The 60,948-nt window shown below is 40.0% G+C and overlaps 1 protein-coding gene and 1 pseudogene across 2 annotated transcripts; both read left to right on the top strand.

The window, feature by feature from the left end:
• The first annotated feature begins 4,732 nt into the window (after nucleotides 1-4,732).
• On the top strand, nucleotides 4,733-47,523 carry ANKRD46 (ankyrin repeat domain 46). Of its 2 annotated transcripts, XM_008001223.3 has the most exons (5): nucleotides 4,733-4,808; nucleotides 34,754-34,855; nucleotides 38,497-38,823; nucleotides 40,348-40,506; nucleotides 45,530-47,523. In XM_008001223.3, the coding sequence occupies exons 3-5, from the start codon at nucleotides 38,513-38,515 to the stop codon at nucleotides 45,744-45,746; spliced, it is 687 nt and encodes a 228-aa protein (XP_007999414.1). In that variant the 5' UTR covers nucleotides 4,733-4,808; nucleotides 34,754-34,855; nucleotides 38,497-38,512; the 3' UTR covers nucleotides 45,747-47,523. The 2 variants fall into 2 exon arrangements, with proteins under 2 accessions (XP_007999414.1, XP_007999415.1); XM_008001224.3 differs by lacking the exon at nucleotides 34,754-34,855 and having other exon boundaries at nucleotides 4,745-4,808.
• LOC103237216 (glyceraldehyde-3-phosphate dehydrogenase pseudogene) lies at nucleotides 15,442-16,595 on the top strand (annotated as a pseudogene).
• Nucleotides 47,524-60,948: the final 13,425 nt, after the last annotated feature.

Raw genomic sequence — 60,948 nt, 5'->3', positions numbered from 1 at the left:
GAAATGACCCTAACTTTGGTGTAGATAAATATGTGCTACTTGTCTCCTCTTCTGTAGCTTACTCATTCCATTGTTATGCCTGAGAACTCACAGTGTTGTGGAAAACACCTGATTTGTGCTAGCTGGGCTTGAGAGATGGGGGAACCCATGGAAGCAACACCTGTCAGGAGCATGTCTCCCTCTCATGGTCATTCATCAGTACTACAGAAACCAAATGCACCCTGGAATAGGAAAGTAGAGCTCAAAACCCCTTACTTCGTAGGTGCGGTGTATTTTTTTCAAACCCCTCCCCATTCTGACCATATCTCCTTTCTACAGAGACAACTAGTTACATTGGGATAGTTGCTAGATCACTTTCAGTCTCTTGATGAGCACTAGATCACTTTCAGTCTCTTGACGAGCATTCAAGTATAATATTTTTGAAAGTCTGTCTGCATTTCTTAAGACTGGATAGGAACTTATATCACAAATATAGCCAAAACCTTTCTTATTCCTAATAAGAAAATTTTCTAAATGAAAACCCTACCCAAAGCAAATATTTCCTTTCACTTATTCATTCATTCACTCAATTGTATCTAATACAGCGATTCTCAACTCAATCCTGGCTGCACATTAGAGTCCCCTGAGCAACTTTTAAAAATGTAGATATCTGGGCCATACTTCCAAACAATTCTAACTTGATCTTGGCTAGGGTCCAGGCACTGGTTTTTTTTGTTTGTTTGTTTTTTGAGACAGAGTCTCGCCCTGTCGCCCAGGCTGGAGTGCAATGGTGCGATCTTGGCTCACTGCAACCTCTGGCTCCCAGGTTCAAGCAAGTCTCTGCCTCAGCCTCCTGAGTAGCTGGGATTACAGCAGCCCACCACCACGCCAAGCTAATGTTTGTATCTTTAGTAGAGATGGGGTTTCACCATCTTGGCCAGGCTGCTCTTGAACTCCTGATCTCATGATCCACCCGCCTCAGCCTCACAAAGTGCTGGGATTACAGGCATGAGATGCCTCGCCCAGCTGGCACTGGTATTTTTTAAGCTGCTGCATGATCGTAACGTGCTGCCAGGTGGAAAACTGCTAAGCTAATATTCCTGAACACGTCTGATGTGCCAGTCACTGTGGTGGTGCTAAGGATTCAGTGGTAGAGATACTGCCGCAGAAGGTGACAGCTTTCTGCTATCACCATTCACAGGCCACACATATCATCTCCTCTGTCTAGAATACTTCCCTTGTTCATTATATAATTAATTCCTCATGCTTTGCACCTTAGATTCAATATCACTTATTTAAAGACATTGTTGCCCTTCTATCTAAATTAACTCCCATATTGTTTGCCCTCAAGGAATCTTTTCTCTTTCCCTTCATGACATTTATCCCGGTTGTAATTCTAGGCATTCCCCCGCCATTGGAACTCTCACAATCAAAACTCAGGACCAAATAGATTTTGGTAATTCTGGCTGACATTGGAGTGACTAGAGGCATTTTTGGGATCCAGCTAAGCAGAAATGCAGTTGGGGGTACTTTGGTTTGCATTTAATGGGACATGTTCATGTGGTTCGTGGTCACTTCCATGCAGATTTGGTAAGAAGAGGCAGACTTACCTGAAGAGAATGAAGTTTAAGCTTCAGGGCTCTTGCGGTAGACTGGATAACAGTTGCTCAGAGATGTCCACATGCTAATCCTAATCCCCAGAATCTATGAATATGTTGCTTTGCATGGTAAAAGGGGTTTTGCAAATGTGATTAAGTGAAAGATCTTGAGATGGGGAGATTATTCTGGATTATCTAAGTGTGCCCAGTATAATCACAAGGGTCCTTATAAGGAGGCAGGAGAATCATAGAGGAAATGCAAGGACAGAAGCAGAAGTCAGAGGGGAGAAAAGATGCTACACTGCTAGCTTCAAGGATGGAAAAAGGAGCCATGAGCCAGGGGATGTAGGTGGCTTCTAGGAGCTGGAGAAGGCATGGCAACTAACTCTCCAGAGAATCTCCAGAAGGAAAGCACTTCCCGCACTTTGATTTTAGCTCAGTGAAACTGATTTTGGACTTCTGACCTCTTGAGCTGTAAGATGATTCTTGTTTTAAATTATTAAATTTAGGATAATTTGTTACAGTGACAATAGGAAGTCAATATACAGCCCTCCCTTGTTCAGACCCCTTCCAAGACCCTGGGAAGCAGTCTGGAAATGTGTTGACATGGTTATATGTTTTTGTAAAGCTTGCAAAATTAAAATACTTTACCTACAATTGATTAAGATTTCTCTTTCCACTCAGACTTCCTGAGTATTCTTCTACTGGCTAACATCGGAGTGACTAGAGGCATTTTTGGGATCCAGTTAAGCAGAAACGCAGTTGGGGGTACTTGGGTTTGCATTTAATGGGACATGTTCATGTGATTCATGGTCACTTCCATGCAGCATTAAGTTATTGCTGGAGTGTAGCAATGGCTTCTATGAACGCTCCTGTATTAGTCCGTTCTCACACTGCTATGAAGAAATACCTAAGACTGAGTAATTTATAAGGAAAGAGATGTAATTGACTCACAGTTGAATCACAGTTCTGCATGGCTGGGGAAGCCTTAGGAAACTTACAATCATGGCAGAAGGCATTTCTTGACAGGCTGGTAGGAGACAGAATGAGTGCTGAGCAAAAGGAGAAGCCCCTTATAAAACCATCAGATCTCATGAGAACTCACTCGCTCTCATAAGAATAGCATAGGGGAAACTGCCTCCATGATTCAATTATCTCCACCTGGTCCTGCCCTTGACCTATGGGTATTATTATAATTCAAGATGATTTTGGGCAGGGACACAGCCAAACCATATCAGCTCCCAACAGCCACTGTGTCAAAGTGCCCAGGTGTGGTAACATGGAGTCATAGAATATGTGCAGCATGCAGTTCACTTCTTTAATCTCATCAGAGAAAAAGCTGTCTTCACTATCCCTAAATTTTTTCATATCAATCAAAAGCAGTAATTCATGAAGAGGAAGAGATAAATTTGAATAGAAGTACAAGGAGAGGCTCTCAGATTGTTGGATGAGTCAACTAACGAAGAGTAAATCTTACAAATATACTGGGAAAAGCTTTAATTTCCTTGCTAATTTGGCATAATTTATAGGCATCAGTGGAGATATTACAAACTCAATACATGACCACAAGGAGGACATCAATAACGAACTGATTAATAAATGTCATCAATTTAACAAGTAATATTGCTGATTAGTCATAGCACAATAAAATGTGAAATGCCCTGAGATCTTAAAACTTTTTTTTTTTTTTTTTGAGATGGAGTCTTGTTCTGTTACCCAGGCTGGAGTGCAGTGGTGAGATCTCGGCTCATTGTGACTTCTGCCTTTTGGGGTTCAAGGATTCTTGTGCCTCAGCCTCCTGAGTAGCTGGGATTACAGGTGTGCAACACCATGGCTGGCTAATTTTTGTATTTTTAGTAGAACCGGGGTTTCACCACGTTGGCCAGGCTGGTCTCGAACTCCTGACCTCAAGTGATCTGCCCACCCCAGCATCCCAAAGTGCTGGGATTACAGGTGTGAGCCACTGTGCATGGCCAGATCTTATAATTCTTACATGAAAGAAATTTAATAGTGATTTCCTCAAATATGACAATAGTCCTAAACCTTTACATGACATTTTCAAGAACAAATTATTGGACGGGGTAGATGGTCCTTGAATGAATGAACCACGAGATACCCTAGAGCAGGTGTGTCCAATCTTTGGGGTTCCCTGGGCCACATTGGAAGAAGAATTGTCTTGGGCCACACATAAAATACACTAACACCAGCAATTGTTGATAAGCTAAAAAAAAATTGCCAAAAAAAAAAAAACCCTCATAATGTTTTAAGAAAGTTTACGATTTTGTGTTGGGCTGCATTCTAAACTGTCTTGGCTGCATGCAGCCTGCAGGTGTGGGCCATGGGTCGGACAAGTTTGCCATAGAGGGTGGCTTGGTTGGATGAGGGTGCTAGAAATCAGAGGACGGTCACTGTGCAATGGGAGTTGTCTTGGCTTTAGGACTGCAGTTGGTAAACTGAAAAAAAGAAAAAACTAGTTTTGCATGAAAGAATGTTTCCAGCATATGAATGTCCCACCGTGCTTTTAGTTAGTCTTGACTGTACATGTTGCAATAAACCAAGCAACCCTACAAAGTAGGATGGAAGGATTAAAACCGAATCGCTTAAACTGGGAAGGCAGAGTTTGGAGTATGCAGTGAGCCGAGGTTGCGCAACTGCACTTCAGCCTGGGCGACAGAGTGAGACTTCGTCTAAAAAAAAAAAATTCAAACTGCTTTTGAAAAAAATAAAAATGCAGGGTTATATTTTAGAAATAGCGCAGCCAATCATTAGTGGCTATTCCTGATATGTCAATTTGGGGTCCATAGAAGACCTGCCTAGCGGCCAGTAACTATTAATTGATGCTTACTTATAGCACCTAATGAAACTGCCCTTGCCTTTGAAGCCCCCATTTAGCTAAGGGGATTGGATGTGAATTTAGAATAGGACGTGAAAAGTGCGAAATGCTCCCGGACTCAGATCGGATAAACCTCTTCTCTTCTAGGTTGTCTTTCTCTTCTGAAGCCACAGTTTTGATGCTTTCCCTAATTCAGAGCAACCTTTCCCCGAGTCTCTGACTCAGAGCTGCCCGAGCCACCGTGAGGACAGCCCACCTGCAGGGGGCGCGCCGGGGGCTGCAGCGCGAGACCGCTCTGGCCCAGCTGGGACTCCGACTGCGCCCGTCTGGCCCCTCCCCGCCGCCCGTCACCGCCGCTGGGAAGCTGCTGCTGTCGCCGCCGCTCGTTGGAGTCGCAGGTAACTGGCCCGGGGCCCGTGGGCAGACAGAGCCTGGGCGAGAGCCACCTGATACCTCTTGCACCGTCCCTGTGGCACTGGAGGTCCAGTAGGCCTGGCCGAGGGTCCTGAGGGGCGAGGGTGCCCCGGCTCCCCGCACCTTCCGCGGCGACTGGAGGGAGCCGGGCCGAGGAAGCGACCGCGGGTCCGTGATGGCTTCTTCGCGGTCTGTGTGTTCAAGAGGGCCGGGAAGAGGCCTGCGAGGGTTCTCGTTTGCGCTTGCGGGTTAGGGCTGTGGTCCGGGGAACCCCTCGGCGGCGCGGGCAGCGCTGGCTCGCGGTTAATCTGGGGGTGAGCGCGGAAGCCCCGCTGCAAGTCCAGCCGCTCGGCCAGGGCGAGACGGTGCTTTCGCGGTGTGTGCTTGGAGGAGCGCACAGTTCAGGCGCCGGGACAAGCTGTTGGGGTGTGAGTGAGCTCTCCAGAATGGCACATTTAACACGGGGTGCCCGTGTTAAAAGGCAGGATTTGCACACCTTCCACTTAGGGCTCGGGTAATCGCAAACTTCCTTTCTGAATTGGTATGCAGTGCTAAAAAGCAGATCCTTCTCTCTGAGGTTTTCCCAAAAGTACCTCAAGAAAAAAACATCTATTTTTTAAAACGTTCCACGGTATTCGGAATTGGCTACAGAACGTAATAAAGTAAAAATATGCCATTGAATAGTAACACTTCTCAATCTTTAAAAAATGACGGTGGTACCTAGGAGCCTCTTAAAGAGCTGTGATGTGAGTGGTGTGGGGATTATTTTTATACTCTAGTAATAGCTATTTTCAGTGCTTATTTTATGTCAGACACGGTGCCGTTGCTTTAAATACCTAGTACCTTTAATCCTTGAAGCAACCCTATCAGGTACCATTTCCATTATACAGATAGGGAAACTGAGGCACCGAGAGTCTGACTTGTCCAAGGTCAGACAGCTAGCAAAGGCTGAGCGAGATTTGGTCTCATCTTCCTTACCTCAGTATCCCTGCGTCTGTTATCTAGCCAGACATGTAGTGCTAAGAGTTTTATCAGTTAGATTTGTAGCCTGAACAGTTTTCTCTCAGGCTTAGTTTTCATGGCTATATGCAGGAGTCCTATATGAACTCCTTTTTAGTTTAAAAGGAGTTTAATAAGAAAAATGTTAGCTCATTAAGGACTATAGTGATAATAAAGTTAAACTTGGACTGGGGTTCTCACTGTGCCAGTACAATTTGATTTGAAATCGAGATGAATTTGTTTGGTTGTTAACACACTTTATTACATTTCTTCATTATTTATGTTTCCATACCATTTTTAATGAGTTCACTTTGCCTTTGCAATATTATGATAGCAGTACCAGAGGGAAATCAAATATTTTTTGATGATAGTAAGTTAATATTTTACAGAATACAGGAAAGGCATTGGAGAGAGGCTGTGAAGTGATAAGGAATTTTTGGCATGTTATTTAGAGTAAATTGTGTTACTTACTATGGAAAACAAGGGATTCTCACAGTTCTTTGTCAAAAGGGAAATTGTATTTCCCATTGTGGAAAGAAGTTGGGCTTTATAGTCCCGAAGGGGAACATCACACACTGGGGCCTATCATGGGGAGGGGGGAGGGGGGAGGGATTGCATTGGGAGTTATACCTGATGTAAATGACGAGTTGATGGGTGCAGCACACCAACATGGCACAAGTATACATATGTAACAAACCTGCACGTTATGCACATGTACCCTACAACTTAAAGTATAATAATAATAATAATAATAAAAAAAAAAGAATTTGCATATTCGGCATCCATATAGCAAGCATATATTGAGTGCCTTCTATGGCCAGGCTCTGTTCTAAGCACTTGGGATATGAGAGTGAACAAATGAAGTCCTTGTCTTCCAGGAGCTAACATGTCACTGGGGGAAGGTGGGGTTGGGGACAATAAACAGAATTTGTGAAAGTTAATGTATCTGCAGTTAGCTGGTAACAGTTACTAAGAAGAAAAATAAAGTAGCAAAGGGGGATAGGAAGCACCAAGGCAGGAACAGGTGCAGTTTTAAAATAAGGACTGGTGCCATGGAAAAGACTCAAGCAAAACTGAAGGCATCGGGGACCGCCGTGCAGCTGTCTAGGGAAAGAGCATACGAAGCAAGGGCAAAAGCCCAGAACCCGTCAGTCTCACTGGAGGAACAGCAAGGGAGGAACAGCAAGGAGGCCAGTAGATTTGAGCACCCGAAGGGAAGGAGGATGAGACAAGGTCAGAGAGCTAATGGGCCCGGGTAAGGACTTTTGCTTTTACTTTGAGTAAGAAGGGAGGTGGTTGGAGGGTTTTGAGCAGAGGAGTGAGGGGATTTTTAAAGGATCATTCTGGCTGCTGTGTTCAGAGTTGACTGTAAGGGCAAGGATGGAAGCGGGCAACCTGTTAGGTTGATGCAGTAATGGAAGCCAGAGAGAATGGTGGCTTAGACCAGGTGGGTAGTAAGAAAGGCAGTAAGAAGCTGTCGTATTCTGAATATTGCTGGTAGGATTTGCTTATGGTTTGGATGTGCTTATGAGAGGAAGGGTGAAGCATGACTCTGTGGCCTTTGGCCTGAGCTATTGGAAGGCTTTAGTTACAGTGTACTGAGATGGAGAAGACTGAATGTGAAGGTAGGTGGAGCCAGTTTTAGTCAGGTTTGAGATGCCTGTTCAAGTGGAGTTATAGAGACGGGAGTGGAAGAGAAAGGTCCAACTGGAAATAGAGGTTTGGGAGTCACTAATGCAAGCGTGTGCAACCCAAATTTGTAAACTTTCTTAAAACATTATGAGATTGTTTGCATTCTTTTTAAGCTCATCGGCTATCGTTATATGTGTGGCCCAAGACAGTTGTTCTTCCACTGTGGTCCAGGAAAGCCAAAAGATTGGCCACCCCTGCATGGAAGGGTGGTATTTAAAGCCATGAGCCTATGAGATCTAGTGTAAGGAAATGAGAATTGAGCCCTAGGGCTTTCCACATTCAGATATTGGAGAGAAGGTATGAGGGAAAGGGGCCTAGTATGGAGTACTGAAGGCCAAGTAAAGAGTATTTCAGGGAGAAAGTGGCCAACTGTGTCACCTCCTGCTGATTGACAAGTAAGATGAAGACTAGGAGATGACCATTGGATTTAGTAATAGGAAGGTCCTTGGTAACCTTGCAAAAGCATTTTCAGGAGAATAGTGAGGAAGAAAACCTGATTGATGTGGTTTCAGTAGACAACAGGAGGAAAGGAATTGGAGACTGCAGTATGGGCAGCTCTTTGGAAGAGGTTAGCTGTAAATTTTTCATATGTCGGTTATTTGAAAGTACTGTAGTCATTCCCATAATAAATTTTTATTTCTAACTTAAGCTACTGATTAATACCTACTACACTTGAATTGTTTTATCAATGACTGGTGGAAATAAAATAGCTATCCTACTGCTAATTATAATAATAATGTATACTTAACTTTCTAAACCAGTAAAGCTTGTCCTTTTTACATGGTACATTTCAGAGCCCATAAAAATGCTTGGGGGAGCTGGGCGCAGTGGCTCATACCTGTAATCGCAACACTTTGGGAGGCTGAGATGGGAGGATCTCAGGAGTTCGAGACCAGCCTGGACAACATAGTGAGAGCTCATCTCTACAAAAAATTTAAAAATTAATTGGGCGTGGTAGCACACAGCTGTGGTCCCAGCTACTTGGAAGGCTGAGGTGGAAGCATCTCATGGGCCTGGGAGATTGGGGCTTCAGTGAGCCATGATTGAGCCACTGCATAGTTTCAAAAGGTAGTAAGTGTGTAAAAAGAGTGCAATTTTAACCTTAAGACATGAGTTCAGGTTCTTGTTTCTGCGCTCAGCAAGTTAATGTCCAAACCCAAATACAAAATAATCAAGGTATGCAGTAAAATACCAGATTTACACTATCCTGACTGGACACATGTGCCTTTTCCATAGCAAATACAGCCATCTGTTGCATTGTAGATGTAAAATGATTAAAATATTTCAAAGTTTAGGGTTATAGCTACTGATTTTTTAAATCCAATAATTTTATCTAAAAGGTGACAGGTCCTTTATACATTGAAATCTTTTTTTCTTTTTAGCTGAGGAAAATACTAAGTTGGTGCCTTTTGTTTTCTTCTTCTTTTTTTCTCCAGGAATTTTTCATTGATTGGCTTTCCTTTCTTGTTCTCATTGCTGTCATCTCACACATCCTTTCTTACTTTTTTCTTTTGCATAGCTTCTTAAGTTAGGCCCTTCCATCACTGATTTCCTTACTGCTTACAATTTGGATTTTAAATTTCTGTTGTGTTTTCATTTAACTTAGTCTTTTTTTAAAGTCCCAATCTTCTCCAATACTGTTTTTCCTGCACCCTGAGTTCTTAATTTTTTGTATGTCCCTGAGAGCACAGTGTTTTTCTGGATTTTTTTCATTTTCTTATGGTAAATAATTCTCAGTGGTGTGCTTTTCTTCATGTAGATCTAGTGTACCTCTTTGCTTCTGGTGTAGAATTTTTTCACTGACTCCATGTTGACTTTTTTTTTTTTTATCCTTTAAAAATGAAAGAACTTTTGAGACTATAATTTTGAATTTGTCATACTAGTACCATTCTACTGAAGATTTTCTCTAGATTTCCTATAAGGAAAATAGAGAATTGGGTTTTGTCTAGGCATTCTATAAAAAACACTATTGTGATGTTTGTAAAAGATTTCTATTTAAAATAACTTTCAGTATTATTAAAACTTAAGTTTATGGTTTTATCTTTGTGAAAGTTTTTTTTTTTTTTTTGGACGTGGAGTCTCACTCTGTCACCCAGGTTGGAATGCAGTGGCACAATCTTGGCTCACTGCATGAAACGATTCTTCTGCCTCAGCCTCCTGAGTAGCTGGGATCACAGGCACACACCACCACACCTGGCTAATTTTTGTATTTTTAGTAGAGATGAGATTTCACCATGTTGGCCAGGCTGGTCTCTAACTCCTGACCTCAAGTGATCCATCTCAGCCTCTCAAAGTGCTGGTATTACAGGCATGAGCCACTGTGCCTGGCTAAGTACTTTTTTTTTTTTTTTCCCTTGTGTTTTTTTTGAGACAGGGCTTTGCTCTGTTGCCCAGGCTGGAGTGCAGTGGCACAATCATGGCTGAATGCACCCTCCACCTCCTGGGCTCGAGTGATCCTCCTGCCTTAGCCTCGAGTACCTGGGACAACAGGCACGCACCACCATGCAAGGTTTATTTTTAAATGTTTTTGTAGAGATGGGGTTTCACACTATGTTGCCCAGGCTGGTCTGGAATCCTTAGGCTCAAGTGATCCTCTTGCTCCAGATTTCCAAAAGTGCTGGGACTACAGGTGTGAGTCACTGCACCCAGCCAAGTACTTTTTAAAATTAAACTGGTAAACAGATATTAGAATTACCAGTGTAAACTTTATATCTAAAACCAAAATCAATTACAAAGGATCATTATTTTCCAAAGTAGATACTTTTTTTTAGTGCTGTTCAGTTTTTCTGAAGCTTATATTTGTTCACAAGGATTGTTAGCACTTCCACCAAATCAGTGTTTAGATACCTTAAATAACTTAATGTCTGACTTCCCAGTACATTATTAGAGAAACAATTCCAAGGCCAAAACATGTTGAATAAACAGGAGATATACACCAATTTGATTTTAAAATGGACAGCTTTCCTGTCTCTAGCTGTCTCTCATGTTGCCTTAAACACACGTATGCCAAAGAAATCATATACAGATACTTGCATGCATTTAATAAACTAGTAAGTGGTACTTTTAATAAATTTCTGAATACAATCAATTAAAAGATTTGTGCACAATATTATTTAGGTATGGTACCAAGTAAATCAGAAACAAATGCAAGAGCACAAATGGTTTATTTAGCTACCTTTCCATATTGGGTCTTTATGGCATTCGATACTCTGCTGTATTTTATTTTTTAAACTAAACATATGAAAACTAGCTAAATAACCTGTCTTTTCTTTTATTACATTATGATGCCTTTTTTTGTTTTTTATTTGTTTGTTTGTTTTTGAGATGGAATTTTGCCTGTCTCCCAGGCTGGAGTGCAGTGGTGCAGCCTCAGCTCACTGTAGCCTCTGCCTCCTGGGTTGAAGCAATTCTCCTGTCTCAACCTCCCAAGTAGCTGCGACTACAGGCACATGCCATCACACCCAGCTAAGTTTTGTATTTTTAGTGGAGACGGGGTTTGACTATATTGGCCAGGCTGGTCTCAAACTCCTGACCTCAAGTGATCTGCTGGGGCCTCCCAAAGTGCTAGGATTACAGGCATGAGCCACTGAGCTCAACCTGCCTAAGTTTAATTAAAAAAACAAAAATGTTCTGAGTGTGACTTCGTTGAAACAACTTATACAGGCATTTTAACTTTGGTGGCAGTTTTAGTCCTACTATCAGTCATCTTTTTTCCATTAGCCCAGCAGTGCTGCTACTTTAATTTAAATCTGCTCCTCTGCCCTCTCCTCAGTCTTTTGGCTGTATTTTGCCCATTGACTGTTAATGCTGATTTTTTTTTTAAACACAACAGAAACTGTGGATTGCTTATAAAAGAGTTTTCCCACAATAGGCTTATTTTTATTTCACTTGTTTATTAAGAATAGCCTTTCAGCTTGTTCTTCAGGTTATCTCCTTGGTTATTTCCTAGAATTTACCAAGTTCTCAGTCAGTGTTCAATCTCCTGTGCTGAACATGAGATTTCTTAGGCCTTAATTCAACTCCTTCTCAAAGGGAGTTAAATATCAGTGTACTTCACCCTTCCTTTGACCTTTGTCTTTTGCTGAAACATGTACTACAAACAGTATTTTTTTTCCTTTTTTAAGAAGCAATGACAGAAACATTTAAGAGTGGAAATCAAATAGTAATGACCACTTCAGATTCTGTGTCATTTAGATATTTTGTTCTAAGTAACAGAAAACCTAATTTAAACTGTCTTAAAAAGATCCTTTATTGATACCCGTAATATGAAAAGCCCAAGGCTTGGCCCTGTTTATCTGTTCTGCCTCACTCTGTATACTTGCTATCTATGAAATATATATCAAAATGACAAAAGCAGTTTTAGATATCTCATTTACATACCATATTTTTAGAAAAATAAAGTGAATGTATTTCTCTGGCATTCCAAGCAAAGAGTTTTTATTGCACTGGTCACTTGCTCACCTTTAAATAAACCACAATAGCTGGGGGAATGTGATCTGTTACGTGGCTTTAGATAATGAAGACTGACCCCTCCAAAGCATATGAGCAGTGAAGAGTAGTAGAGCTGGGTACCAGCGGAACAGGTGGGAATGGAGTCTAGGTAGGCCGTGGACATCTGAGGAAATTAAAAACACATAGTTGATTTTCAGTCAAAGTAATATATTAAATTCATGTTTGGGCACCTGGCAATAACTGATGAGAAAAAAAAAAAATAATAAGCCCCAAAGTATAGTCAGAATAGTAAATAGGTTAACCATCTCTATAGAGGACAAGCACAAAGTAATGAGTGAGGCTGTAGCTGTTTTGGAATTGGCCAAAATAGAAATCATCCAATATCTGATCTCAGACCAAAAGGAATTGAATTAGAATTTGATAACAGAAAGATAGCTGGAAAATCACTGAATTCTTAGAAATTAAATAACACATTTCTAAATAACATAAGTCAATGAAGAAATCTCTAGAGAAATTAATAAATATTTTGAACTAAATGAAAGTGAAAACATAGCCTGACATTTGTGGGATACAGCAAAAGCAGTGCTTAGAGGAAAATTTATAGCATTGAATGTATATATTGGAAAAGAAGAAACATCTAAAATCAACCATCTAAAGCTTCCACCTTATGAAACTAGAAAAAGAAGAGCGAATTAAACCCAAAGTAAGCAGAAGAAATAAGAATTAGAGCATAAATTAATAAAACTGAAAGAGAAATCAATAGAGAAAATCAGGGAAACCAAAAGTTGGTTCTTTGAAAAGACCAGTAAAATTAATAAGCCTCCAGCCACACTAAGAAAAGAGAGGACATATATTACTAATATCAGAAATTAGAGAGGACATCACTAGAGATCCCATGGACATTAAAAGGATAATAAAGGAATACTACGAACAATTCTGTGCCCACAAATTTGATAACCTAGATGAAATTCACCAATTATTTGAAAAGCACAAGCTACCAAAATTCACACAAAAAGAAATAAACCATCGGAATAGGTGTATATTCATTCATTAGAGAAATTTAATAAAAAATGCATAACCTCCTAAAACAGGATCAGGCCCAGGTGGGTTCACTGGTGAATTCTACCACACATGTAAGGAAGAAGTTATACCAACTGCCTACAACCTCTTTCAGAGGATGGAAGCAGAGGCAATACTTCTTAACTCATTCTATGAGGCCAACATTCCCCTAATACCAAAACCAAAGACATTACAGGAAAATAAAACTATAGACCAATATTTCTCATGAACAAAGATGCAAAAATCCTCAACAAAATATTAGCAAATCAGATCTAACAATGTACAAAAATACTTAGCATCCTCACCAAGTGGAATTTATCCCAGATATGCCAGGCTGCTTCAACATTTGAAAATCAGTTAATGTAATTCATCACATTCATTAGGCTAAAGAAGAAAAATCACATGATACTATAAGTAGATGTAAGAAAAGCATTTAATAAAATCTAAAACCTGTTTATGATTACGAAAAAACTCTCAGTAAACTACAAATAAAGGAGAACTTCCTCAACTCAATAAAAAAAAGATCTTCAAAAACCCTACAGCTAATATACCTAATGGTGAGAAACTTGGAGGTTTCTCACTGAGATGAGGAACAAAGCAAGGATATTCCTTTTCACCACTGCTTTTCAATGTCATATTGGAAGTCCTAGCTAATGCAGTAAGAAAAGAAAAGAAAAATTACACAGGCCGGGCGCAGTGGCTCACGCCTGTAATCCCAGCTACTTGGGATTCTGAGGCAGGAGAATCGCTTGAGCCCAGGAAGCAGAGGTTGCAGTGAGCCGAGATTGCACCACTAAACTCCAGCCGGGGTGATAGCATGAGACTCCATCTCAAAACATAAAGTAAAATAAATAAAAGTTATACAGATTGGGAATAAAGAAATAAAACTACCTTTATTTGCAGATGACATGATCATCTATGTAGAAAATCTGAATAAACTGACAAAACCCCTCCTGGAACTAATAAATAATTATAGCAAAAATGCAGGATACAAAGGTAATAGGCAAAAATTAATTGCTTTCCTATATAACAGCAATGAACAAGTGGAATTTGTAATTAAAAACACAATACTGTTTACATTAGCACCCTCCAAAAGCAATCTAACAAAATATGCATTAGACTATAGGAGGAAAACTACAAAACTGATTAAAGAAATCAAAGAAGAACTAAACTAATGGAGAGATATTCCAGGCTTGTGTATAGAAAGACTCAGTATTGTCAAGATGTCACTTTTTCCCAACCTAATCAATCCCAGTCAAAATCCCAGCAAGTTGTTTTGTGGATATTGACAAACTGATTATAAAGATTATGTGGAAAGGCAAAAGACCCAGAATAACCAACACAAGATTGGAAGAGAGCAAAGTTGGAAGACTGACACTCCTCACCTTCAGGATTTACTGTGAAGCTATGGTAATGGAACCAAATAGAAAGCCTAGAAATAGACCTACATAAATATAGTCAGCTGATCTTTGACAAAAAAGCAAAGGATACAATGGAGAAAAATAGTTTTTCAATAAATGATGCTGGAACAACTGGACATTTACATGCAAAAAAATTTGATCTCGACACAGACTTTACACCCGTTGTAAAAATGAACTGAAAGTGGATCACAGACCTAAATGTAAAACACAGAACTATAAAACTCCTAGAAGATAACATAGGAGAAAATCCAGATGACCTTGCGTTTGGTGATGATTTTTTAGATACGACACCAAAGGCATGATTTCTTTCACGATTGGGGTTCACTCAGTGTTACATTCTCTGTGTGTTTGGACAAATTTATAATGACATGTATCCATATTATAGTATCATACAGATTAGGTTCACTGCCCTAAAAATCATCTGTGCCCTGCCTGTTCTTTTCTCCCTCCTTTCTAACCCCAAACCATGGATATTTTTACTGTCTTTTTAATTTTGTCTTTCCCAGAGTGTCACTTAATTGAAATTGTACAGTATGAAAGAATTGATAGTTGGACTTCATTAAAATTAAAATTCTCTGCTCTGCAGAGACACTATTAAGAGAATAAAAATAAAAGGCACAGACTGGGAGAAATGTTTTCTTTTCTTTCTTTTTTTTTTTTTAGACGGAGTCTTACTCTGTCACCCAGGCTGGAGTGCAGTGGTGCGATCTTGGCTCACTGCAACCTCCTCTCCTGCCTCAGCCTCCTGAGTTCCTGGAATTACAGATGTACACCACTATGCCTGGCTAATTTTTGTATTTTTAGTAGAGATGGGGTTTCACCATGTTGGCCAGGCTGGTCTCGAACTCCTGACCTCAGGTGATCCGCCCACCTCGGTCTCCCAAAGTGCTGGGATTACAGGTGTGAGCCACTGCACCCAGCCCAAAATGTTTTCAGAAGACATATATGATAAAGGCTGTTATCCAAAATACACAAAGAACTCTTAAAACTCAACAAAAAGAAAGGTGGGTATGGGTGCTGGCTGGAGTTGCTCAGTGCTCACCATCCTCTTCTCAAAGCCATGTCTGTAAGACACCATGGTGAAGGTGAAGGCCAGAGTAAATAGATTTGGCCATATTGAGCACCTGGTCACCAGGGCTGCTTTTAACTCTAGTAAAGTGGATATTGTCGCCATCAATGACCCTTCATTGACCTCAACTACATAGTCAACATCTTCCAGTATTTCTACCCATGGCAAATCCCACTGCACCGTCAAGGCTGAGAGTGGGAAGCTTGTCATTAATGGAAATCCCATCACCATCTTCCAGGAGCAAGATCCCACCAAAATCAAATGGGGTGATGCTGACACTGAGTACGCTATGGAGTCCACTGGCATCTTCACGACCATGGAGAATCTCGGCCGGGGCTTACGTAACGGGGGAGCCAAAAGGGTCATTATCTCTACCCCCTCTGCTGATGCCCCCATGTTCATAATGGGCATGATCCATGAGAAGTGTGAAAACAGCCTCAAGATCATCAGCGATGCCTCCTGTACTACCAACTGCTTAATCCCACTGGCCAAGCCCACCCATGACAACTCTGGCATTGTGGAAGGACTCGTGACCCAGAAGACTGTGGATGGTCTCCGTGGGAAACTGTGGCATGATGTCTGTGGGGCTCTCCAGAACATCATCCCTGTATCTACTGGTGCTGCCAAGACTGTAGGCAAGGCCATCCCCGAGCTGAACAGGAAGCTCACTGACATGGCCTTCCATGTCCCTTCTGCAAATGTGTTGGTTGTGGACCTGATCTGCCATCTGGAGAAACCTGCCAAATATGATGACATCAAAAAGGTAGTGAAGCAGGCATTGGAGGGCCCCTCAAGGGCATCCTGGGCTACGTTGAACACCAGGTTGTTTCCTCTGACTTTAACAGTGACACCCACTCTTCCACTTTCAGTGCTGGGGCTGGCATTGCCCTCAGTGACCACTTTGTCAAGATCATTTCTTCATATAACAATGAATTTGGCCACAGCAACAGGGTGGTGGCCCATATGGCCTCCAAGGAGTAAGACTCCTCGACAGCCAGCCCCAGTGAGAGCACAAGAGGAAGAGAGAGACCTTCAGCTTCTGGGGAGTCCCTGTCACGCTCAGTCCCCCACCACACTTGGAATCTCCCCTCCTCACAATTTCCATGCAGACCCCACAAAGCTCTACCTTGTCGTGTACCATCAGCGAAGTCCCCTGTACTCAAAAAAAAAAAAAAAGAAAAAAGAAAATGAACAACCTGATTTTAAAAATAAGCCAAAGATCTTAATGGACACCTCATCACAGAAGATATACATATGGCAAATACATATATGAAAAAGATGCTCCACGTCATATGTCATCAGGGAAATGCAAATTAAAACAGTGAGATCCCACTACACACTTACTAAAATGGCTAAAATCTAGAATGCTGACACCACCACCAAATGCTGGTGAGAATGTGGATTAACAGGAACTCTTATTCATTGCTAGTGGGAATGCAAAATGGTACAGCCACTTTGGGAGACAATTTGGTGGTTTCTTAAAAAAACTAAACATGCTCTTACCATCCAGCAATTACATTCCTTGGTATTTTGAAAAACTGTCCACACAAAAACCTGCGTGTGGATGTTCACATCAGCCTTATTCATAATTGCCAGAACATGGAAGCAACCAAGATGTCCTTCAGTAGGTGAACAGATAAACTGTAATACATACAAAGAATGGTATATTATGCAGTCCTAAAGAGAAGCTATGAAGCCGTGAAAAGATACAGGAAACTTAATACATATCACGAGGGAAAGAAGCCAATCTGAAACAGCTACATACTGTATGATTTCCGTTATATGACATTCTGGAAAAGGCAAAATGATAGAGACAATAAAAATATCAGGGGTTGGGTAAAGGGAGGGATGCATAGGCAGAGCCCCGAAGATTTTTAGGGCGGTGAACCTAATCTGCATGATACTGTAATGATGAATACATGTCATTATACATTTGTCTAAACCCATAGAATGTATGACACCAAGAGTGAACCCTAATGTAAACTATGGACTCTGGGTGATAATGATGTGTTAGTGTAGAATCATCAGTCATAACAGATGTACCCTCTGGTGGTGGCAGGGTGGGGGATATGGGAAATCTGCTCAGTGTTGCTGTGAACCCAAAACTGATCTAAAAAATAAAGACCATTTTTAAAAAGATAAATAATGAAAGATATGCTCACAGCTCAGTCGTGATACTAGTAATGCAGGTTTTTTGGTTTTTTTTTTGTTTTTTTGCAGGATTCTGCTTTTGAAGAAATCAGAATGTTTTTCTCAATTTTTTGGTGATTATTTAAATTTTCCCCATTTTTATATGGCTTCTTTTAAAATGTTTCACTTTTTTCTTTTCCTGATTTATATTAGAATGGCAATATATGTTTAACACTTGTATTTTTATACATTTATGGGTTTTTAATGTTCTGAAATGTTGTTTTTTACCTCAAATGTGTTGAATATTTAACTTGTTAAAACTTTCCAGGCTGGGCACAGTGGCTCACACTTGTAGTCCTAGCACTTTGGGAGGTTAAGGCAGGAGGATCACTTGAGCCCAGGAGTTTGAGGCCAGCCTGGGCAGCATAGTGAGGCACCATCTGTTTAAAAAAAAAAATCTGAATTAAAAAAAAAAAAATAACCGGCATTAATGCTAGTGTTCCATATTATGTAAAATAAGTGTGAAATACCCAAACTATTGTTTTGCTTTCATATTGCTATTGCATTTCTTTCTTTCTTTTTTTTTTCCATTTCTGAGTAGATCTTTAAAATTTGTTTTTAATTTAAAAAAATTTCTTATTTCTAAAAATTTTTGTGGATACATAAATAGGTGTATATCATATTGCATTTCTATCTAATATGTACCTGCTTATGGGAAGAGTCAACAAATGTTTATTATTTCTAAATACTCCTATTTCTCGGACATTAAAAGATGTTCAAGAAGTAGTCATGTGAACATGATTTCTTTTTAAATGTGATATCAATTTTATTGGTACCCAATTTTTGTCATACATTTTTAGTTTAGTTATATTTTTTGGGTACCTTCAGTGAATGCCTTCATTTTCTTTCTTTTTTTTTATTTTTGAGACGGAGTCTCGCTCTGTCGCCCAGGCTAGAGTGCAGTGGCGTGATCTCAGCTCACTGCAAGCTCCGCCCTCCTAGGTTCACGCCATTCTCCTGCCTCAGCCTCCCGAGTAGCTGGGACTACAGGCGCCTGCCACCATACCCAGCTAATTTTTTGTATTTTTAGTAGAGACGGGGTTTCCCCATGTTAGCCAGGGTGGTCTCGATCTCCTGACCTCGTGATCCACCCGCCTCAGCCTCCCAAAGTGCTGGGATTACAGACGTGAGCCACTGCGCCCTGCCAATGCCTTCATTTTCATTGTCATTATATAAGCATTTATACTGACTTCCAGACTCCACTGAAAGACTTGTTTGAATGCATATTTTGTGTTTGGACCATACATTCACTTAACAGAAAAGATACAGGTTGAGCACTTAGTGTGTAATAGGTAATGCGAAATACTGTGGATAGTGCAGAACAAGACAAACTCATGCGCTCAAAGTTTACTTTCAAACTAGGGAGATGTGTACATCATGATTAAGCACATAAATAAGAAAATTATAGACTAATGAAAACACGAACAAAGTAAGCAGGGTGATGTGAGAAGTAACGTGGGGAGAAGTAGGTGACATTTGAGCTGAGACCTGAGTGATTCTCTATCCAGGGGAAGTACATTCCAGCAGAAAGAGAAGTAAGTGCACCCCTTAGGCAGGAAGGAGCTTCAGGGAATGTAAAGGAGGCAAGTCACGGGTAGAGTATAGAAAACAAGAAAGGGGAATGGTTAAAGATGAATTTGGAGAGGTAGGCAGGAACAAAATTATCAAGGCTTTGTAGCCTTATAATTTATCCTTTATTAAGGATTTTGGCTGTTTTAAATGCATTGGGCTGCCATTGACATATTTCAGGTAAGGAAATGGTTTGTATTTTTGGAAGATTTTTTTTTTCCTGTATTGAGAACAGATTGTAGAGAGGCAAAAGGAAATGGAGAATAACTAAGGTAGAAGGCCATGCTTGGGCCATGGGAGCTACTAAAAATACTTTTAGCTTGAAAGTGATGTTCACAAAGCATGGGATGAAAAAATGAGCATGGTAGCTTCATGCGATTAACTGGGGTAGGGGGTGACAGAAGAGAGAATGAGACTGAGAGACCAGTTAGGAAGATACTGGAAAACTTCATGTATAAAATTGTTTGTTAGGGCACAAATTAAGAGTGAAGGCAGTGTCAATAAAATGGAAAAAGAATTTGCAAGACAATGAAAGAACTGACAGGGCTTTGTGTCTGATTCAGTGTCAGGAGAAAAGAAAGCATAAAGGATTTGAAGACAGGGTTTCTAGGGAGGTATTGTTACCACTGGCAGAGAATTTTGGAGCAGTGTCTTTGGAGTATATGTGTCGAGTACTGGTTTTATTTTATTTTATTCTATTTTTTAAGACAAGATCTTACTCTGTTGCCCAGGCTAGAGTGCTGTGGCATGATCACAGCTTACTGCAGCCTCAAGCTCCCAGGCTTAAGCCATTTGAATTAGTCTGTTTTCACACTGCTCTAAATAGCCTATAAACAAAAGAAATTCAATTGACTAACAGTTCCTCATGGCTGGAGAGGCCTCGGGAAACTTAGAATCCCTGGGGAAGGTAAAAGGTAAGCAAGACACATCTTATATGACGACAGGAGAGAGAGAGAAAATGCCACTTTTAAAACCATCAGATCTCATGAGCACTCCCTCAGTATCATGAAAACAGCATGGGGGAAACCGCCCCTATGATCCAGTCACCTCCCACCGGGTCCCTTCCTTGACATATGGGGATTACAATTTGAGATGAGATTTGGGTGGGGACATAGAGCCAAACCATATCGTTCTGCCCCTGGCCCCTCCCAAATATGTCCTTTTCACATTTCAAACCAATCATGCCTTCCCAATAGTCCCCCAAAGTCTTAACTCATTCCAACATTAACCTAAGTCCAAGTCCAAAGTCTGATCTGAGACAAGGCAAGTCTCTTCCACCTATGAGTCTTTAAAATCAAAAGCAAGTTAGTTACTTCCAAGATACAATGGGGGTACAGGCATTGGGTAGATGCTCCCATTCCAAATGGGAGAAATTGGCCAAAACAAAGGGGCCTCAGGCCCTATGCAAGTCTGAAACCCAGCCACGCGGTCATTAAATCTTAAACTCCAAAATCTCCTTTAACTCCATGTCTCACACCCAGGGTACGCTGATGCAAGGGGTGTGCTCCCATGGCCTTGGGCAGCTTTGCCCCTGTGGCTCTTCAGGTTACAGCGCCTGTGGTGCTTTCATGGGCTGGCATTGAATGCCTGTTGCTTTTCCAGATGCACGGTGCAGGCTGTCATTAGATCTACTTTTCTGTGGTCTGGAGGACAGTGGCCCCTCTTCTCATAGTTCCACTAGGCAGTGCCCCAGTGGGGGCTCCGTGTGGGGGCTCCATCCCCACATTTCCCTTCCACCCTGCCCTAGCAGAGGTTCTCTATAAGGGTTCTGCCCCTGCACCAGACTTCCGTCTGGACATCCAGGCATTTCCATATGTCCTCTGAAATCTAGATGGAGGTTCCCAAAGCTCAACTCTTGTCTTCTGCACACCTGCAGGCCCAACACCACATGGAAGCTGCCAAGGCTTGGGGCCCGCACCCTCAGAAGCAATGGTCTGAGCTGTAGTCTGGCCCCTTTTAGCCATGGCTGGAGCTGGAGTAGCCGGGACGCTGGACACCATATTCCGAGACTGCAGAGAGCAGCAGGGGCCTGATCCCAGCCCACAAAACTATTTTTCCCTCCTAGGCCTTCTGGCCTGTGATGGAAGGGGCTGCCATGAAGATCTCTGACATGCCTTGGCGAAATTTTTCCCATTTTCTTGGCTATTAACATTCTGTTCCTTGTTGCTTAGGCAAATTTTTGCAGCATGCTTGAGTTTCTCCCCAGAAAATGCGGTTTTCTTTTCTACCAGTCAGGCTGCAAATTTCCAAACTTTTATGCTCTGCTTCCCTTTTAAGCATAAATTCCAATTGCAGATTATCTCTTTGTGAACACATTTGTACACTCAGAAAAATCCAGGCCCCATCTTTAATGCTTTGCTGCTTAGAAATTTCTTCTGCCAGATACCCTAAATCATCTCTCTCAAGTTCAAAGTTCCACAGATCTCTAGGGCAGGGGCAAAGTGCCACCGGTCTTTTTACTAAAGCATAGCATGAGTGACCTTTACTCCAGTTCCCAATAAGTTCTTCATCTCTTTCTGAGACCACCTCAGCCTTGATTTCATTGTCCATATCACTATCAGCATTTTGGTTAAAATCATTCAGCAAGTCTCTAGGAAGTTCCAGGCTTTCCCATATCTTCTGAGCCCCCCAAACTGTTCCAACCTTTGCCTGTTACCCAGTTCCAAAGTCACTTCCATTTTTTCAGGTTATTTTTATGGCAGCGCCCCAATCCTGGTACTAATTCTCTGTATTAGTCTGTTTTCACACTGCTATAAAGATACTACTTGAGGCCGGGCACGGTGGCTGACGCCTGTAATCCCAGCACTTTGGGAGGCCGAGGCAGGTGGATCACGAGGTCAGGAGATTGAGACCATCCTGGCTAACATGGTGAAACCCCGTCTGTACTAAAAAATACAAAAAATTAGCCGGGTGTGGTGGCGGGCACCTGTAGTCCCAGCTTCTTGGGAGGCTGAGGCAGGAGAATGGTGTGAACCCGCAAACTAGAGCTTGCAGTGAGCCGAGATTGCACCCCAGCACTCCAGCCTGGGCGACAGAGCAAGACTGTCTCAAAAAAAAAAAAAAAAAAAAAAAAAGAAAAGACACTACTTGAGGCTGGGTAATTTATAAACAAAAGGTTTAATTGATGTGTGGTTCCACATGGTTGGGGAGGCTTCAAGAAACTTGGAATCATGGTGGAAGGTTATGGAGAAGCAAGGAACGTCTTATATGGCGGCAAGAGAGAGTGTGTGGGGGAAACTGTCAATTTTAAAACCATCTGATCTTGTTAGTTCTCCCTCACTATCATGAGAACAGCATGGGAGAAACCACCCCTATGCTCCATTCACCTCCCACCAGGTCCCTCCCTTGACATGTGTGGACTACAATTTAAGATGAGATTTGAGTGAGGACACGAAGCCAAATCATAACACCATCCTCCCACCTCAGTCTCCCGAGTAGCTGGGACTACAGGTGCGCGTCACCATACCCAACTAATACATAAACACACACACACACACATATGTGTGTGTGTGTATATGTGTATATATGTATTTTTTTTTTTAAGAGACAGGGTCTCACTATGTTTCCCAGGCTTGTCTCGAATGCCTGGGCTGAAGCAATTCTCCCACCTCTGCCTCCCAAAGTGCTGGGATTACAGGCATGAGTCAGCACCCCCAGCCTCTGGAGTGCTGGTTTTAGATATGATATTAAATCTTTGGCAAAATATCCATTTGAGACTTTGATCTGCCCTATGTACGTACTCCTGTGGCTGTGTACAATACTGTTGTTATCTCCTTGGGCTTCTCTGCTTGTTCACTCTGTAAAGAGCACCAAACTCTACAAGTTGCCCTGACCCCGTTCAAGGCAGAAATCTTTTTACTTGTTGTTACTAAGAGGTGGAAATCATTTTACCCTTAACTCAAAGTGAACTTATTTTGAGGGAAACTTTTACTAAGAAACTAAGAAAAAAATATATGGCATCTTATATTTATATTTCATTATAGTTTTCAAAGTTCTGTACAAAAATATTGTGAAGTAGGTAAGACAGATATTATCCCAGTTTTGCAAATGAGGAAACTGGGACTCTTAGAGTTGGACTACTCAAGAGAGTACCTTAGAAAATGGCAGAGTTGGGACCTAAGATGCAAACCCTTTGATTGGTGTGTAGTACTTATTGCTTATCCTGAAAAATAATTCTGGATAAATTCACAGATCATGGATCTCTTGATTCAAGTCTGGAAGTCTGCCTTCGCTGTTTATCATTTAAGATCACTTGATTGTTTTTCCTAGCTTCAGCCTTGTCTAGAGTGAGAGGCAAATTGTACTTTGAGGTTAGCAGAATCCTGACACTGAGATTTGATCCAATGCTCAGTTCTTTCTAGATGTTGATTATAGTCTTTTCTCCAATTGCTAGGCCTCTCCCCAACTTTATACTTATGTTCATTGTCCTTGCTTCTGTATGTCTTGATCTCATGGATGAGTAAGGGATTTTCTTTCCTGGTGGAAGTGGAAGCGATCTGCTTTGAGCCTTAGATGGACCACAAGCTGGCTGAAGAGAGTTAGGGATGGTGGTACAGGCAGATTTCTTCCTGCTAGGGGTAGCCAAAAGGAGGATAAGGGAGAGATTGAGAGACATAAATGAGAAATATTTCCTAAAGTGTAAGGGAATAGAAAAGGTAGTTGTGGGTCAAGATCTGGGCGGTGGAGTTAAGTTCTAAGTGTGCAAAGTCCAACTAAATGATGGAAGTGATGTGGAGATAAAGGTCTTTGACATTAAAAACTCTGGGGTTAATCTTTAAATGATTTCAGTTACACTGCTGAAACCATCCAATAAAATAAAATTAAAAACAAAAATTTGGGCCAGAGAGACATGGTGTGAAAGGACACTATTTGAATAAAATATTTAGATGTATTTGGAATAGATTTATTTTGGTAGTTGTCGCTGAAGAAGACATGCAAAAATATTAGTGGTAAATTTAATAGCTACCATAAACCAGAAAGTTTGCCTTTTGTTTTTGTGTGTTTTTTCTTATACTTCTCTACAGCTTAAGATATAACATTTTATATTATAGTTAATTTCCCCAAATTCAAAGCTTGTCAATCCTCAGAGTGTAATTTGTTTTATTTATTTAAAAACAGGAAACTTACTCTCTTATTGTTTGAAGACTGTGAAGCCGTTATCTTCTGATAGCATTTTAAAGAACAATTTTTAAATCATAATTATCTTTGCTTAAGACTGTAGTTCCCTTGAGTACAAGGACAAAAGTTTAAAGTAGCAGTTGTTCAGACTTTTAAAAACGAGTTCTTAACAGCTTTATATTGTGTCCTGCTCCTATCTACAAGTCATTTAGAAAATTGTTTTTTGAGATAAAGAAATTTACCATATTATTTCCAGTTTCCTTAGTATTTGTTATAGAACAAATGGCAAAATATTAAATGGTTTTGAGATTGAGAATAAGAATTAGAAGGAAATAAGGTTTGTATTAACAGTTGCTAACACTAGGAATTAGTTTTGGAATTAGTTTTAATTGACAGTGTTTAAACAAAGCCTGTTTATTAAAGACATTTCCTAGAAAGCAGCAAATCTGGAAGAGCTATGTAGCTATTAAAACGTAAGATCCATAGTCTTTGACCATTCTTTCCCATGTTAGTCACAATGGGCAGGTCTCTGGTCTCTAGGCAGTTTGCAAAAATAGCTCCATGGGAAACTGATACAGGAACTTGTCATCCTCTATTCCCATTTCTAAAAGATTGTCCAGAATGCTCTGAGTACACACATGTAAACTGAGCTAACTCACAGATTCACCATTTTAATAGGAGAGGCTGTGTGTAGGGGCCAGGGCTCAGTCAGAAAGAGAATTGCTATAATTCATTGTCTTCTGCTTGAAATTATTACTCTACTGAAGAAGTTATCAGGACTGGTGATTGAGCTCTGCTTTAGAATATTGGTGTCTTCCACTTCTTGCCCCACCCCTTCCTAATTGGCAGCATGAAGAAGGCACTAGCCAAAAGTTACAACTTCTACCTATAATCCTTTATTTATTTCTATCCTCATAAACTAGGCTAGAAAACCTGGGGGACAGCGAATCTCTGTTTTTCTTTCGTGAATCTGGAGCCATTTCTAAGCGTGTACTTCCTACTTTCTTTTCAGAAAAGACTCCTTCCCAAAATAGGTTACCCCCAGTCCAGAGCAGGGACAGCAGGAAAAGAGCCACAGATTCCCTTTAAAGCCACAGACACTGCTCAACTCCCTTAGAGATGAGACTATTTATTCCTTTTCTCCCAAAGGTCTCAGCATTAAATCAACATTTCCAGTGGAGAGAAAAGAAATATATCTAATACCACACATACGAGTCATTCTACTGTTCCTCAGTTGTTTCATGTCTGTTCTAGAAACATGCCATTTTAAAAATACAGTTTGACTAAGCCATCTCTTTAGTCCACTGTCCAGTTGTCTTTTGTTGTATATCCTTATTTATGAGGGCCCCTGAAGGTTGGAGCAAGTGGGGTGGGATGTGGGTGTAATTAAGGATACGTAAGGAATTCTGAATTTTAAGGGTTTACCTAGGCCATAGATGTATATATGGTCAATGTAGGCTAGAGTGATTTGCATAGCTTCACACACAGCAGACCCCACCTTAAAGAAGTCCACTAGATCCTCCAGGGTTTTATAGTGTAGGGAGGAGGTCCCTTGTCCACCCATGGTCGTTAGGTGTGTTTTGTGTGAAGGATGCAGTACATGCTTGTACCCATCTAGCACATAATCTAGAGCATGGAAAGGAACAAATTACAATAGAATTGTGAAAAATAAACTATTATGTTGAAGATGATGTACAGTCATGCGTTGCTTAATGACAGGCACATGCATTCTGAGAAATGCACCATTAGATTATTTCACTGTTGTGTAAACATTGCAGAGTGTACTTACTACCCAAACCTAGATAGAAGAGCCTACTGCACACCCAGGCCATATGGTATGGCCTGTTGTTCCTAGGCTACAGCCCTATACAGCATGTTACTGTACTGACTGCTGTAGGCAGTTTTAACACTGTGGTGAATATTTGTGTATCTAAACATAGAAAAGTTATAGTAAGAATACTGTATTCTAATCTTACGGGACCACCTTCATATATGCAGTCCATTGTTGACCAGAATATTGTTATGCAGTGCACGACTGCATTTTGTATTTTGACAGTGAATCATGAATAGGACTCGAACCTGTGGGGATAAGGGGTAACGTGTAAAGTAGCAAAGTTACAGCCTTTCTGGTTTCAGGGTCCTTATTTGTAAAATAATGAGATTGAGTTAAATGATGTTGGATGGCCTTCCAGCTCTAAGAATTTTGTGGAAATACAGTCGTGTATAGCATGGGCATGTAGTAGGCTATGTCCTCTAGACTTGTGTAGGAACCTAAGGATACTCTGATGTTCACATAACAGTGAAAGCACCTGACAGTGCTGTTCTCAGAACATATCCCCATCATTAAGCGACACATGGCTACTACAGTTAAGCTTCTTCTAAGAATACAGTCTCATACCTTCAAACTTATTTAGGATGAAGTCTGGTTTAAATTTTGTAGACTATTTAGAAAATAAGGAATATTTTGCAAAAGCTACAATTCTTATATTTTGAAACAACACAATAAATGAATAAGTTAGAATGCCATTTAAGCAGCACTTTATATAAAGTCTAAGGTGAGTTTAATGAGGTTTAGATTTCTGAATAGGCCTAGAATCATATTTTTGCTATTAATTTTCTTGATAAAGTTTTTTTAAAAGGAAAATTGAACTTCATCCCAACTTTAGATTTTCACAAATTCACAGTTAGTGAGAATTATGGTAAATAACTTGAAATGGAACGGTGAAACTTCAAAGGTACAGTCTTCTCACCTTATGCCTTGCTAGATGCTGTTGAACTTGAAGCCTACGCAGGCCACAAGGTGGCACCCTTAGGCCATATAAATAAAGTGCTGTTGCAACTAGAGAAAACAGTTCTAAAGAATCAAATAACTTTATTATGTAATGATAGACAATAAACTGGAAGCCTCCTGAGGAGGACGTCCCTTGCTAAGAATTTTAAACATGGTAAAATTACGTAGTAAAGATTTTGGAAAATACTAAGATATTAGAATGTGAAATAAAATATCCAAAATAACCAGCATTCCTTTTGTGAACAATTAATTTTGATTTGTCTTAAGCCAGTACCTTTTCTAAAAGTTGAGTTGTAACTAAACTTTAATAATGCAAACAAATAATAGTTAAGCAATATAAGTATTGCCAGAAATATATCAGAAATACTTGTTTGGTGTTTTTTTATTTCCTGAAGGAGAAAGAAAAATTTAGGTGTTTTCTTGTTATCCCAATCAATAAGAAGTACTTGAGAATAATGAATCTAAGAATTTAGTCACCTGTGAAGCAGAAGATTTTTCCAAAAATATTTTATTGTTATTTTTCCATACTTTAAAAAGTTACTTTGTATAAGATGATTAAAAAGAGTTAATTTGGCTTATGTGTGCTAGAATATTTTCTGTAAAGTAAAAGACATTTCCAAGTATTGTTTCTACAATTTAAAAAGAAGTTCACTTTGAATGAAATGATTGTAAAGAGTTATAAGAGTATATGCTAGACTAATGTTCTTATGTTTGATGAAGACATTTGCTAAGCTAATTCATTAGACAAAAAATGAAACAAACTTAGTGACTTTTTTTTTTTTTTTAACTCATGCAATGGTTATAATGATAGTATGCATTACCTTGTAGGGCTTCTATGAGGATTAAATGAGTTATTACAGGAAAAACACTTAGAACTATGCCTGCAGTATAACTTAATAAATGTAGAATACTGTGTATCTCAGATGTTGCCAAGTAATTATTTGCATAGTAATACCAGACATAACAAACAAGAAATTCTTTTTTCCCTTTTCATTGAGCTTAATTCCAGAACAACATCTAAGTAATAGCTGATTAACCGAGTTTTAATTATTATATGAACTTAACACAATGCACTGGCCTTTTTTGTTTTTTGTACAGACAGGGTCTTGCATTGTTGCCCAGGCTAGTCTCGAACTCCTGGGCTCAAGCAATCCTCCCACCTTGGCCTCCCAAAGTGCTGGGATTATAGGTATAAGCCACTGCACCTGGCTAGTGACCTGTCTTTAAGTATCATTCTGTAATTCACATACTTCAAATTAACCTCACTTTTACTGCATTAATAGTTTTAATTATGAAGTTACTAATAGCTTTGTATTGAAGACATCACGAAGTTAATTTTAGACACAGCCACATTAGACTAAAATGTTGAAAATAACACAAAATGTGTGTTTTCTACAAAGTTGGATATAAAATAAAAATGTGTGTTTGTGGTAGATCATATCTGCCTAAAAGTTGCTCCAAAAAGTTGCTAAAAATTGGAACTTCTGTTATTATTTAGCCTTGGAAATAAAATTCAGAAGATTCTGCTTATAAACTTCTTCCTTCCAATGTTCTTCATAGTACTGGGATATCCTAAAAGGATAGTATTCTTAGTTCCTTCTTTTATTTACTTCCTGCAGAAAGAGAGCAACTCTTTTCCTAAGAATCCAAATAAATATTCACATATTTTATCTTTATTTAGGATAGATCACTAAAAGGTTAAAAACTGGGGTCCTAGCCATATGATCAGGGAGAATTTACTTCCTAGGCCCTTGTAATACAATTTTCTAAAAAATAGAGAAATAAGGAACTTAAATCCAGCCAGATTTAGGATGAACCGTAAACCAGAATCTTAGAAGTTTTACAGTGAGCAAAGAAAGCGTTGCATCAAGATTGTCATCACAGTAAAACTGTTCACCAGTCAGAGACTGGTTCCACAGCCATACATTAGACAGCTTTCATCTGCATCACAAAATTCTGTTTACATTTTGATTAGCCAAAAATGTCAATGAATCTATGTAATAGGAAAAATATAGGACAAATTTATAGGCAAGGAAAAAAGCCATGTTGAAAAGAAATTTAGCTGTAAGCAAGTAAGAATTTTAACAATTTAAAATCCTTCCCAAAACATTAACAATATATTTCTTCAGTCTGCTTATCTTCAGCAGCTATTTAAACAGTAACTATTTCTCCAACAGAGAATACATAATGTGTATTCTCTTTTAATGTGCTAAGGAATTCAATAAAATTATGGTACATACCCAGAATACAGTCATCCCTTAGTATCCATTGGGGATGGGTTTCAGGACCTCATGCAGTTACCAAATTCACAGGTGCTCACATCCCTGGTACAGAATGATATAGTATTTGCATATAACCTATGCACATCTTTTCATATACTTCAAATCATCTCTAGGTTACTTATAATACCTAATACAATGTAAATGCTACAGAAGTAGTTGTTACACTGTATTGTTTAGGAAATAAGAAAGAAAGTGTACTTACGTGTTCGGTATAGATGCAATTTTTTTCCCCGAATATTTTTGATTCATGGTTGGTTGAATCATGAATTTGATTTGATTGTGTGCAGCTTTTAGTTTCTTCTCTTTTTTCATATTTATTTCCTAAAAATTTTTACAATGCACTGCAGAACTAGTCATAAGAAAAAAATATTACTTTAAAATCCTGTGACAATGAACTTAATTGAGTGTACATTCAGGAAAGAATTATTGGATTTCCCTATGTCTAGACTTCAAGAAAAATTAATGTACCAGGCATTGCAGTCAGCCAGTATATATAGACAAATCAGACCCATTTCTTGCCTTCTAGAAACATATTCTGGCAGGAATTTTAGGACAGTTGTGGACAAGCAACAAAGTTTTACATGAACTGTTTTCTCCTGATTATCTTGACAACTTACAGCGGCTGCAGGGCACATTGAAAATATATAAACTAAATATGAAGCGTCACCCTGCCACTTAAAGCAGTATGGCCCTAGACTCAATGCCTGTGGGCCTTAGGAATTAAGATCACTCTGTTAGAGAAATAGTTACTGTTTAAATAGCTGCTGAAGATAAGCAGACTGAAGAAATATATTGTTAATGTTTTGGGAAGGATTTTAAATTGTTAAAATTCTTACTTGCTTGCAGCTAAATTTCTTTTCAACATGGCTTTTTTCCTTGCCCAATATCTTTGGATTTTTGCAGAGCTCAGGTTTTAAGAACAGTAATTTTAAAGTACTAGCAGTTTAACGGATTTAATGACTTCACTGGAAATTTTTGTTTTATAGTTCTCTGAGATTGTATTTTGAAACAACTGCATCCTCGTAAAAGGATAAGAATAACCAAGCGATAGAATCTAGATTTGGGGTTTCATTTACTCTGGATCATTCATTTTTTTCAGTTTTAGTACTTTTCTTTGACATTAGAAAATGGCAAAGGCAATAAGATCTGATAGAATATCTTTCCAACTGTGTCGTTTTGTCCTTGTGTTTTGCTGAAATGTCTGGTGCTTTGATCTCTGACCAGAATTGCTTGTGTAGACGTAATGTAGTCAGTCCATTTGAAGCAAGAATGTGGTACTTAGTCCTGCCTTTCCAAATGGCCTTTCAAAATGAAAAATCTATCTATTATGTATTCTTGTTGATATTGGATATAGAACAGTTTTTAGTTATTGTAAGTATGCATTAACCGAACATATTTTCTCCATTAGTCGTTAACCATTAAGAATACTATTATATCTTAAAGTTTTACAGATTGACCTAAGATTGTGGATCCAGAATTTGAGATATAAAAGAAAATTAGGCATGACTTTTCATCAAGTCAGTGAATCACAAGCTTCCATCAAAATCTTTTTATTGTTTGGGTTGGGACAAGCGCGCTGGTTGACATAAGAAGCTCTTGTTGCCGAGATCTAAGTGACTGCACCATGTGAAGAAAGGATAAATGACTCCATCTTCATCGAGTCTCTCAGGCTGTGTCACAGAGCACAGAGTGAGGAGTTTTAAGTGTCAGGCTGCACCAGCCCTCCAAAACCTGACCCCCAAAGTTCTGCTTTTAACAATGCCAGCTAGTCTGCCTCTGAACCAATCATTGGACACTCTTCCTCATGGACACTGTTCCTTGGGAACCAGGGCGCTGGTCAGCAACCAGTGTCCTTTCTGGGGCGTGGTTATTCCCATATTGGCTGTTCTTGCACTAGACTACGTGATTTTTCCTCTGCCAGGAACCAGTTATTTTATTTTTCTTTCCTGGAGGTCTTTACTCCCCACTAGATGTCACCCCATTATCAGAAGCTGCTTTATTACCAGGGGCTCAGTGCTGTACGCAAACTTTCTTCTGTACTGCTGAGGACGGTCTCCCCAGAGCTGTGCTAGCCTGAAAAGGATAATAACTTATTTTTGAGTGCTAAGTCATACAGCTAGTAAGTAGCTGAGCTGGGGTTCGAACCCAGGCAGTCCAGCTCCATATACGTTCCGGGTGGAGTAATCAAGTTCTTTTAACAGCATCTGACAAGAAAATTGTCTCTCTATGGTACACTGGTAAGAGTAGTGCCTTTCAGGAGAGTCAGACTATCACATATCTCTCCACCCTACTTTTCCCACCTCTACAAGCAGGCTTCATTGTGTTTACTTAGGTTTCACATCCATTCACAGGGGCACAGACTCAGTCCTCAGTGAATCTTGAAAGATTACTGGTTCATTATTGACACTGTAATTAGTGCCCCTAATTCTGTTTGTAGAATGGTTTTTATTAAACACTCCCTTTGGTAAATGCCAGTATATCCACCTGTGACCTTGCAAATGCTTGGTCCTACAGGTTCTTCCATAAATAACCTGACACTGAGACACATGACTCCAAAGATAACCTTACATTCTTCTTGAATGGGGAAAATAGACACCATCATGCTCAACAGTCTTTTAGTCACAATCTTTAGGCCTTCATACAACTCACTAGTTGTTCTCCTGACCATTTATCCTAGAGAAATGAAGATTTACAGCCACATACAAAAAAATGTTTGTAGAAATTTTAACAATGGCCAAAAACTGGAGACACCAGATGTCCTTCAGTAGATGAACTGTTACATTGTGGTACACGCATGCCGCGGAATACTGTTCAGCAATAAAAAATGGACAAACTATGGATACACACAGCTACCCTGGATGAATCTCCAGAGAGTTATACTGAGTGAAAAAGGCCAATCCCAAAAGGTTCCTGTATGTGCTGTATGGCTCCATTTACACATTCTTGAAATGACAGAATTAAAGAAGTGGAAGACTAAGTAGTCGTTTCTAGGTGTTAAGGAGAGACTGGAATGGGAGGGAAGCAGGAATAGCTATAAAAGGGCAGCATATGAGAGATGGTTTGTGGTGTTGGAAGTGTTCTGTATCTTGACTATGTCAATGTCAGTATCCTGGTCGTGATGTTGTACTATAGTTTTGGAAGATGTTACCATTGGGGAAACTGGGTAAAGGGTGCACAGGATCACTGTGTTATTTCTTACAATTGCATATGAATTTATAATTATCTCAAAAAGTTTAATTTAAAAAAGTCTTTACTCCTCTTCACTCATTTGACAGTCGTTAAATATGTGCTCTGATTTGTATTCACTTCATGACTTCTTAGGTCAGCTATTAATAGAGTCTAGTGAGTAAGGTCTAATTGAGGTCTTGGAAGTTTTCTTGGCAGGTTTCTAGTAATTTAGTCTAATGAATTTGTGTAATATTAATACGAAATCACACAGATCTGTCATTTGTTCAAGTGTATTTTCTTATGGGGCATTGTAATATCCATAGAAAATGGCAGACTGGGTACGGTGGCTCACACCTGTAATCCCAGCATTTTGGGAGGCCAAGATGGGTGGATCCTGAGGTCAGGAGTTCAAGACTTGCCTAGCCAACATGGCAAAACCTCATCTCTACTAAAAATACAAAAATTACCCAGGCATGACGGCACATGCCTGTAGTCCCAGCTACTGGGGAGGCTGAGGCAGGATAATCACCTGAATGCAGGAGACCTCCGCAGGTGAGTTAAGATTGCACCACTGCACTCCAGCATGAGTGACAGAGCGAGACTCTGTCTCAAAAAAAAAAAAAAAAAAAAAAAGAAAAGAAAAAGAAAATTACAGGAGCATTGTCTTTCTTGTGGATTTAAGAGAACTTTAGGATTATTGGCGGGCATAGCCATATGAACTGTAATTCTATCTCTAGATAAAAAACAAAAGTTATTCTTTTTCCATAATGTGAGCTCTGCCACATCCAGAATAACCCACTTGCACCATTTTAATTAACATTAAAATGAAACCACATCATACATTAGAGACAGGCTCTAGTTGTGAAAGACCCAGCTCTAGCTGTCAGAACAAGAGAGGAAAAATATTAGGCTTTGGGTGAATACATAATATTTGTTTAAGGAAACCAAGTTAAGTGGCTCCATGATATGAAGTTTGTCTAAATTGATACTGTAGTATCACAAAAAAAAGTAGGAAATGAGGAGCGTAGATGTTTGGTGTATTATCATGTCTTCGTGAAATTTGTTGACCCTCATGTGGGACTGGTCCTCACGTACAGTTTGTCAGCCATTGTCATCAGTTCCAGCTTAGCACTGATAGCCTTTATGATACAGTCTGACTTACATATTGTAAATGGAGCTCCATAAAATACCATTAATTATTTCCCTATATAAATTTGTTCACAGGGATTCGATAACGATGAGCATGGATGACCAGTAAAAAGTTAACCTGTATTTCACCCTGACCAGGAATTTGGGATTTGGACTTTGATCTAGCACGTTTCAGGCATACAGTGAATGTTGTTTCATGAACTAATATTGCTATTTTTGTGGTCCTTACTGCCTGCCCATGGCCCTGCTTCCACGGTCCCTCCAGAGAAGAGTTGAGCAGGTAGACAGGGTGCCCTTGTAGTCTCTCTCAGTGCAGAGGGGTGTAGCCTGGGCGGGCCAGCACCACAGTTAAGGGGGAGCAGGGTCAGGCTATGTAAAGAAGATTACAGATAGATTTGGGCCAGGTTTTCTTTCACACTGAAAAGACAGGGAAGGGAACAGATTTAAAGAGATTTAAGTATCAGCATTCAAGGTAGATTAGAAATATTTTTTCTTAAATGTATCCTGTTTGGTTTAAATATAAGTATTGGCTTTTTTAACTTTCATTTTTTTCCCATTATGAATACTATTTTATTTATAAAAATGCTTTTGTGAACTAATCTGGGATGTAGCCTCCATTTATAATGTGAAAAATATGCATTCTGAATTCCAAGTAATGACTGAGAGAGAATTTTTGGAGCCCAGTTTGTTCTTTACTGATGGCACATAATTTGGTTCTTATTCTTTTATCTTTCTGTCTTGCTTTCTTGTTTGTGGGCCACAGAGCAGCTTCTATTAAGTCTGTGGCCTTTGCTTCCTTTTCACTACTTTGTTACTCATCATGTATTTTTCAGGCTTCACAAGTTGATGCCTCACCTACAGATTTTCTAGAGAATTTCTACAGGCTCAGTAACCTGTCTGTATTTAATAGAACAGTGAGTTCTTTTTCTCACCACACTTCTGTTATAACTGAATTTTCTATTTACTGTAGATCCTTGCCAGCACATTACAGAATATTTTTGTTGAACCTTCTTGAGAGTTCAGAGAAACTGCTGAGTGACCACTGAACGAAAGATCTAATCTTTAGACTTACGTGAGTATTTACTACTGTGGACTTCCTCACAAGATGTGAAACCTTCAGTGAACTGCTTTAGGGCAGATTCAGTTCTGTGATCAAGATGAAAAATATCTATCATTGGGCTTATTAAATGTGGGATTAAGTTTAGCAGTTGCTCAGGGACACAGAGGAACTGACAAAATACACACTTATTCTCACCTGAAAAATAGACACAGAGACTTGTATTTCTTGCTGAGCCAACATTCAGAAGAATCCTAGTCTGCAAACCACAAGAATTCTTACTGTGTTTGAATCAAAAACGCCAAGTAGATTTTAAAAATTATTCTTAAAAATTTAACCAAAACACATTACCTTTTGAAAAGTACTTCATATGTGGCATTTCATTTTTAAAAAGGTTTATGATAGCTTTTCCATTTTTATGATTCAATACTATGCAAGCTCGTCCAACCTGCAGGCCAGAACAGCTTTGAATGCAGCCCAACACAAATTCATAAACTTTTTAAAAACATTCTGAGATTTTTTTTTTTTTTTTTTTTTTTCCCCAAGACGGAGTCTCGCTCTGTCCCCCAGACGGGAGTGCAGTGGCGCGATCTCAGCTCACTGCAAGCTCCACCTCCTGGGTTCACGCCATTCTCCTGCCTCAGCCTCCTGAGTAGCTGGGACTACAGGCGCCCGCCACCTTGCCCGGCTAGTTTTTTTTTTTGTATTTTTTAGTTAGAGACGGGGTTTCACCGTGTTAGCCAGGATGGTCTTGATCTTCTGACCTCGTGATCCGCCCGTCTCGGCCTCCCAAAGTGCTGGGATTACAGGCTTGAGCCACCGTACCCGGCCCTGAGATTTTTTTTTTTTTTTTTTGCAATTTTTCAAAGCTTATCAGCTATCATTATGTATTTTATGTGTAGCCCAAGACAATTTTTCTTCCAGTGTGACCCAGGGAAGCCAAAATGTTGGACACCCTTGCTGTAAGGGAAAATATTTAGATTACCCTCACAAAAGAATTCCTGACTATTTTATTGAGTAAATTCTTCTCATTGAGTTTTTCTGTGTGTTGGTTTGGTTTGGTTTGGTTTGTTTTTTTGAGACAGGGTCTCACTCTGATGCCCAGGTTGGAGTGACGTGGCTCAATCTCAGCTCATCGTAACCTCAATCTCCCAGGCTCAAGTGATCCTCTCACCAACAGGTGGGACGAAAGGTGTGCGCCACCATGCCTGGCTAATTTTTAAATATTTTATAGAGACAGGGTCTCTCGCTATGTTACCCAGGCTAGTTTCGAACTCCTGGGCTTCAAGCTATCCTCCTGTCTTGGCCTTCCAAAGTGCTGGGATTACAGGTGTGAGCCACTGTGCCCAGCCGGATTTTTTAAAAAGTCATCATATGTATCATAATCTGAAGTTTATTTTAATCTCTGTATTTTTTAATCATAAACATGTTTTTTTCTTATTTGAAATTATTCTTAAAGCCCCTTTTCACTCTTCATTTCATATCCAGTGAGTCATTAAGTTGTGCTAATTCTGTCTTCTCTATTCCTCTCCAGTGTGTCCCCTTCTGCCTGCCACTGCCTTACGTCAGGTTTTCATTTCTTGCCTAGATAGCTGCAGTGACCTAATGATTGATCTCCCTGCCTCTAGTCTTTTTCTCTACAATCCAAACCCTCCATATTGCCATCCAAGTAATCTTTCTGAAAGACTAATAAGACCGTGCCATTTCTTTGACTTAAAATCCTTCAATGGGCTGGACTCATTGAAATAGTAGTCCCAGCTATTTAGGAGGCTGATGTGGGAGGATTGCTTGAACCGAGGAGTTTGAGGCTGCAGTGAGCCATGATTGTACCACCGCACTCCAGCCTGGGTGGCAGAGCGAGAACCTGTCTCAGTTTAAAACAAAAAATCCTTCAGTGGCTCCTCACTGAAATTCAGGTATTAAAAAAACCTTACTGTGGAGTTGTTAGGAAGATTAAATTAAATTCATTAAAACCTCCTAGTTGGCTCCTGGCTCAGAACGAGTCTCAATATATGTTAATGCCCACTCTTCCCACAGAGAGCCCATGGTAGCAGCAGAGCCCTTGTGTAAGGCAGCCCCAGATTTTGGGACAATGACTCTGCTGAGAAGCCAAGTTGAAAGGAATAGGGGCAGCGGTCTCACCAAACTCAGCAACCAGGCTTGCCTGAATCCCCTTGAGGTTAGGCACAAGAATAAATGGGTCTAGCATCCAGTTCCATCAGTGTTTCAGAAAGAGACTTTACCTGATCAGCTGTATAAGCCAAGTCCATCTGTGACTAAGCTTTTGTAACCTAAGAACTAAAAAGCCATCTCTAGAAAAGCATTGGTGTCTGCCTTTCTGTTTTCTTGTCAATTTTGTAGCGAAGTTTCTTTTGACAGGCTTTAACTCTTTCTTAAATGAACCTAGGGGAAGAGAGAGAGACCTAGTTGTATGCACTTTGGTAGAGCAGAATGTCCTGAGAGTTCAGGTGCACCAGGCAGGTGCTGAACTCTCCCCAGAGTTCAGGTGCACCAGTGGGGCCGGGAAACATCCGTGAAAGAGATGTGGGCAAACTGGTGAGCTGGATGAGTCCCAGAGATGAAATTCACATCAGACCTGGTTGAGATTGCTGCTTTGTCCTGACTTGGTATTCCCAGACAGCCCTACTTGTTTTTTCCTCACCTCTCAGTCTTTGGACAGTGGGAATTTGGCACAGTCACATATTGAGATAACCACAGAGCACAGCAGAATAAGATCAATACTGTAAAAAGAAGCATAATCTGAATTGATTTCATGCTCTGATTTTTAAATTCAGTTTGTTACTTTCCTTAGCCTTTCTCTTAAAATTTGTGCCATAGGCCAGGCACGGTGGCTCACGCCTGTAGTCCCAGCACTTTTTCTAGGCTGAGGCGGGCAGGTCATGAGGTTAGGAGTTCAAGACCAGCCTGGCCAACATGGTGAAACCCTATCTCTACTAAAAATACAAAAAATTAGCCAGGCATGGTGGCAAGCGCCTGTAATTCCAGCTACTTGGGAGGCTGAGGTGGGAGAATCGCTTGAACCCAGGAGATGGAGGTTGTAGTGAACTGAGACCACGCCACTGCACTCCAGCCTGGGCAACAGAGTGAGATACCGTCTCAAAAAAAAAAAAAAATTGTGCTATAAACATAACATTCTACAGGTCTTTGTTGAGTATAACTTCTTTTCATGCAAGTAGTTTTAGTTACCAAGTAGAATATCTCAAATACAAGAAGAAGCAAATATATCAAAGAGAATCAGTTTATTTAAATGTCTACCAGCAGTAGCATTTATATATGGGTAGTTGTTTGATGTTTAAACATCATGTTACCTTTGTGTTCTGACAACATAATACTGAAATCTAAGCTATTATATCTTGCTTAACTTTAAAAATATCTCTTAATCTTTTTACATGATGAAAAGCAAAATAGAGCTTTACAGTAATTAAAATTTTAATCCAGCAGATATGAAGAAAATAAAATGTTTTAATGGAAAATAAAATATAATTGATAACTTTGTTGTTGTTTCTGTTTGGTAAAGTAATTTATTTATTAGAGGGAGGAGGCCAAAAAGGATGAGAAATAGTGCTTTTCTAAATGACTCCTTTGCCTTGATTTCATTTGTCTTCATGGCATCTCACTCACCTATTTCATTACAGGAGTGTTCCATCCACCATGTCGTATGTTTTTGTAAATGATTCTTCTCAGACTAATGTGCCCTTGCTACAAGCCTGTATTGATGGGGACTTTAATTATTCCAAGCGGCTTTTGGAAAGTGGCTTTGACCCAAATATTCGTGACAGCAGGGGCAGAACAGGCCTTCACCTTGCAGCAGCTCGAGGGAATGTAGACATCTGCCAGTTACTGCATAAATTCGGTGCTGATCTTCTGGCCACAGATTATCAAGGAAACACGGCTCTTCACCTCTGTGGCCATGTGGATACTATCCAGTTTTTGGTTTCCAATGGACTCAAAATTGATATTTGGTAAGTTCTCTATGGTTTTAGAAGTCTAGTCATTTCTTCCCATTAGTGTCTCAGGTGATAGTCTTATCTCGGGTCTTTGGATTTTGTTTTCTCATTAATCAGTTGAAATAAGTTCAGAAAGGCATTGAAGACAGTGTAATCCTGTTAGGCAAGTAAGGGAATGAGGGGCTGACCTCTAGGTTTTTGCTGAAGCAGCATATTTTTTTCTATGAAAATAGTGGGTAGTTTCTGCTACTAGTTAATTGTGTAGTGTTACAACAAGGGAAGAAGAAGAAAAGAACATTTGTTGAAAATCTATGAGCTGGATGGACCCTGTTTACTTGTTAGCTCATTTAGTCCTCAGAATGAAGAGCTCTCACGATAGGTGTTTTCTTCATTTTACAGATTTGATAGTTAAGACAAAAAAGGATTGGACAAAGTTCACACAGTTTATAGAGGATTTGAAGAGGTCACAGTTTATAAGGGACAGAGCTGGAATTTGAACCTAGTTCCGCTGACTCTAACGCTTGTGTGCCTTCTCTCATGTAATGCACCATGTGAGCTTCATAATCTCCCTGGAGTCCAAGATCCTTTTTATACGGAACAATTTGAGGAAGTCATGGGGCTTTTTGTTTGTTTTAGTGATACTCTGCTTTTTCAGTGGGAACGATGTCAAGTCACCTGTAAAACTGAGCTTGACCTTTAAATTACAGTTACACACTGCCCTAATTTATTGATGCCATAACGCCCCTAAATCTGAATAAGACAGTAAATGCTTCTGTTTCTGCAGGACACAATGGGGTAGGAATTGACTGCAGGATTTAATGTGGTTCTCTCCTATTATTAGTGTTAAATAGCTGCGTGAACCACGGCAGCTTATTTGACATTTTTTTCTTAGACGTTAAAAAAAAAGTACTCGTCTCATAAAATGTAAATATCAAATAAGAATGAGTTTAGAACTAGATTTATCCACTTTTTTTTTGACTATATGTTCTCTTTTTCCTTTTCCCTGGAAGTAAAAAAAAAAAAAAAAAGAAAGAAAAACAAGGGTTAATTCAAAATTCAGCTCCACTGGATGTTTGGCTCAGCTCTGGGTTTTACTTTTGAGTTAATTGGACCCATCTTCCCCCCCACCCCACCCCGGTGATTTGTTTATTCTTCATAAACACTTTCTGTAGTACAATTCAGAAAAAAAATGGAGGCACACGGCTATAACGTCCACCACAATCTGCTGTTCAGGAGACATTCAGTGTGAGGATGGGGCTGGAGGTGGGGGACGTGTTTGGGTAAGAGGATAATGGCCTCTGTGATGAACTGTGCAGAAATCCCATCAGGCAAGGTCTGATTGCAGCCTGCTGGTCAAGGCTTATGGTGGAAAAGTTGCAGTGAGCCAAATACTCCTTTGGTTCCCCACGGCCCTAGGGTAGGTCCTAATTGGGCCCATTCTTTCTTCACTGAGATCTATACAAATGGGTACTGAAAATGGAACTGACAATGTCGTGTAACTGCTATAATGGCTTCTTTATGTTTATGAACTTTTTTTAGCAATCATCAAGGTGCTACCCCTTTAGTTCTGGCAAAGCGCAGAGGAGTAAATAAAGATGTCATCCGATTGCTGGAATCTTTGGAAGAACAGGAGGTAAAAGGATTTAACAGAGGAACCCACTCGAAACTGGAGACCATGCAGACAGCTGAGAGTGAAAGGTACTGGAAATTTTTTTTTCTCTCACTGTATTATTCATGCTGGACTTGAACTCCTGGGCATTCCTCCTGCCTCAGCCTCCTGACTAGCTGGGACTATAGGCACATGCAGCCACGCCCAGCAAGATAATATGATTTTTAAAGGGGAAAGTCACTTTAAGTACTTGGATTTGTGGTAACTTTGTGAACTTTAATATTCATTTGCTTTTAAGTGCAACTTGAACTTTATATAGGACCTTATGGCTGCAGATTACAATTGAGAAGCTATTAACAGAAAGTACTACATGTCATGTGCACATAATGTTCTGTTAGCCACCTGCTGTATTGACAGTACAAAGAAGAAATAGTAACAACTGAATCTAAGGGAAGGAAACTGGAGCTTTGGTTTAAGTACAGGTCACAAAAAGAATGGAATTTCAAAAAAAAAGAGAAGTATAAGTAAAGCCAAGAACTTGGGCAATTTTAGAAAAGACCAAAAGGTAGTTTCAAGGATAGGGAAGTGGACTGCTGAGAAACAAGAAAACAGGAGAGGGAAAGCACGATAGTATTTAACACATGCACAGTTCAGTAATGTGAAAGTGAAAGTGATGATCATATGAGTTGGAGCTAATGAAATTTGGACTCCTGTAAGTAATTGAAGCTAAGATGTGGTGACTGACCGGGTCTTGAATAGCTCATCATGTCTCATCTAGAAGCAATGGAGAACACAGTTCAGGAAGCTCCAAAAAGGTGGCAAACCATCTTTTCTCCTGACATCACTGGGCTCAATACGTAAAGTTAATAGGCCAGACTTAGTTCCAGTAGCATATACTCTGGTTGACCACCATGCAGTTTATACACGTGAAGGAAAAAGGATGCTGAGCTTCCACAGTCTCTTCCCAACATTCTCGGTAGGTAGTAAGTAGAATAAACAAGGGCCCACATCAGCTGTTTACCTAGTAGCTGATGGACTAGGACTTGGATTTAGAATCACATAGTCCACTTAGACCATTGGGATCCTTGTTTCTATGAGTTCTAGATGAAATCCTCTCTGTTTTTCATAGCTCACCGTTCATTTGATTCCTTTGTACCCATTTTTGCTTTCCTCCTCTCTGTGCCAGTTGATGTGCTCTTTGGGGACCATTAATTCCGCTCTGAAGCTTAGGTCTGTTTTGTTTAGATACTTTCAAGCACTTAGTACAGTCCTGAGGAAATCCAGGAGCTTTACTTCTGGAACAGTGCATACTCCTCATGAGTGATCACTGAAAGCTGACAGATAAACAAGAAGTCAGAGATGTATTTACAAGCCCTTTTTTTTTCTCTCCTGTGTACTTTGGATTGACAGAATGGCATAAGCACTTTAACAACATTGAGTTAACTATTATTTGTTACAGATTTGTTCCTCCAAAATAACTTGAAATTTATTTTTATCTTTTTATAAAATAACATTAAGTACTTTAAGCTTCTTTACCATGAAAAACAGCCAAGAATGTGTTTTTGTTTGGTATATTTTTAGGGCCTTTATTTTGTTAATAGCCAGTTTCTTGGCACCTCTTTAGCAGAAATATACTTTTGGCCTTAGTTTGCCTCAGTTGTGATTACTTACTAAGAAGTGATTAGTACAAAATAATATTCCATTGGATGAGCAGTTGAAGTACTCCTGCTTCCTTCACATACCTGCCATTTCACTGCAGCATGAGAGTTTGTATTAATTGTAACACTGTAAAGCTCGTTTCTCAAAAATTGAGTTATTAACACTTTTATTGCCTAGTTTTCCTATCTTACTCCTACCCCTCAGTTTCATGGTAGAAATTCAGTGGTTGAAGTTTAAATCAGAAAGGTGAAAGGTAATGTCGTTAGGAAAATGCAGATGAGGACTACAGTGAAATGCCACTTCACACCCACTAGGATAGCTGCAATTAAAAAGATAATAACAAGTGCTCTGGAGGATGTGGAGAAATTGGAACCCTCATACACTGCTGATGGGAATGGAAAGTAGAGCAGCTTCTTTGGAAAAGTCTGGCAGTCCTTCAAAAAGCTACACATAGAGTTACTGTCTGACCAGCAGTGCCACTTCTAGGAATATACCAAAGAAAACTGAAACATATGTCCACACAAAAGCTTATATATGAATGTTCATAGCATCATTATTCATAATAGCCAAAACGTGGACACCACCCAAACATCCATCAGCTGACGAAGGAATAAACATCATCTGCTCATCCAGTAGAATATTATTAATATGATTATTTTGTACTGATACATGCTACAGCATGGATACATTTTGAAAACATGCTACATGGGAGAAGCCAGGCACAAAAGGCCACATATTATATGATTCTGTTTATGTGAAATATCCAGAATAAGCAAATCCATAGAGACAGAAAGTAGACTAGGAGCTGGGAGAAGCAGCAATGGAGGAGTGACTGCTAATAGTACAGAGTTTCTGATAGAGGTGCTAAAAGTGTGCTGGAATTAGAAGAGATGGTTGTATAATTTTGGGAATATATGAAAAGCCACTGAATTGTACAGTTTCAAAAGGTAAATATTATGGGATGTGAATTATATCTCAATAAAAAGTAGAGGAAAAGGTTTAAAGAGATTGGCTAGCACATGGCATTATGGCATAATTGTGTAACAGCTTTTTCTAGAGCAGAAGATAAAGCAGGGTTTTAAATGTGTTTACTATAATATTTTTCATTTCTCTTAGGAGTCCCCCAAGACAGCACAACTTCTATAGGCCTTATAAGGGACTATAAATCAAGTTAATGAAAAATATTTCCCCACTCCTCCATATAAACTCTTAAGTTTAATTCCTTTTTACTTTGTAGGTATGGGATAACAAAAACAGTTTAGCTGTCACATTTTTTTAAAAAGGTACACACAAACACAACCCCCAAAGACAGTGTAGATACCACGTTTTTAAAAAAGGATTACACACACACCCCATTATGTTAGAATCAGATATTCCCTGGACAGTAGAAAGCATTTCATTGGATAAAGTCTTTATAGAAAATCCTGATTGGCAGCACTTCATGAGCTCTGAAGAGCAATGAGAGAATGCTCATTGAATTTTCATTTTATACCTAACATGTTTGAGTATAAGGGCATGTTAACTCATAATCAGTAAATTTTACATAGGCCAAACTAAGCCTCTCCAGAACTTTGTTATCCATTTGTGGTTTTACTCTTTTAGGCCTTCTCAAAATTCTAATCTTATTTTTAAACTTACTCTCAAGTTGTCCAGAATTACTGTATTGCTGTAGATTCCCACTGAAAACATCATCTCTTATTCAGAGAATAAACATGTTTTAATTATTTAAAAAAAAATTTGGGTGTTAAGTAGACTGGCCCATTAGGAAGTCAGTTTCCCATGATCAGAGAAGACCTCTAATGCTGGTAAAGGCTGAAGGACTTTTGTTTGATGGTATCAAGAAGTAAAATAAAGTTGTAGGTTAAAAAAATGCCAGTTTTGCATGTTTACTCATAGTTCATAGTGAATGAGACTCTAAGAGATTGTTTTATGGGAGTTAGGAAGGATAGTAATGAACTTTGATAACCAGTAGATAGTTGGTTCCTATGATCATGGTCATTGTGGCTTTAATCTAAATGATACCCTCTTATTGGGCCTGTATGTTGTGACATAACCATGGGTGCTCTTCCCTTAGTGCTTCCAAGTACCAAAGTCAGATGCAGTTTCTCTTTGTGGTAGTCATATTTCTCATTGATAAAGTTCTGAAAACCAGAATCAGTGTTTTTATGGTATTTGCAGTACCTTATTTTCAATTAGACTAGCCTTTACGCAGAAGAGAAATGAACATATTCTGTCTTATTGTACAAGATAGAACTAAAACCAGTAGGAAGAAACTATTAAGAATTCCTAATGACTAGGCCAGCTGTGGTGGCTCATTCCTGTAATCCTAGCACTTTGGGAGGTCAAGGCAGGTGGATCAACTAAGCTCAGGAGTTCAAGACCAACCTGGGCAACATGACGAAACCCTGTCTCTACTGAAAATACAAAAATTAGCCAGCCATGGTGGTGTGCACCTGTAGTCCCAGCTACTTGGGGGGCTGAGGCAGGAGGATTGCCTGAGCCGGGGAGGTGGAAGTTGCAGTGAGCCGAGATCACATCACTGCATTCCAGCCTGGGCAGCAGAGTGAGATTCTGTCTCCAAAAAAAAAAAAAAAAAAAAAAAAAATTCTGATAACTAGACGAGTCCACATGGACAACAGGCTGAGAAGTAAGCTTCCATTATTAGAGAATTACACTTAAAGAAGGAATTCCTTCATTGGTCAGATTATTGAACTAAATTAATAAAAATTCCCTTTTAACTTTAAGATTCACACACACTATATAAGTGACTTTTTAGATTTACTCATCTTTCCCACCACTGCCCCCTCAAACAGACGTTTGTTTTCTCAGTTCTAGGGCCTAGAAGTCTGAGATCAAGGTGTCACAAAGTTGGTTTCTTCTAAGGCCTCCCTGCTTGGCTTGTAGATGACTGTCCTCTTCAGGTGTCATCACCTGCGTGTCTGATTATTCATATTAATACATTCTTAAATTATGAGTCTACCCTTTGAGTCTTCTAAATTTAACATAACAATAATGTGTTGTGGTTTAATATCTTGGTAGAAACAACTCATTTAACCTATTTCAAGACTTCTGCTCAGGACACCTTAAAAAAAAATAGAGATGGGGTCTCGCCATGTTACCCAGGCTGGTCCCGAACTCCTGGGCTCAAGTGATCCTCCCTCCTTGGCCTCCAAAAGTACCAGGATTACAGGCATGAGCCGCCACACCCAACCAGGACCTTTTTAATAGAATTTTTAACTTGACTTTACTAAATTCTAAACCAAGAGGAACATACTCATTACCATTTAGCAATTTACAGTTTAGGATATATTGTTCAGATACATAAGCATGTAAGAGTGTGTATATGTATGTGTGTGTGTGTATTTGGTCTTTTCTAAATAATAGTCCTATAGTTTTATGTTTTTGGAATTTCTGTGTTTTTTAATGCTCTTTTTGCTCTCTCTTCTTCCACAGTGCTATGGAAAGCCATTCACTCCTCAATCCCAACCTGCAGCAAGGTGAAGGGGTCCTTTCCAGCTTCCGAACCACGTGGCAGGAGTTTGTGGAGGATCTGGGCTTCTGGAGAGTGTTGCTTTTGATCTTCGTCATTGCTTTGCTGTCTCTTGGCATTGCCTATTATGTGAGCGGGGTGCTGCCCTTTGTGGAAAACCAGCCTGAACTGGTGCATTAAAGGAGCTCATGGAAGATGAGGCAATGAATTGCCTATTTCCTGGCTTCCAATGTTTGTTTTCAGTTTCTCAGAATTTTTCTTAGTGCAAAGCAGTGAGGGCGGTACATGTTTCTTTTTGCATTTTTAATTATTGTAATCCTCTTAGATAACGATGTGTTCATTTGAACTAACTACATATTATGATCAAGTATATTGCATCCTAACGCTACCTCTGACTCAACCTGACTTTGTAGGAAAACCTACACATAGCCTTGTTTGGTAAAAACACAGAAATGACTAGAGAATGGAAGATAAAGGAAGAGGCTAGGAAGTCCTTGCTATCAAAACCTTATCCTAATATAGGACCAATTGAAGTATTCAAAAAGAAAAACAATGTCTTATATGATTAGTTTTTGTTGGTGGTTTTGTTTTCATTTATTTTTGCAAGAGCCACTTTTTATTTACTGTCTCTAGGGACAAGAGATAATTTAAAACTTGAAGTACTTTTTTCAAATCTTGTGTAGCAAATTAGTATTGTTAGAATCTATTCGGCTTATTTTAGTATTTTTAAGTCTAGTCACAAACCAAACAAAACTTTTGAAAATGAGCTATATTTTGTTCAAAGGTGATTGATTTGATCTTATATTTATTTGTTTTTAGGTTAATTTTTGATTTTTTTGTAAACTGCTTTGCTCGTTAATATCTGTGAAAAATAAACGAGTTCATTTTGTTCACTTTCCGATTTTCCCTAGTACCCTATTCATCAGAGATAACCGTTCATCAGAATTAGTCAGAAAATCCTTTTTCTATTGAAGAGTTAGCAGGGAAAAATAATTCTGATATTTAACTGTCATAAATCTGTAGTGCTATTATAGTGAAAAACTCAGTTCTATAAGCTAGCTGTGTTGTCACAGTTTTATCATAGTTCATAATTATTTCATGTGCAGTTCTATTTAGAGGCCCTGTTAGACTTTTAACAATCCCATCCATATCTGTAATTCTCTGATGGCAAGAATGGATGGAGCATTTCTGAGTTAACAGTGCTGAACAGTATTGTACTGGGTGTCATAAACTCTTTATGAATGGTAATATTATGTAAATTGAAATCTGGCCCTCAAACTATATTGCAGCTTTCAGCAGTATGTTTGAAGGCCTCTTTTGTTAATGATCCTGTAATGTATGAATTATGTTCTTGAGTTATTAAAAAAGAATATGAAGGCTTGATAATTATTCATTGGGTAAAGTCAGGAAATTGTAGTGAAAGAACTAATGGTTTTGTTTTTTGGAATACAGGCACCTAAGCTATTGCTAATTGAATTGCTGCTAGAATTAGAAATTATGCTTTAGAATAGAATTGGTATTTCTGTGATTCTTTTTGCTTCTTGGTGTTTTCTCTTGTATCTGTATATCTAGTATTGAGGCTCACTCTTTCATGTGGCTTTATCCTCTCTCTAATAGCTGTTGTAAAATTCCTGAGTAACTGGCTGCTTCAGGATCAGCTTGCAGAGTCTTGCTTTTAGGTTAGATACAAAGTAAATCATAGTTGGTGTAAATACAGCAAAAAACAGCTGGCTTTAGAATGGAGAACACTACAATTCAAATTTGAAGTATATTCAGAAGAAAACTTTGCTTTACATTTGTTTGTAAATCTAAACAAATATGCAAAATTGGTCAAAATGTAAGTATATAGCATTTTTAAAGATTAATGATTCCTTGTATGTGCTGATTTCTTTGTATTCTGTTCTCTGCATTCATCATTCAGGAATACTACCAATAAATGTATTTATATATCCCTTAATCATGATTTGTCTTTTTGTTTTTTTTTTTAAGTGTATTATAGTTTTTCTTGTAATTTGGGGATTTTTGTAACGGATTGCAATTAGCTGCTTTTTAAAACACAGCTTTTTTTCAAACCTAATGTAATAGGTATATTGAGTTTCATTTATGTTTGCCTTATAAATACTCAAACTAGTTTGAGTGAATTGCTTGTAGATTTAAGGGTGATGATAATAACTACCACAATTAAGCCCCTCCCAATTATGCAAGTTTTTAGCATGCCTCACCTCATTTTACCCTACGCTCCCTTGAGCACTACATGTCCCCAGTTTATAAGATGAGAAAATGGACACAAGGAAGGCTAAGTAACTTGTCCAAAGTCAAACAGGTAGGTCTTGGTAGAAGAGGGATTCCAGATTAAGGCTCCAGCCCCAATTATGCTTGCTCTTTCCTCCTGTCCCACTGTCTTTCATGAATCTGGAAATGGAACCATGTTTATTCAGAACCTCTCCTGATACCATTTCAGCAGGACATTACTAAATTTTCCACTCGTGGTCCTATATACTTACTTTTTTTCCTTTTTTACACATCTTCCCAACGATAGAACCTTTAATACTCAAACTCCAACCCTGGCTTGTCAGAAAGTCTTCCATAGTTAACCGTACCTGACTGCCTCCTTCCCAACCCCTCCGTTCCCCACCACTTACCACACCCAGGTTTTTACTTGTATTTTGCATTCCTTCATCTGTTTCTCTGTAAACGTGATTTTGTAACTTGTTTAATTGTAAGCTTCATGAGAGCAGGGACTTGGTCTATTTTTATAACCTCATCTGTCCACAGAGCATCCTGTAGAGTCTTTGTACACAAATACCAATAACATTACTTCAATACCTGTAGCTATATTTTTTCTTTTCAGGTTTAATAGCTCTTTGCCTTTTATGCATCCCCCGCAACAAGCTGCAGGTGTGAGCTGTGTTTGGTCCTCCTTCCACAGCGCGTCTGTAGCTTGATGAACTAACTATACAGGCTGGCAGTGTGGAGACCCCACACCTGTGGAGCATACAGGCTTCTGATCAGCGGCACCTGCCACAAGTTTACCGCTTGGTATAGAAGCCCAGGAACAATGTTCACCTGCCACTGCTGCTGTTTTGGTTTCGATGTTTTTATTTCAAAACCAGGCCTCAGTCTTTGACTTGTGAAATTGTTTATGCATGTATCAAAGTGCTTTCAGCTGCAAGAACCAAAATCCAAATTCAAAACAGCTTACCCCATAGGAAATGTATTTGTTTATGTAACTGGAAGTCCAGTCACATAAAGCCCATTTACATAAAAAGGTAGGGTAGACCCCAAGGGTGACATCATCCAGAATCTTTAGCCCAGTTCCCTTGTGCTCTTGCCTTGCCCTCTTTGTTGACTGCTTCCTCCGACTGGTTCTGTGATGAGTACAGAATTTTTAGACATCACATCCATTTATAACCACGTAGAGAAGAGACCGTCTTTGCTGTGACTCCCTCTTAGGGGACTTTGATGCAAATTTAAGCTGTTTCATTGGCTGACATTATATCACATACCCCATTCTCACACCAACCAATACCCTCCAGAGGTTGACTTAGGCCTAGATTGATGAACCAGTCATTGGCAGGGGTGGGGTTGGTAGAATTCATATGTTAGGCTTGGACTAATGGTTTTAGAAGTGATTGGGGCCACTCCTGGCAGTCAGTGGGCAGGGACCATAGTTGTTTTACATCCCACAGTACATGGGACAGTTCAGCCTAACAGAGGATTGTTCTACATCCCACGTGATTCTTGAATGTTCTGCTGGACATTCACGTGTTTAGAAAACAATTTTAGATATCTGAACCTAAAACCCAGCCATTTCACATTTTAAAACAAGATATTATTTGGCATAGTGTTAATGTATCATGAATTTTCCAAGAATACAGCCACAAGATAAGGGAAGATTCGACTTCATTTTGTTCAAAACTTTATCAAGAATTGCACCGCTTTTCAAAAATCTTGTTATTGATAGCAGTGCTACTTATAATTAAGTCATCAACATAATTCTATTACAGATATTAATGACTTTGTTGTTTCTTCTAATGTAGTTGGGCCTGAGCATTTACGTATTGAAATATACATTTTATTATAAATTTCTTTCCCTTTATTTTGTGTTTCTGTTACATAATTTATGTGAAATCATTTATTGATTTTGACAATTGTTAACTCCTACTTATCTGAGACCCATCATATAGCTTAACTTATTTAATCTTTTTTAAGACAGAGTCTCACTCTTTCACCCAGGCTGGAGTGCAGTGGTATGACCTAGGCTCACTACAACCTCCGCCTTCTGGGTTCAAGCTATTCTCCTGCCTCAGCCTGCCTAGTAGCTGGGATTGCAGGTGTGCATCACCACGCCTGGCTACTTTTTGTATTTTTAGTAGAGATGGGGTTTCGTCATGTTGGCCAGGCTGGTCTTGAACTTCTGACCTCAAGTGATCTGCCTGCCTCAGCCTCCCAAAGTGCTGGGATTACAGACGTGAGCCACTGCGTTCAGCCTTATTTAGTCATTTTGATGTAACTTTTCCAAATAGTATATCTTGGAGTGAACACCAGGAAGTAGCTTTTCCCAAAGTTAATAGAACATTTTGGGAAAATGAGGCCAGTAGCTGATTAAACCACCTTTAAAATTGTTCAGGACGAAGCAATTCCAGCTGTGCTAAAGTAGAACTTTGGGATGAGGTTCATTCCTTTGTGCTCCAAGTAGATTCAAAACTCTTTTCTAGGGGGGGATCTTGGCTTTGGCTCCCCTCAAAGCACACATAGGCTGGCATTCTGTTCTGTTGCCCAATCTTGACTTTTCACAGCACAACCAGACTGCTCCACAGCCAGAGGCATAGGTGTCTGCATTCACCTGGGGACAGAGATTTGGCCACACTCCTTAGATGTCAAGGACTACAATCTGGAGTTCCTCATTACCTAACACTCCTTAAAAGCTTAGCTGATAACAGTATTTAGAGAGTATTGCTTGGAGGATGTTTTAGAGCAACACTGTCCAATCAAACTTGGCAATGTTGAAAATTTTCTATATGCTGTCCAATGCAGTAGCCACTTGCCACCTGTGACTGTTTAAATTACATTAGAAATTCCTTTCTTCATTATATTAGCCACATTTCTAGTACTTTTGGGCAGCACAGGTAAAGAAGATTCCATTTTTACAGAAAGTTTTCTGGGACCACACTGTTGTAGAAACTGCCTTGAGTTCAAGTCAGGTTAGTGGAGAGCTGGGTACTTGAACTGTGCTAATGGTAGTGCCCAGCCCAAATGCATTTACTGAACTTTTCATTAATAAGTGGTAATGCTATACTTACTAACTCAATCTCCATAAATGCTGTTCTTATCTGCACCTCACCATTAGAACTAAGGCACATGAGGCAGGTTTGAATAGCATGCCCAAGGCAACATGACCAGTAAGCAGCAGAGCTGGGATTTGAACTCAGCAATATGGAACCGGGGTCTCTTGTCACCATCATGCTGTTATGCCTGTCTACTTAGTTGTGATGCGATTGTCTTAAAGTGAAAATTGCATTCTACCCTGTGGATTGAACCATTGGATCTATAAAGGAAAGCTACTGAGGATATTGTTGGCACCATTCTTTATGAAGACCCCTGACAGGGAACTTTTGTTTCTTACTGCACACAACTGCATTTCTGCTGAGCAGTTACCTTACTTTCATTTTATGTTCTCTAGGAGTTGCGTAATGGATCAGGTAGAATTCGTCTTTCACACTGGATGCCGAAAAGCTTAATACTAAATTTGGGTTTCACCACAAGCAACTGTAATATACGTCATTATGATGATTTACTAGAACCTCATTCCTATGTATTTTAAATCCTCATCTTTAGTTTTATTTTCTCATTCTAAATGTTCACTTTAGCCTACTTAAGTTATTTTTAGATTATGATGGGGGGTGGTGGATAGTTAGACAGCTATTAGTATGAGTTGATATGACTACCATAAAATTACTTTTTGATTTCTGGAGCATAACAGCAGCAAATGTATTGACCTTTTGCAATTTGAAACAATACTTTGTTGCCTCATAATCAAAATGTAGTTATGGCTTCTAGCGTACCTGGAAATGTCAGTTTACCTTATTTGTGTCTTTCTGTGTTCCAAAAAAGGATTTATGTTCAGCTGAATAAACAGATCTTATTCTAAACTATGGAAATCAAATGATCTGAGTTCTATTCTAGCATTCTGATGAATCATTTGAATGAAGCCTGAAAAATGAACATTAACAAGTTACTGGAATCATAGAATTTTAGAGCTGGGGCATTAGAAGTCATCTGGAGTAGAGAGGGATGAGGAGACCAAGGGGAACAGAATCACTATGGTCCCATTCTTAGGAAAGGAGCAGAACCATTATTTGAATCCAGACACAGTCTGTTGCTCTTCCCTCTTCCATACTGCCCCTCCCTCACATGCTGCCATCACCGGCCCCCCACCTCAGTGTGCCATTCTAAATATTAAAATTATAATAGTCTGGTGTGTTCTGTGTACTTTCATAGGCCAAATACGGACTGATCTTTTCATCAAACTGATAGTCATAGCTGAGGATGTGGATTTCTGTAACCTAGTTTCTATTTTTGTGTTAACAGGAGACTCACTCTAAACTTACCTTCTCTTGATGAACAATTTTCTTTTGAGAAACTCTGCCACTTCTCAAAAAAAAAAAAAATCCATTTCAATTAATGCACTTTCTCTGTAAAGCACCTTGCACCATGGAAATACTGTGAGCAAGCTGAGCAACAGGCCCCAGGGTTTCAAGAGCAGACATGATGTTACCACATTTTGCACTGGCTAGTCACGAAACTTTTCTTAATAGGAAAGCAATTATTTATTCAAGCTCATTGTCTGCTGCATACTTTTGATTCATGTTAGAAGATCAATGGCTGCAGGAACGTTTGTCAACTTAAGCCCTGGGATTATAAAATGCCTTTTTTGATGGCATTAAAGAAAAAATTTACTGCCTGTTTCTCCAGTCTGCCAGAGATGTCTTCAAGGTATTAATTAAGCTCTTCAATGTTTTCCTCTGTATCCTTTGCCACATCTTTAGAAGCATCTCTGAAAAGGCAATGAAATATGTGTGAAGATGGGGGAATAGGGCTTGGCATGGTGGCTTATGCCTGTAATCCCAGTACTTTGGGAGGCCAAGGTGGTTGGATCAGTTGAGGTCAGGAGTTCAAGACCAGCCTGGCCAATGCTGAAACCCCATCTCTACTAAAAATACAAAAATTAGCCGGGTGTCATGGCACATGTCTGTAGTCCCAGCTACTCAGGAGGTTGAGACACGAGAATCACTTGAGTGAGCCCCGGGAATCACTTGAGCCCCACAGGTGGAGCTTGCAGTGAGCCGAGATTGCACCACTGCACTGCAGCCTGGGCGACAGAGTGAGACTCTGTCTCAAAAAGAAAAAAAAAAAAAAGGAAGAGGAAGAGGAAGAACACTTAGGATAAAAGTATCATTGTTTCTGCTTAGGAATCACTTTTTTCAGGATGTTGAATAGATTCTTCTCCCTTTTTTCCATAGAGATTTATTATTGTTTTGTTGTTTTTAATTTGGATTATTTTTTCATGTCTGAATTAGTTTAAGAATCAATTTAAACATAAGCTCTGACCTAGGGAAATTTCTACTTAAAATGCACAATAGTAAATCTTCTAAATTAAAAAAAATAGATAAATATTTGCTGGAATCATTACAAATTAATGTTTGCGTATATTATTTTATGGATAGATACATCTTGGCAAATTTCAATGGTTTTCTTCTTTTTCACAGTATCCCTTTATGTACATTTACAATTTTATGGTATGCAACATCAGCTTTACAGAATGCTTTTGTGTTTTTATATGTCCCTAGGCCAAATTACTTTTTAGAGGTTCAAGAAATTGCTAGCCTAATTCTCTTGCATCTTTATATCATAAATTGCAAATAGGAAATGTGGCATTGAAGAGTTAGTTATTTCTCCCTATGATTGGGCTATGAGAAGATTATTCTCTGCCACAATAAAAGTTGCTCCTTTTCTTTGGGGATTAATTTCTAAATTTGAAGACTCCGGGTCACAGTTGTCTGGACCATTTCACCAAAATTTCAGCCCATAAGAAATAAAAATAGATTTTGAAGTAGTTTCTAGGTCACTGGCACAGAAAGCTGGCAAAAATCTGTAACTTACTTTGGATAGTCCTAGTTAGTACAATTCCACCAGCACAGTCTGTTCTTTTAGATTGTGATTCAAGTTTAGGAGAAAAGAAAATTTAGAGATCCTTAAATGTTACCCTAACCCCAAAAGTGCTTTTGCATTCTTACACTAGAACTTTAGTTTGGGTAATTCTCTTTGTAGATCCCCTGATTTAGGGGAAAGGTAGGCATATTTAACCAGCAACAGTTCTATATTTCACCTTATTGAATAATCCACATTTATTTGTTATTTTAGGTAAGTTCCAATTTTGGATCAGACGGTGGAGGCTGTGGTTATACAAGAAAACACGTAGACCTGGAGCCAACAAATCCTGACTTAATATGAACTGACCTTGGTCAAATACATTTTCTGAATCTGTTTTCATGTTTAAAACAAATAATAGCAACCTCACAGACCTATCATGATTAATAAAAATAATAATTATGTTATTTAAGTGCTGCATGTGTACTAGGCCCTAGCAGCATTGATGCTGTTATTATCCCCATAAAGAAAGTGAGGCTTCAGAAGTTAAGTATGTATCCTAAAGTCAGGGGGTAGAGTCAGTTTTGAAACCAGATTCTGCCTAACTCACTCCAGTGATTTTGTGCTCAACTATTATGCCATCCATGGTGCTTCTTTGAAGGAAGACCCACATCTGAAAGGACCTGGTGCTCTGCAGGGACTCGATGTCTGTAATGTGTGTTTTATTGACTAAACTCCAGCTTCTTATGGTCAACTCATCTACATACTATCTCAAAATTTCTGATATGCTGAAGAAGTATTAATAACTACATTATCAGTTACAAATCCTGTTCGTGGTTTTTCATAGCAATGGCCTTATAAGAGCCCATGGAACCTTCCAGGCATTCTCTCGGGAACTCTTGCAGTCTCTTCTCAAGAAAGCCTCAATAGAGCCCAGAGACCTTTCTAGTGATGGGAGAAGGAAAATGCCTGGGCTTCTAACCCCCGAACTGGCCAATCTCAGGTTTACATTGAACAGGGAAGTGTACACTTTTTAACCAATTATGAAATTTTCCAGTGCCCAATGCACATCCTGTGACACTCAAGAGGATGATTTTGATTGAGTTCCATGAGCAAAAATTCAAATATTGGTAGTCACCATTGCAAAATTCAAAAGGTATTCCTCTTATAGAACTGCTGTCAGAGCTAAGAGTCAGTGAGAATTATGGAAGCTTATATTTTCTTTCTGGTTGAGATTTTTTTTTCTGTTTAGGAAGCATGAAACTGTTCTCTCACGATTTTTGACACTATAAGACCCTAGAACTGTGGTGACATCATCTTGCCTAATTACAAAAGAGTTCTAATGGCTGAGCTCAGAAATCCACTAAACTTCTTATAATCTTCAAAAAGTATGTGTTGGTCACAAGAAACAGGAATGCACTACATCCTCAATGAACACCTTCAGCTATTGTCTGGTCATCATTCTGGAATTCTCATTCTGGGAAGTGCCAGTCCCAGTCCCCAGTGGAGAGAGCTCTATCCTGTTTCTCCTTGACAAATTCTACACCTTTTCAAGGCCTTCCCTGCCCTAACCTTGAGCTGCAGGTGGAAGAGAGGCTTGAAGGTAAGCAACCGCCTTGCTCCCTGCACCTGGCTCAGAGAATGCTATAAATACCAGGGTCCTGGAGCTCCCCACCCTCGAGATGATGCTGTTCTACAGACCAAACACCTGACCTTGCTCAGAATGCAGTTTCTGTTAAATAAACAGGCTCATTCATTCTCACTATAAAGAAGTTATTCCAATTCCAGAGTTATGTGGCAGAGCCTCCTTACCCCCTTTCTCCTACTGATTGAAATTCTTTATTGTCTTTTTGTTTGTTTAAGATAGAGTCTTACTCTGTAACCCAGGCTGAAGTGCAGAGGTGTAGTCTCAGCTCACTGCAGCCTCCGCCTTCTGGGTTCAAGTGATTCTTCTGACTCAGCCTCCTGAGTAGCTGGGGTTATAGGCATGCGCCAGCCCACCTAGCTAATTTTTGTATTTTTAGTAAAGATGGGGTTTCACCATTGTTGGCCAGGATGGTCTCGAACTCCTGACCTCAAGTGATCCACCCGCATTGACCTCCCAAAGTGCTGAGATTGTAGGCATAAGCCACCATGCCCAGCCGAAATTCTTCATTGTCTTTAACGGAATCCTAATGACTCAGCCAACAGCCTAACTTTGGTTTATCGGTTTACAACTGTTCAAATAACATTCCCAGCCATGGAATAAATACAGACAGTCAACTTATTTCAATGTCAACCTTTTAAAATAGGTACGTGTATATGATGATTTTTGTCATTTAATTTGGATAAAATAAGTAGTAACGGGAAACACAGTGCTTCTGAGTTACAAGAATAGATGTGAAAAGATGAGATGCCATGCCTACCCTCAGCCAGCACCCCACAGGACACACACACACACACACATACACACACAACTTGGTGATAACCTCACCATTTACCAGATGCATAAGAAAATAAACAAGGCACTCCTTGTCACAGATACTCACTCTTTGGTGACTGCGAGGCAGAAGAGTGTGGTGGTGAACACAGGGGTCTTGCAATCAGACAGACCTGGGTTTGGATCCCCAGCCTACATTATGATGGAGTGGCCTTGGGAAGGTTACCTACCCCCGCTCCCCTAGCCTCAGGTGCACCATCTGTTCAATAGGTATATTCCTTCCTGACTCAGCTCATCATCTGTTACATATGAATAGTAACGCTAACCAGGGGATCAGCTGCAATGTATAAGCCGCTCAGCGCTGGTGTTGGTGCACAGCAGCTCTCAATAATCAATGTAATTATATGATTACTTCCTCTAGGCCAAGCACAATCTAGAGCTCTGCCTTGTGCTGCATTTGGAAGCATTTACTTGCTGAAAGACAGGCCAACCTCTATTCCTGTGTAATTGGTTAGGTCTGCAGGCACTGGGTAATTGGGTTTCCAGATGGCTTCAGCTCTTGTTTGAGCTTCCATTAAATAATACCTTAATTATTAGCTCAAGAGGACATTGAACACAGTCCCTGCCAATCTCCCAGCCTTCCCTATCGGAAGCCAGGGACAGTTGTGGAGTGGCAGGACCCTTCCTGTTAGCGTTGAGAACTGAGATGGGCAGGGGAGAAGCAAGCCCACGCTTTCTGGTTCTATATATTTATGATTGTATCTGGTCCTGGCACATCTCTGCAGCTTAACAGAACTGGGATTTTTTTTTTTTTTTTTTTTTTAACCTTCCCCACATTTACAGAGAAGGACACTGAGGCTTGGACGCTTTGCAAGGCAAGACAGAAGCTGAGTCCAGGCCGTCTAACCTCCAGGTCAGTGTCCTGGGTTCCTGAGCCTCAGAAGGCAAGAAAGAAGGGACACAGACGTCAGCGTCCCTGATGGGTGGGGCTGTCTCCGTCACGACTTGTGTCATGGAGCATCATCACAAAGCTCTGCAGTTAGGAGGCAGAGCGACCTGCTACCACCTGTCCCCTCCTCTCCAGTCCTGCCCTGCAGGCAGCCCGGGCACCTGCTGTCTTCCTGGCCTCCCAGATCCTCAAGACGGAGCTCCAGGAACTATCTCTTCCTCCGCCCGGGCAGGATGCCACCTCCACAAGGCAAATCACATCCATTTGATCTTGAACAAAAGGCTGCCGTGGTGTCTGAAATGACAACCCCCAGGCGGGTGATGTCATGCTGTTTTGTTTGTCTCCATGGACTGTGTGGATCCAATTTCAGTTGTGAAGAAAACGGTCTGGGGAAAAAAGTTACTTCATTCGGAAAATTCCGAGAAGCCATAAATACAGTTTGCAGCTGAGGAAAGCACTTTCACACTCAGACAATGGATTTGGGTGGAAGAAAAGACTTCCCACCCCCAAGGCTGAGCCCCTTCACTCCCACCCATGGCCACGGGCAGCCGCTTCTGCCAGCAGATAGAAGTGTGCATGCTTCTGGCAAGATCTCAAGCAATCCCCTTCCCCAAGGAGACTCTCCATGACCCAGTGGCAAGTTGGCAGGGGATGTGTTTTCCCTGGTTCTCATCCTAAATTGTCTCCTGCCCAGAGTCCATCCCTCAAGTATCGGGCACTTCCCTCTCATAAATGGTTGACCTGCATCTCTGAGTTGCTGTTAAAGCAAATTTAAAATAACATTTTGTTGTTTTCATTTCTTATTCGCTCTCTAGCCTTGCAATCTCTAGTGAATCCTTTTTGCCTTTCTTACTCTTTTCTGTTTTCTTTACACTTGGCACAGTGAGAAAGAGGCAGAAACAGAGGGTCAATGTTATTGCTCTTTTCATGAGAAACTTAGCGTATAATTCCCAGTCCAGATCTTCAGCCCTAAGTCAGGAAGGAATCGTCCCTGCTGGGAAAGACCAGGACCAGAAAGCTTAGATCCAGGGGGCAACTTTTCTAGAGATGTTGCTCCCTGGATTCTCCCACTTTATTTTTTTAATCCCATAGAAACGATATGGCAAAATAACAGAATCTTGGAAGACAGGAGAAAGTCTCTCTAGACCACCCCTCCTTTCATTACTTGTCTTCCTGGTGCCATGTCCTGTTGGCCACTGAGCTCCTCTCTGTCTTCCCTGCTCCCCTGTGACTCCTAGCTTTGTTAGGGCACCCTTCTCCCCTGGGCCTGGCCTCCAGGAAGTCGCAGCTCCACGGCATTCCCCAGGCTCTCAGACTCATCTTTCCTGAAACTCTTCCACAGCCTCTTATATCCATCCCCAAAACAGTTCCCAGAGTCAATGGGTCCCTTGCGTTTAGTCCTCAGAACACAAAGCCTCCCTCCCTTCGCCTACAAAGCACACAGATCTCTGAGCAGCATGTGCAGTGTCAGTGCCTGACCATTGCTGGGAAGGAAAACTTTTCTTCTATGCTCTTACATTCAGTGTTTAGGGGCCTGTACATTAAAGTGACAAAAGACAGATTAGCAAAAGAAAAAGCCAGGCATGGTGTGGCTCATGCCTGTAATCGCAGTGACTCTGGAGGCTGAGGCAGGAGGATCGCTTAAGCCCAGGAATTCAAGTCTGCAGTGAGCCCTGATCATGCCACCGCACTTTAGCCTGGGTGACAGTGAGACCCTGCCTCCAAAAAAAAGAAAAAAAGAAAACATACTATTATTCAAATTTGTATGTACATGAGAGTTCACACACACACAAAAGCTGAGGAGGTTAGAATCTGGGGCTCATATGCCATCTTAATAGGGAGTGGGGAGATGCAGAGGGGAACTTCTATGTGACCAAACAACTTAGGAAAAATAAATAGATTCTTAGGTGACTCCACGGGAAGTATGTATTGTCTCCATGGACTGCGGGGATAGTTTTGTGACAATATCTGTTCAGGCAATTTCTTATCCAGGTGATACCTTGTGTTGACTTATCTTCAGTGATAAGAGTCAATCTTCTCTTCTTGTGAAATTCCTGGGAAAGGGATTTATTATAGTTGAATTCTTTGGGGAGGCTTTGCATTTAGGAAGATAAGGGGAGTTCAGGAAGAGCCTCTTCCTGCAGCTGTTGATTTTCAAAAGTCCAGCTCAAAATACTCCACATGGTCTTGTGGCATACTGCAGACCTCTTCAACCTGCAAGTCTTTCCTCTAGAATACCCTGCCAGCCACCAGCAGCCTGTCCACAGGCTGAGCTCAGGGCCCAAGCTTTGCTCCTCTTCCAGGCCTGTACTGACACTGGCCCAGGTCTCATTGGGCACCCAGCCCCCAGTTCCATGGCTGCCCGCGTGAGCCTCAGTGGGCGACCCACCACGTGTACCATGTTAGGAGGGAAGCTTAGGGAAGGGAGGCTGGAGCCAGGCTCATTGAATCCCCAACTCCGCACCCAGCTCCTGGCATACTGTAGGAGTTCAATACATGTCTGAGGAACAAATGGAGGAGACTCTGAATGCTTTGTGAGGGCTTCCTCAGGCAAAGCATCACAAGATGATATAAGGATACAAAGCCAAAGCCTTTAAAGAAAGCCTCATTAACTGAGTTAGTCGTGTTCTGAAGTGGCTTTTATCTTAATGGAATTTCACTGTATCTCAGTATTATTTGAAGTAAAGGAGCCATCAGTTTGGGTTTAGGAAATGTGGATTTTCAGGGTCTTGGGATTTGATTTCTAGATGTGAGTTGTTTTTCCTCATACACCAGAACCATTCTGTAGAAATACAATGCAAGCCACTGATATCATTTTAAATTTTCTAGTAGTCCCATTAAAAGAGTAATAAGATACAAGCGGCTGGGCATGGTGACTCATGTCTGTAATCCCAGCACTTTGGGAGGCCTAGGAGGGAGAAATGTTTGAGCCTAGGAATTCGAGACCAGCCTGGGCAACATATTGAAACCTCCCCGCCCCCTCAATCTCTACAAAATATCAAAAATTTGGCCAGGTGTGTTGGCATACACCTGTGGTCCCAGCTACTCGGAGGTTGAAGTGGGAGGATTGCTTAAGCCCAGGAGGTCGAGGCTTCAGTGAGCCACGATCCCACCACCACACTCTGGCCTGGGTGACAGAGTGAGACCCTGTATCAAAAAAAAAAAAAAAGAAAGAAAGAAAAGAAAGAAAAAAAAAGAGAGAAAGAAGGAAAGAAAGAAAGAAAGAAAGAAAAGAAAGAGAGAAAGAAAGAAAAAAGGAAGAAAGGAAATAAGAAAGAAGAAAGAAAGAAATAAGTGAACTTAATTTTAATCATGTATTTTATTTAACTCAATATACTCAAAATAGTATTGACATGTAATCAATATTTAAAATTATTAATGAGATATTTTACATTCCTTTTTGTACTAAATCTTTGAAATTTTACCCTTTCAACACATCTCAGTTGGGACTGGCCAAATAAGTACTCAGTAGCCACATGGCCAGTGGCTGCTACAGTGGACAGTGCAGTCATAGGCATATGTCATCTGAGTATTCCTGGAAGGTCCCCAAGAACTATGACGCTAAGCAGTGGGCAGTGGCTCTGAGCACACAGCTGCAACCTAGCGAACCAGAGGCCCAGGTCTGTCTGAGGTCACGAGGCACAACCAAAGACAATGCAGGAAGAGTCCAGAGCCTCTCTCAATTCTCCCAGTCCTGGGACAGGGCAGGATCCCTCCAGATCCACCTTTTCTCTATCGTCTCAGTCTGCTCAGACCTGGGCTGATAGGCCAGAGGTAGGAAGTGTGCTCCTGCTGGTGAAACTTTATTACTTCATTCAACAAGTACCTACTGGGCAGCTACTACGGACCAGGCTCTGCTCTAG

This window comes from Chlorocebus sabaeus, chromosome 8 (assembly GCF_047675955.1).
Source record: "Chlorocebus sabaeus isolate Y175 chromosome 8, mChlSab1.0.hap1, whole genome shotgun sequence".
NCBI classification, from domain to species: Eukaryota; Metazoa; Chordata; class Mammalia; order Primates; family Cercopithecidae; genus Chlorocebus; species Chlorocebus sabaeus.
This window is presented reverse-complemented; position numbering and strand designations above follow the sequence as displayed.

What these genes read in the sequence shown, in the direction of transcription:
- ANKRD46 (XM_008001223.3), top strand. Translation starts at nt 38,513, where the DNA reads ATGTCGTATGTTTTTGTAAATGATTCTTCTCAGACTAATGTGCCCTTG. An exon ending in GGACTCAAAATTGATATTTG is followed by an intron (nt 38,824 to 40,347) that starts GTAAGTTCTCTA and finishes AACTTTTTTTAG; the next exon opens with CAATCATCAAGGTGCTACCC. An exon ending in CAGACAGCTGAGAGTGAAAG is followed by an intron (nt 40,507 to 45,529) that starts GTACTGGAAATT and finishes CTTCTTCCACAG; the next exon opens with TGCTATGGAAAGCCATTCAC.